Source organism: Salvelinus namaycush, chromosome 28 (assembly GCF_016432855.1).
Source record: "Salvelinus namaycush isolate Seneca chromosome 28, SaNama_1.0, whole genome shotgun sequence".
Classification (NCBI taxonomy): Eukaryota; Metazoa; Chordata; class Actinopteri; order Salmoniformes; family Salmonidae; genus Salvelinus; species Salvelinus namaycush.
The window spans coordinates 43,329,976-43,402,064 of record NC_052334.1 but is presented as its reverse complement, the minus strand read 5'-3'; positions in this window follow the sequence as shown (position 1 = coordinate 43,402,064).

Genomic DNA, 72,089 nt, shown 5'->3' with positions numbered 1-72,089 from the left:
TCTTTGGCCTGAAACCTGTCACCATCCCTATGGTGAAGAACGGTGGTGGTCGCATCGTGCTGTGGGGATGTTTTCAGCGACAGGGACTGGGAGAGTAGTCAGGATTGAGGGAAATATGAGCGGAGCAAAGTACAGAGAGATGTTTGATGAAAACCTGCTCCACAGCACTCAGGACCTCAGACTGAGGCGGAGGTTCACCTTCCAACAGCACAGCAACCCTAAGCACACAGCCAAGACAACGCAGGAGTGGCTTCAAGTCTCTGAATGTCCTTGAGTGGGCCAGCCAGAACCCGATCGAACATCTCTGGAGAGACCTGAAATTAGCTTTGCATGTACGCTCCCCATCGAACCTGACAGAGATTGAGAGGATCTGCAGAGAAGAATGGGAGAAACTACCCAAATATACTAGGTGTGCCAAGTATGTAGCATCATGCCCAAGAAGACCCAAGGCTGTAATCGCTGCCAAAGGTGCTTCAACAAAGTATTGCGTAAAGGGTCTGAATACTTACGGAATTGTGATATTTCCTTTATTTTTATATATTTTCTTACAATATCTAAAAACCTGTTTTTGCTTTGTCATTATGGGGTATTATGTGTAGATTGATGAGGGAAAAAACAATTTAATCAATTTTAGAATGATGCTGTAATGTAACAAATTGTGGATAAAGTCAGTTGGTCTGAATACTTTCCGAATGCTCTGTATATACAGTACCAGTCAAAAGTTTGGACACACCTACTCATTCCAGGTTTTATTTGATTATTTTCTACAATGTAGAATAATAGTTCAGACATCAAAACTATGAAATAACACATGTAACCATGTAGTAACTAAAAAAGTGTTAAACAAATCAAAATATATTTGAGTATCCCCCTTTGCCTCAACTAGCTTCATGAGGCAATCACCTGGAACGTTTTCATTTAGCAGGTGTGCCTTGTTAAGAGTACATTTGTGGAATTTCTTCAGGATTGGTGTCCCTTCCAGGGGCCGGTTGAGCTAACGTAGGCTAATGCAATTGGCATGAGGTTGTAAGTAACAAGAACATTTCCCAGGACATAGACATATCTGATATTGGCAGAAAGTTTAAAATCTTGTTAATCTAACGGCACTGTCCAATTTACAGTAGCTATTATAGTGAAAGAATACCATGCTATAGTTTGAGGAGAGTGCACAGTTTTGAACATAAAAAGTTATTAATAAACAAAATAGGTATATTTGGGCAGTCTTAAAACAAAATTTTAAACAGATATGCAATGGTTAATTTGATCAGTCTAAAACTTTGCACATACACTGCTCCCATCTAGTGGCCAAAATAGCTAATGCACCTGGGCTGGAATAATACATTATGGCCTTTCTCTTGCATTTCAAAGATGATGGTACAAAACAAATACAAAAGAATGGTTGGTTTTTTCTTTGTATTATCTTTTACCAGATCTATTGTGATATATTCACCTACATTTGTTTCACATTTCCACAAATTTCAAAGGGTTTCCTTTCAAATGGTACCAAGAAGATGCATATCCTTGCTTCAGAGCCTGAGCTACACGCAGTTAGATATGAGTATGTCATTTCAGGCGAAAATTGGGAAAAAAAGGGGCAGATCCTTAATGCGTTTGAGCCAATTGTGACAAGGTAGGGGTGGTATACAGAAGATAGCCCTATTTGGTAAAAGACCATATCCATATTATCTTCTTATGGCTGCAGGGGCAGTATTGAGTAGCTTGGATGAAAGGTGTCCAGAGTAAACGGCCTGCTCCTCAGTCCTATTTACTAATATATGCATATTATTATTAGTATTGGATAGAAAACACTCTGACGTTTCTAAAACTGTTTGAATGATGTCTGTGAGTATAGCAGAACTCATATGGCAGGCAAAAACCTGAGGAGAAATCCAAACAGGAAGTGAGAAATCTGAGGTTGGTGGGTTTTCAACACAGTTCCCATTGAAATCCCCTTGAGATATGAATGAAGTTGCACTTCCTAGGGCTTCCACTAGATGTCAACCGTCTACAGAAATTTGAATGAGGCTTCTACTGCGTTGTGGGACTGAATAAGAACAGAATAAACAGGTGTCTGGCAGTCAGCCATTTTCTGGTCTCGCGCATTCCACATGATATCCACTTGCGTTCCGTTGCTCCTCAAGACACAAAGGAATTCTCCGGTTGGAACCTTATTGAAGATGTATGATAAAAACATCCTAATGATTGATTCTGTACTTAGTTTGAAAGTTTTTGTCCGAAGTAACGCTCGTTCCGATATGTATACCAAACGCGCTAACAAAAGGAGGTATTTGGACATAAATAACGGACATTATCGAACAAAACAAACGTTTATTGTGGACCTGGGATTCCTGGGACTGCATTCTGATGAAGATCATCAAAGGTAAGGGAATATTTATCATGTAATTTCAGGTTTCTGTTGACTCCAACATGGCGGCTAATTTGACTATTGTTCTGAGCGCCGTCTCAGATTATTGCATGGTTTGCTTTTTCCGTAAAGTTTTTTTGAAATCTGACACAGCGGTTGCATTAAGGAGAGGTATATCTATAATTCCATGTGTATAACTTGTATTATCATCTACATTTATGATGAGTATTTCTGTTGAATCGATGTGGCTATGCAAAATCACTGGATGTTTTTGAAACTAGTGAATGTAACACGCCAATGTAAACAAAGATTTTTTTATATAAATATGAACCTTATCAAACAAAACATACATGTATTGTGTAACATGAAGTCCTATTAGTGTCATCTGATGAAGATCATCAAAGGTTAGTGATTAATTTTATCTCTATTTGTGCTTTTTGTGACTCCTATCTTTGGCTGGAAAATGGCTGTGCTTATTGTGGTTTGGTGTGACCTAACATAATCGTTTGTGGTGCTTTCGCTGAAAAGCATATTTGAAATTTCTTCCTAGGTGTTGGCCTTTCTAGGGAGTTTTTCCTAGCCACTGTGCTTCTACACCTGCATTGCTTGCTGTTTGGGGTTTTAGGCTGGGTTTCTGAACAGCACTTTGAGATATTAGCTGATGTACGAAGGGCTATAATAATAGATTTGATTTGATAGAGGACTGAGGGTCTTGCAAATATTGAAAGTGTGTAAATAGTTACCCATGTTATTTTGTAAATGTATATTTTTTTTTTCTTCATATTTGCTTTTCAAGATTTTTTGTCCCATTTTTTTCTCCTCCATTTTTTGGGGGGGTGTGTTAGAATACCATTTTGGTATTTTGTATATAGTTATTTGTTTCAAAATGTATACCTTCACCAATTTGGCCACTTGGGTACATTTGGGCTACATGTGTGGGACACCTTGGTGACTTCATGATAAATGTCATGTAGCACACTCATTTTGGAAGTTATCATTCTGAAACTTTGCACAAGTACTGTTGACCTCTTATGTTTTTCACTGAAATTGTCCCCATATTCATATCTGAATGTTTGTTTTATCTTGTTCATTTTTAAAGATGATGATACAACAATTAAAAAGAAAAAACGTATGGTTTTTTCATTGTATTATCTAAACCAGACTTCAGAGTGTTTTCTTTCAAATGGTACCAAGAATATGCATATCCTTGCTTCTGGGCCTGAGCTAGAGGCAGTTAGATTTGGGTATGTCTTCAGGCGGAAATTGAAAGAGGGGGGGGGGGGGGGGGGGGGGGTAGCTGTAAGAGGTTTTTAACAGGATTGCAGCCCTAAAAATTTAAAAGGTAATTTACCACCTTCACAAGTGCAGTCTCAGTGCAATGATGGGGTTTAAAACCAGACTGAAGCGTTTCGTATACATTGTTTGTCTTCAGGAAGGCAGTGAGATGCTACGCAACAGCTTTTTCCCCCAAAATTGAGAGGAGTGTTAGATTCGATATAGGCCGATAGTGTTTTATATTTTCTTGGTCAAGGTTTGGCTTTTTCAAGAGAGGCTTTATTACTGCCACTTTTAGTGAGTTTGGTACACATCCGGTGGATAGAGAGCCATTTATTATATTCAACATAGAAGGGCCAAGCACAGGAAGCAGCTCTTTCAGTAGTTTAGTTGGAATATGATCCAGTATGCAGCTTGAAGGTTTAGAGGCCATGATTATTTTTATAATTGTTTTCAAGAGACATAGTATTAAAAAACGTGACTGTCTCCCTTGATCCTAGGTCCTGGCAGAATTGTGCAGACTCAGGACAACTGAGCTTTGGAGGAATACGCAGATTTAAAGAGGAGTCCGTAATTTGATTTCTAATGATCATGATCTTTTCCTCAAAGAAGTTCTTGAATTTGTCACTGCTGAAGTGAAAGCCATCCTCTCTTGGTGAATGCTGCTTTTTAGTTAGCTTTGCGACAGTATCAAAAATACATTTTGAATAATTCTTATTTTCCTCAATTAAGTTGAAAAAATAGGATGATCGTTTTTTCTGTATACCAGGGAGCGAGTTTCTTATGACAAATGTTATTTGCTTTTAGGGTTGCGACTGCATCTAGGGTATTGCTCAAGGTTAAATTGAGTTCCTCAGCTAAGTGGTTAACTGATTTTTGTACTCTGACGTCCTTGGGTAGGTGGAGGGAGTCTGGAAGAGCATCTAGGAATCTTTGGGTTGTTCGAGAATTTATAGCGACTTTTGATGCTCCTTGGTTGGGGTCTGAGCAGATTATTTGTTGCGATTGCAAACGTAATAAAATCGTGGTCCGCTAGTTCAGGATTATGACGAAAAACATTTATTCCACAACATTTATTCCACGGGACAAAACTAGGTCCAGAGTACGACTGTGGCAGTGAGTAGGTCCGGAGACATGTTGGACAAAACCCACGGAGTCGATGATGGCTCCGAAAGCCTTTTGGAGTGGGTCTGTGGACTGTTCCATGTGAATATTAAAGTCACCAAAAATTTGAATATTATCTGCCATGACTACAAGGTCCGATAGGAATTCAGGGAACTCAGTAAGGAACGCTTTATATGGCCCAGGAGTAGTTATAAACAGTAGTTATAAAAGGTGATTGAGTAGGCAGCATAGATTTCATGTCTAGAAGTTAAAAGATGAAAAAAACATTTTTTTGGTAAATTTAATTTTGCTATCATAAATGAGAAGGTGAGAGCGGTGGTGGATTGGCCTCAGCCTACGTCCAGGTGCAGCTGTAATGCTTCCTGGGGTTCGCCAACTTTTATCGCCGCTTTATCCGTGGTTACAGTACCCTGGCCTCCCCCCTGTCTGTACTCACCTCTACCAAGGTTCCTTTCACATGTTCCTCTGCCGCTGACGGGGCATTCCGGGACCTTAAACATAGCTTCACCACTGCTCCTATCCTGGTTCATCCTAAACTTTGCTGTCAGTAAGTGGTGGAGGCCGATGCTTTGGATGTCAGAGTGGGGGCTGTTCTGTCCGAAAGTTCTGCCCTGGACCTTAAGCTGCATCCCTGCGCCTTCTTCTACCACCGCCTCAACGCCATGGAGAGGAACTACAATTTGGCGAATCGGGAGCTTCTCACAGTGAAGATGGCGTTGGAGGAATGGAGACACAGGCTTGAAAGGGCGGAACATCCGTTGATTGTGTGGACCGACCACAAAAACCTGGAGTATCTCTGCACCGCCAAGCTCCTCAACTGCAGGCAATCAAGAGGGCCCTGCTGTTTACCCGGTTCAACTTTTCCCTCTCCTAGTCTCTGCCAACCCTACCACCTGGAGTCAGCAACTGGTATGGGTTGAGTACGCTCGCAACACCCTTCCTTGCTCTGCCACGTGTCTCTCGCCCTTCGAGTGTTCCTTGGGATATCAGCCTCCGCTCTTCCCCGAGCAAGAGAAGGAAGTCAGCAACCCCTCTGCCCAGATGTTCATCCGCCACTGTCACCATACCTGGAAGAGGTTGAAGATCAGGTATAGGTGACAAGCGGATCGCCACCGGACCTTTGCTCCACGCTATCGGCTCGGGCAGAGGGTATGGCTCTCCACCCGGGACCTGCTCCTCTGGGTGGAATCCCGTAAACTTTCCCCCCACTGCTCTAGAGTCATTAGCCCCACTGCTGTTCGTCTTTTGTTACCTCGTACCCTCCGTTGTCACCCTACTTTCCATGTGTCTAGGATTAAGCCACTCACAGTATCTCACAGCCCTTTGTCTTCTGTTTCCAGGCCCACCCCTCCTCCCCGTGTCATCGATGGCCATCCGGCGTACACAGTAAGAAGCCTCCTGAGTGTTCGACCACGGGGCAAGGGTTTCCAGTACCTGGTTGACTGGGAGGGTTATGTCCAAGACGAGGTGTTGGGTCCCCGCTAGAGACATCCTGGACCCAGCCCTCATCGCCGACTTCCACCACCGGCACCCCGGTCAACCAGGTATGCGCCCAGGTAGGACGTCAGGTGGCGCCCTGATCTGTTTCACCTGTCTTTGTGATTGTCTCCACCCCCCTGCAGGTGTCACCCATCTTCCCCATTATCCCCTGTGTATTTATACATGTGTTCTCTGTTTGTCTTTTGCCAGTTCGTCTTGTTTGTCAAGTCAACCAGTGTTTTTGTGTCTCAGCTACTGCTTTTCCCAGTCTCTCTTTTTCTCACCCTCCAGGTTTTGACCCTTGCCTGTCCTGACTCTGAGCCCGCCTGCCTGACCACTCTGCCTACCCTGACCCTGAGCTTACTGCCGTCCGGTACAGTTGCCCCAGCTCTGGTTTACTGACCCCTGCCTGCCTTGACCCGTCTATTGCCTGCCCCTGTTGGATTATTAAACCATTGTTAATTCGACGTTGTCTGCATCTGGGTCTTACCTTCATACCTGATAGGAACTCCTTCAAGACTGCTGGAAAAGCATTCTAGGTGAAGTTGCTTGAGAGAATGCCAAGCATGTGCAAAGCTGTCATCAAGGCAAAGGGTGGCTACTTTGAAGAATCTCAAATATAAAATATAATTTGATTGTTTTAACACTTTTTTGGTTACTACATGTATGTGTTATTTCATAGTTTTGATGTGTTCACTATTATTCTACAATGTAGAAAATAGTAATAATAAAGAAAAACCCTTGAATGTGTAGGTGTCAACTTTGTGGTCAAGTCATTAAATAGTCTTTCCACTCCTGTGTTGTTTCCGATAGATTTAAATATCCTTATCAAAACAAATCAGGATAACATTCCTCATCTTGACAGCACATGGCACACTGGAGACTTTCAAATGACTTTGATCCAGATGACCTCTTCTCCCTCTGCCTGTTGGTTGCGAGGGGCCTCACAAATCTCATTGTATTAACCGTCACTGGGCTCAGAAAGAAGGGGATGGAGTGTCCAATGCCTTTTTATGTACTCACTCCCTGGGTGAGTACATAAAAAAGCCACATGCTGGAAGAAACAATCAGGTTTTGTGTACCTGGCATGTAATTGTTTAGAAGGTGTCTCATGGTATTGATTTGGTGTAGTTTTTTCTTTGGCTTGACATAGTATTACAATATAAATGAGAATATTAGGACATTACATCTGTTATCAGGGAGATCCAACTGAGTTGCATGTATCCATTGGATGACAGTTTTGTAATATCAAAATAATGTGCTAGATTACACTTTAAAAAAATAGCTGGTTTCTGGCAAGACTGTTTTATATATTTTAAAGTAGGACTACTGTGGATTACTTCATTACTCAGTTGATGAAGTGATCCATGTCTGGCTTTCTAATTTTCCTCCATTTGCCCCAATTGTCTGGGCATATCTGTAAACAAGCATACTGCTAAGATAGTTGATCTTCATTTCCTTTAATGGGAATTTATTCAGAAGATACTCCCGATATGGTAAACAGAAACACATCAATAATGAATTGGATTAGTCCATTAACCTCTCTAGGGTATGTGGGACGGTAGCGTCTCACCTCGTCAACAGCCAGTGAAACTGCAGGGCGCCAAATTCAAAACAACAGAAATCCCATAATTTAAATTCCTTAAAGATACACTTGTTGTAAATCCAGCCACAGTGTCCGATTTCAAAAAGGTTTTACGACGAAAGCACACCAAACGATTATATTAGGTCAGAGCCAAGTCACAGAAAAACACAGCCATTTTTCCAGCCAAAGAGAAGAGTAACAAAATGCATAAATAAAGATAAAATTAATCACTAACCTTTGATGATCTTCATCAGATGACACTCATAGGACTTCATGTTACACAATACATGTATGTTTTGTTCGGTAAAGTTCATATTTATGTCCAAAAAACTGAGTTTAGGCGGGACGCTACTGTCTCACTTGGTCAAAAGCCAGAGAATATGCAGAGCGCCAAATTCAAATAAATTACTATAAAAATCAAACTTTCATTAAATCACACATGAAAGATACCAAATTAAAGCTACACTGGTTGTGAATCCAGCCAACATGTCAGAATTCAAATAGGCTTTTCGGCGAAAGCAAACAATGCTATTATCTGAGGATAGCACCATAGTAAACAAAGAGAGAGAAGCATATTTCAACCCTGCAGGCGCGACACGACGCAGAAGTAAAAATATAATTCATGCCTTACATTTGACGAGCTTCTGTTGTTGGCACTCCAATATGCCCCATAAACATCACAAATGGTCCTTTTGTTCGATTAATTCCGTCGATATATATCCAAAATGTCAATTTATTTGGCGGGTTTGATCCAGAAAAACACCGGTTCCAACTTGCTCAACGTGACTACAAAATATCTCAAAGGTTACCTGTAAACTTTGCCAAAACATTTCAAACGACTTTTGTAATACAACTTTAGGTCTTTTTTAACGTAAATAATCGATAAAATTGAAGACGGGATGATCTGTGTTCAATACAGGATTAAAACAAACTGTAGCTAGCTTTCTGGTCACGCGCCTCTAACAAACAGTACACTTAACTCGACCCGCGTTCTGAACAGGGCTACTTCTTCATTACACAAAGGAAAAAACCTCAACCAATTTCTAAAGACTGTTGACATCCAGTGGAAGCGGTAGGAACTGCAAGAAGGTCCCTTAGAAATCTGGATTCCCAATGAAACCCCGTTGAAAAGAGAGTGACCTCAAAAAATAAAATCTGAATGGTTTGTCCTTGGGATTTCACCTGCTAAATAAGTTCTGTTATACTCACAGACATGATTCAAACAGTTTTAGAAACTTCAGAGTGTTTTCTATCCAAATCTACTAATAATAAGCATATCTTATCTTCTGGGGATGAGTAGCTGGCAGTTTAATTTGGGCATGCTTTTCATCCAAAATTCCGAATGCTGCCCCCTACCCTAGATAAGTTAATAAGGTTATGTTTTATTCATCTACTTTTGGGTGGGGGAGGAGGCCTGGAAGGAAATGTGCTGACTTAACCGATGGGAAGATTGGCAGGTCATTGAGAGGACAGTTGTAGATTTGAAATGTCTGTATGTCAGAGAATAGTGATAGAGACAACACAAAGCCCAGTTGTGAAATCACATCGTTTGTGTGTGTGTGTGTGTGTGTGTGTGTGTGTGTGTGTGTGTGTGTGTGTGTGTGTGTGTGTGTGTGTGTGTGTGTGTGTGTGTGTGTATCAACAAGTTGAAATAGACATTTCATCATGTTGATTCATGGGGTTAAAGTGCATTAACATTGTGAAAAACACATTGTTATAAATGTAATTAACTATAAATATTGGCCCTGTGGTGTAAATCAAAATGCCAGAATAATTAGTGTCTAAGAGATCTCTGGAAATGTCCTCAATAGATCAACTGACTGCTTCGATTAACGTAACAATTTCTCCAGATTTCCCCGGGGAAATAATCTAGTAGCACTCTAGCTACATCTTCATCTATTGACAATGTGTCGGCATTAAATTGATTTTTATAAACAAGAGAACTGCCGGTAACACTTAATTTTAAGGGGTCCTTATTACAGTGTAATTACATATGTAATTCATGGTAATTCATTGTGATAATACATAGTTACACTGTACTAACATGTAACTGGTGGTAATCAGTGTGTGCAATTACAGAGGTGGAACAACAAATGTGTGTTACCATGCTTGTTACAAATGGTTAAAGTTTCCGATAGCGTCCCAACCATATATGCAAACGCACCATATTTCAGCCTCCGCATCCCAGCCTAAACAAACCATTTGATAAGTGTTAGCCAGTTTAAAAGCGACCACCACATTGGCACAGATCTGCAATAAATGGCTCTGGAATCTGATGTCCAGGCCCAATGCTAAAAACCAGTTCACAAAAAAAAAACTTTAAATTGGTCAATCAATTAATGGTGCATTTGACAATGTGTCAATTACTTTAACCATCAATTATCCATTTTTAGTGATGGTTAAAATTGTGAGACAGTAATTCGTGGTTGCCAAATTGTAAGCCTATTAAGCTTGGTTGGAAAATGGTTTATAAATGCACTTAAAATGTTCATAAGGCAAACTCTTAATCCATAGTGTAACCCTGTAAGGGTTTGGTTCTCAATCTCAATTGGTTCTGCAATTATTTATTTATCCCTGGAATTAAGAAATCATGCCAATATCTACCCATCTGTGCAACACGCTCTAAATAACAACGGCCTTGAAGAGGCCCAAATTTGTTGACGCTGACGTTGTGACAGACACTGTGCAAAGAACGGGTCAAAAAGGAGGTCAGTGTGCAAAATCTAGACGAGAGCGTGATGGAAAAGTTGTGCGTATTCACCCCCTTCGCTATGAAGCCCCTAAATAAGATCTGGTGCAACCAATTACCTTCAGAAGTCACATAATGAGTTAAATGAAGTTCACCTGTGTGCAATCTAAGTGTCACATGAGCTCAGTATATATACCCCTGTTCTGAAAGGCCCCAGAGTCTGCAACACCACTAAGCAAGGGGCACCACCAAGCAAGCGGCACCATGAAGACCAAGGAGCTCTCCAAACAGGTCAGGGACAAAGTTGTGGAGAAGTACAGATCAGTGTTGGGTTATAAAAAAATATCTGAAACTTTGAACATCCCACGAAGCACCATTAAATCCTTATTTTAAAAAATGGAAATAATATGGCACCACAACAACAAACCGGCCACGAGAGGGCCGCCCACCAAAACTCAGGGACTGGCAAGGAGGGAATTAATCAGAGAGGCAACAGAGAGACCAAAGATAACCCTGAAGGAGCTGCAAAGCTCCACAGCGGAGATTGGAGTATCTGTCCATAGGACCACTTTAAGCCCTACACTCCACAGAGCTGGGCTTTACGGAAGAGTGTCAATAAAAAAAAAGCAAACACTTTTGGTGTACATCAAAAGGCATGTGGGAGACTGCTCAAAAAAATAAAGGGAACACTAAAATAACACATCCTAGATCTGAATGAATGAAATATTCTTATTAAATACTTTTTTCTTTACATAGTTGAATGTGCTGACAACAAAATCACACAAAAATTATCAATGGAAATCAAATGCATCAACCCATGGAGGCCTGGATTTGGAGTCACACTCAAAATTAAAGTGGAAAACCACACTACAGGCTGATCCAACTTTGATGTAATGTCCTTAAAACAAGTCAAAATGAGGCTCAGTAGTGTGTGTGGCCTCCACGTGCCTGTATGACCTCCCTACAACGCCTGGGCATGCTCCTGATGAGGTGGCGGATGGTCTCCTGAGGGATCTCCTCCCAGACCTGGACTAAAGCATCCGCCAACTCCTGGACAGTCTGTGGTGCAACGTGGCGTTGGTGGATGGAGCGAGACATGATGTCCCAGATGTGCTCAATTGGATTCAGGTCTGGGGAACGGGCGGGCCAGTCCATAGCATCAATGCCTTCCTCTTGCAGGAACTGCTGACACACTCCAGCCACATGAGGTCTAGCATTGTCTTGCATTAGGAGGAACCCAGGGCCAACCGCACCAGCATATGGTCTCACAAGGGGTCTGAGGATCTCATCTCGGTACCTAATGGCAGTCAGGCTACATCTGGAGAGCACATGGAGGGCTGTGCGGCCCCTCAAAGAAATGCCACCCCACACCATGACTGACCCACCGCCAAACCGGTCATGCTGGAGGATGTTGCAGGCAGCAGAACGTTCTCCACGGCGTCTCCAGACTCTGTCACATGTGCTCAGTGTGAACCTGATTTAATCTGTGAAGAGCACAGGGCGCCAGTGGCGAATTTGCCAATCTTGGTGTTCTCTGGCAAATGCCAAACGTCCTGCACGGTGTTGGGCTATAAGCCTGTGGACGTCGGGCCCTCATACCACCCTCATGGAGTCTGTTTCTGACCGTTTGAGCAGACACATGCACATTTGTGGCCTGCTGGAGGTCATTTTGCAGGGCTCTGGCAGTGCGCCTCCTTGCACAAAGGCGGAGGTAGCGGTCCTGCTGCTGGGTTGTTGCCAACCTACGGCCTCCTCCACGTCTCCTGATGTACTGGCCTGTCTCCTGGTAGCGCCTCCATGCTCTGGACACTACGCTGACAGACACAGCAAACCTTCTTGCCACAGCTCGCATTGATGTGCCATCCTGGATGAGCTGCACTACCTGAGCCACTTGTGTGGGTTGTAGACTCCGTCTCATGCTACCACTAGAGTAAAAGCACCGCCAGCATTCAAAAGTGACCAAAACATCAGCCAGGAAGCATAGGAACTGAGAAGTGGTCTGTGGTCACCACCTGCAGAACCACTCCTTTATTGGGGGTCTCTTGCTAATTGCCTATAATTTCCACCTGTTGTCTATTCCATTTGCACAACAGCATGTGAAATTTATTGTCAATCAGTGTTGCTTCCTAAGTGGACAGTTTGATTTCACAGAAGTGTGATTGACTTGGAGTTACATTGTGTTGTTTAAGTGTTCCCTTTATTTTTTTGAGCAGTGTATATATTGCTTCAATAAACTCAGTAGTTCTAAACCTGTGACTGCCTCCTGCCTACTCTCTACACTTGTGACACACTTAACATTAAATAGCTAAATCATGTGTTACAACTAGCGACAACCTTGTACTTATGCAGATATTACAGATATGTACTCTGTGGTGTGTTTATTTTCTCACTTGGATGGCCCTTTCAGAAGTTGACGATTAGATTGTCAGGAATGCGTAACATACTTTGTAGGTACACAATAATTACATGTAAGTACCCCTCAAGAGAAACTTAATGTTAACTACTGTAGCTAAATCCTGTGTAACACCTACTAATTACATTGCACTTATGCAGATATGACATGTACTCTGTGCTGTACTAGTGTGTTCACTCTCTCACTTGGATGGTGCTTCCAGAACCTTAGCAAATTGGGCCAGGTTGTCAGGATGGATAATGTACTATAAAAGTACACATTCAGTACAAGTAAAACCACCTCAATATACACTTCATTTTAACTAGCCTAATCCTGTGTTACATCTAGTAATTACATTGTACATGTGGTGGACTTGTGTGTTTATCCTCCCACTTGAGGATGACACCCGTATGGTAAACACCAGTCAGTGAGGTTGACCTACATCTTATCTGTTTTTGTAAACTCAACCAAATTAAACCTAGATGATACACCATTTGGGGTCAAGTGGAAATGTTGAAGTGTGCATTCAAGGGATATGTATATGCATATGCATTCCATATAGCATATGTATTCTTGTGACACCCAGCACATCTGTCCACAAGAGATTACAACCTTGTAATAGCTATTACTGAATCGGATACAGCTGAGAAGAAATGAAACACTAAATTGGTGAATTTAGTGGAAACTTGTCCATTTGTAACAAGCATGGTAACAATAATTTGTTGTTACACCTCTGTAATTTGTTGCTACACCTCTGTAATTACAGACTTGTATTACAGTGTAACTGTGAGTCTCTACAATTAACTACAATGCCTGTTAGTTGTAATTACACTGTAATAAGGACTCCTTAAAATGAAGTGTTAGCGAGCTGCCAGTCAAAAGATACCGAGTACAAGCATTCCAGGTGAAGCTAAATGAGAGAACGCCAAGAGTGTGCAAAGCTGTCATCACGGCAAAGGATGGCTACTTTGAATAATCTTAAATATATTTGGATTTGTAAAAAAAAAAGAAATTGGGTTACTACATGAATCATGTGTTATTTAATAGTTTTGATGTCTTCACTAGAAAATAGTAAAAAATATATTTAAAAAAACTTTGAATGAGTAGGTGTGTCCAAACCTCTGACTGGTACTTTGGGCTCCCGAGTGGCACAGTGGTCTAAGGCACTGCATCTCAGTGCTAGAGGCGTCACTACAGACCCTGGCTTGATTCCAGGATGTATGACAACTTGCCATGATTGGTAGTCCCATAGAGTGGCTCACAATTGGCCCAGCGTCATCTGGGTTTGGGTTTGGCTGGGGTCGGCCGTCATTGTAAATAAGAATTTGTTCTTAACTGTCTTGCCTAGTTAAATAAAAAAAATACAAGTACTGTATATTCAAACGCAAAAGTATCATAGGCTGTGTTCATACAGGCAGCCCAAATCTGATCTTTTCCCAATTATTGGCAAAAGCTGATCTGATTTGTCAAAATACCAATTAGTGTGAACAATTATCAGAATTGGGATGCCTGTGTAAACGCAGCATTAGCGTCTCTAATTCAGTGTGCTAAATCACAACATAAATGAAATAAGCACCAGGTTAATGGATTCTGGGCTTTCGTGTTCAATTTCACAACTCAATTAAAGGGAACTCTCAAAACATCTCACAGCTGAGCACTCTGAAGATTTTGTTTCAATTAATTAATGATGACTGGATGCCACAAATGTCAAATAGGCGGCATCAAAGATAACACGCCGGTATCAGTGATCTCACGTAGAGATCTGAAAACAGTTACATAAAGAGATGACATTCAGATTACGTGCCACATGAATTTTCTCCATCAGCGAGCCCACCATTTGAATGCATCAAAGTAAAACAGACCTTTAAAGCTAATTAGTTTGTCCTTTATGAAGGGATTATGTGCTTGGGTTATTATGTATTGGGACTCCCGTCTTTGTCGGATTACGAAAAGCATCTACTCTGCGGCAAGATTTGTTCCAGATAGAAGCAGATGGTTGCGATGAACAAACACATAGCGTTTAACAGCCAGGCATTTACGTCTTTAAAAAAAGGTTATGGAGTTATTTGATCAATTGAGTTTTAGGCATCTTATGCGCCCTCTGTAATGCACGCCATCTGGGAGGAAAATGAGGGTAAAAAGTGAGCAGCATTGATTTGTTTGTATGGTTTCTTGGGTAATGACCATGCTGAGAGACTGTAGCACACTCATAATGTACCGTATGTGTTAGCTGAACAGCTGATAGGGAGGGGTTCTGTAAGGATTTGTCAGCTCTCAACTGCATGCCAGCCTGATTCAATCTTGACCTTGAATGGATTTGACCATATTAGGACAGCCTCAGAGTCGCTGGCTGTCCTAACCTGAACACCATGACATTTCAGTGAAAGTTATAAGCATTGGATGGATGTAGACTATTATTTGTAATAGTGTGGTCTCAAATCTGTTCACTTCTTTATCCTGTAGGGGCTTCATTTGGCAGAGCACCTTCGCTCTGCCAAAACATTGACATGTGGGTGTCTTTTAAATTGGAAAAATGCTGTTTTCTACAATGGGTTGATCAAAATAAGCATTGTGATTGGTTGAGACGCATTCTACGCCACACTAAAAAACCTGTTTAGCACGGGTAAGCCAATGATGCAAAAATGGTCATCTTGTTTTCTGTTCCACCTGAGAAATCCCTACACATCCAGTGTCCCATCAGCCTAGCCAGCCAATTTGTATTTGTCACATGCGCCAATTACAACAGGTGTAGAACTTACCATGAAATGCTTACTTACAAACCCTTCACCAACAATGCAGTTCAAGAAATAGAGTTAATAAAATATTTACTAAATAAATGTTTAAAAAATGTAAATAGTCTGCCTGTCCATTTGATTAGTTGTTCAGCAGTCTTATGGCTTGGAGGTAGAAACTGTAAAGGAGCCTTTTGGTCCTAGACTTGGCGCTCCGGTACAGCTTGCCGTGCGGTAGCAGAGATAAAAGTCTATGACTTCGGTGACTGGAGTCTTTGACAATCTTTTGGGACTTCCTCTGACACCGCCTAGTATATACAGTACCGTTCAAAAGTTTGGGGTCACTTAGAAATGTCCTTATTTTTTAAAGAAAATACATTTTTTTGGTCCATTAAAATAACATCAAATTGATCAGAAATACAGTGTAGACATTGTTAATGTTGTAAATGGCTATTGTAGCTGGCTGATTTGGCTGATTGGCTGATTTTTAATGGAATATTTGCATAGGCGTACAGAGGCTCATTATCAGCAACCATCACTCCTGTGTTCCAATGGCACGTTGTGTTCGCAAAACCAAGTTCATCGTTTAAAAGTCTAATCGCTCAATAGAAAACCCGTTTGCAATTATGTTAGCACAGCTGAAAACTGTTGTGCTGATTAAAGAAGCAATAAAACTGTCTGTCGTTAGACTAGTTGAGTATCTGGAGCGTCAGCATGTGTGGGTTCGATTACAGGCTCAAAATGGCCAGAAACATAGACCTTTCTTCTGAAACTCGTCAGTCTATTCTTGTTCTGAGAAATGAAGGCTACTCCATAAGAGATATTGACAAGAAACTGAAGATCTTGTACAATGCTGTGTACTACTCCCTCACATTATGTTGTAGGATCTCTGAGGAACACATGCGAACGTGATATGACTTGTTGAAACAACGTTTAGGGTGAGATTTTCACAGATTCATTTCTTTGCAAATTGAACGAGTGGAAATACAAAAACTATCGTGCATGCTCTATGGACCTTTTTAGGATATGAAAAATGATTTTATCTAACAAAACAACACTTCATCTTATCTCTGGGTGTCACGCCCTGACCTTAGAGATCCTTTTTATGTCTATTTTGGTTTGGTCAGGGTGCGAGTTGGGGTGGTATGTTTTGTTCTATGTTGTCTAGTTCTATGTGTTTGGCCGGGTGTGGTTCTAAATCAGAGGCAGCTGTCTATCATTGTCTCTGATTGAGAACCATACTTAGGTAGCTTTTTTCCACCTGTGTGTTGCGGGTAGTTGTTTTCTGTTTTGTGTATTGCACCTTGCAGAACTGTTCATTTGTTGTTTTCTTTGTTCAAGTATTCGTATTTATTAAAAGTATTATGAATACTTACCACGCTGCACCTTGGTCTTCTCCTTCTCCAGACAACAGCCGTTACACTGTGACCCTTTGGATGATAAATCAGAGCAAGATTTCAGAATGTAAGTACACCTTCAGAGGTAAATTTATCAAACCTATCGCGGTGAAAAAAGTGTTTTGTTGTTAGGAGCTCTCCTCAAACAATAGCATGGCAATTGGACAGTGCAGTTATATTAACAAGAATTTAAGGTTTCAGCCGATATAAGACACTTATATGTACCGACATTTGTTATTTCTCTAAAATCTGCGATCTTGACATAAGGCGCTGCATGATTTACAACTGCCCCGATGACGGGATGCTGCTCCTTAAGAAGTTTTAAAGGTCTTGCTCACATTGGCTACGGAGAGCGAAATCACACAGTTGTCTGGAACAGTTTGGTGCTCTCATGCATGCTTCAGTGTTGCTTGCCTCAAAGCGAGCATAAAAGGCATTTAGCTCATCTGGTAGGCTCGCATCACTGGGCAGCTCACGGCTGTGTGTTTGTAGTCCGTAATAGTTTTCAAGCCCTGCCACATCCGACGAGCGTCATAGCTTGTGTAGTGGGATTCAATCTTAGTCATGTGTTGACGCTTTGTCTGTGATGGTTTGTCTGAGGGCATAGTGGGAATTCTTATAAGCGTCCGGATTAGTGTCCCGCTCCTTGAAAGCGGCAGCTCTAGCCTTTAGCTTGGTGCGAATGTTGCCTGTAATCCAAGGCTTCTGGTTGGGAAATGTACGTACAATCACTGTGGGGACGACGTCGTCGATGCACTTATTGATGAAGCCGGTGATCATGAACAGGGCTGGATTACCAAATGGGCAAGAAGAGCATGTGCCCTGGGGCCCTTGACCTCTTTTTGGGAGGAAATAGTATTGAGTATTGCATGCACATCCCACCCACTTTGCTATGAAGCCCCTAAAAAAGATCTGGTGCAACCAATTACCTTCAGAAGTCACATAATTAGGTAAATAAAGTCCACCTGTGTGCATGATGTGTCACATGATCTGTCACATGATCTCAGCATATATACACCTGTTCTGAAAGGCCCCAGTCTGCAACAGCACTAAGCAAGGGGCACCACCAAGCAAACAGCACCATGAAGACCAAGGAGCTCTCCAAACAGGTCAGGGACAAAGCTGTGGAGAAGTTCACATCAGGGTTGGGTTATAAAAAAATATCTGAAACTTTGAACATCCCATGGAGCACCGTTAAATCCATTATTAAAACACGGAAAGAATATGGCACGACAACAAACCTGCCAAGAGAGGGCCACCCACCAAAACTCACAGACCAGGCAAGGAGGGCATTAATGAGAGGCAACAAAGAGACCAAAGATAACCCTGAAGGAGCAGCAAAGCGCCATAGCTGAGAATGGAGTATCTGTCCATAGGACCACTTTAAGCTGTACACTCCACAGAGCTGGGCTTTACGGAAGAGTGGTCAGAAAAAGCCATTGCTTAAAGAAAAAAATAAGCAAACATGTTTGGTGTTCGCCAAAAGGCATGTGGGAGATTCCCCAAATATATGGAAGAAGGTACTCTGGTCAGATAAGACAAAATGTTTACTTTTTGGCCATCAAGGAAAATGCTATGCCCGGCGCAAACCCAACACTTCTCTCATCACCCCAAGAATACCATCCCCACAGTGAAGAATGGTGGTGGCAGCATCATACTGTGGGGATGTTTTTCATCAGCAGGAACTGGGAAACAGGTCAGATTTGAAGGAATGATGGATGGCTCTAAATACAGGGAAATTCTTGAGGGAAACCTGTTTCAGTCTTTCAGAGATTTGAGACTGGGACGGAGGTTCACCTTCCAGCAGGACAATGACCCTAAGCATACTGCTAAAGCAACACTTGAGTGGATTAAGGGGTAACATTTATATGTCTTGGAATGGCCTAGTCAAAGCTCAGACATCAATCCAATTTAGAATTTTTGGTATGACAAAGATTGCTGTACACCAGTGGAACCCATCCAACTTGAAGGAGCTGGAGCAGTTTTGCATTGAGGAATGGGCAAAAATCCCAGTGGCTAGATGTGCCAAGCTTATAGAGACATACCCCAAGAGACTTGCTGCTGTATTTGCTGCAAAAGGTGCCTCTACAAAGTATTGACTTTGGTGGGTGAATAGTTATACACGCTCAAGTAATGTTTTTTTGTCTTATTTCTTGTTTGTTTTACAAAAAATATATTTTGCATCATCAAAGTGGAAGGCATGTAAATCAAATGATACAAACCCCCCAAAAATCTATTATGATTCCAAGTTAAGGCAACAAAATAGGAAAAATGCCAAAGGGGGTGAATACTTTTGCCAGCCACTGTAACCTGACTAGACACAGCCTCATCTACACCACCATCCAGAGCATGACTAGGCCCAGCCTCATCTACACCACCATCCATAACATGACTAGGCACAGCCTCATCTACAGCGCCATCTTTAGCCTGACTAGGCTCAGCCTCGTCTTCACCAACAACTGTAGCCTGACTAGGCCCAGCATCATTTAATCACCCTTCATAGCATGCCTAGACCCAGCCTCAGCTACACCACCATCTATAGCCTGACTAGGCCCAGCCTCATCTACAGCGCCATCTTTAGCCTGACTAGGCCCAGCCTCATCTACAGCGCCATCTTTATCCTGACTAGGCCCAGCCTCATCTACACCAACATCCCTGACATGACTAGGCCCAGCATCGGCTGCCCCCTTTACGTTGACCTCAATTTCCCCCACTGGCGCTTGTACCCTCACCTTGTCTATGGCCTTTATGTGGGCACGCAAAGCTCTTATGTCCCAAATCTCCATACTCAAAACACTGTAGACTATCTGTGCTGGCAAACCTTGCATAGAGCCCCTCCCCATGACTCACTTTAAAATGCACATTTAGCTGTTACTCATTGTTATTCAGAAACATGAACACTTGCCTCCGGAACGACACAACGTGCTTAACGGCATCTGCCTGAAAACCTGCCGACAGTACACGAAAACCGCTAGCAAACTTACCAAAATAACTCCGCTCATTCCTGATTTGGTCATCCGTTATTGTAATGAACACGAGGGAGACAGAGAGCAGATTACAAGCGTAGAGCGCAGCAGGTGTTTAACCTTTTGTCAATAGGGGGGCGCCATTTCGACTTTGTAAAAATTCGTTCCCAAATTAAACTGCCTCTTACTCAATTCTTGCTCGTACAATATGCATATTATTATTACTATTGGATAGAAAACACTCTCTAGTTTCTAAAACCGTTTGAATTATTTCTCTGAGTGAAACAGAACTCATTCTGCAGCACACTTCCTGTCAGGAAGTGAGATTTCTGAAATCGAGGTCCCTGTTCTAGGGTCAGTTTATAAATTCCCATGTAAGCTATGGGGCTACATGCACTGCATACGCCTTCCTCTAGATGTCAGTAAGCGGTGAGAATTTGAATGGAGTGGATTGCACCATCTGGGGCACTATAAAAGCTCATGGAACGGAAGTACCGTTCTTTTCAACGGGGCGCCTGGAGCAAGAGGGACATCACAATGGCGTCCTGAAAAGCTTTCGTTTTAGCAGTTCTATATCTCCGGCTCTGATTTAATTTGATTTTTGTCTTAACCTGTTTGGGCTGCAGGGGGAGTATTGAGTAGCCAGATAAAAGGTGCCCATTTCAAACGGCCTCGTACTCAATTCTTGCTCGTACAATATGCATATTAGTATTACTATTGGATAGAAAACACTCTCTAGTTTCTAAAACCGTTTGAATTATATCTGTGAGTCAAACAGAACTCATTTGGCACAAACTTCCTGACCAGGAAGTGGAAAGTCTGAAATCGATGCTCTCTTCTAGGTCCTGCCTATACATGGGAATGATACGTAAGAGTCTACGTGCACTTCATACACCTTCCCCTGGATGTCAAGAGGCGGTGAGAGAAGAAATTTCGTGTTTAGCTTGGTCTGAGGTGGAATAAAAGCTCTTTGTATGACGTGACCGTCCATTTTCTGTTTTCTGGAGCGCGCGAAAGGGGACATGGATTTGCCTTCTGTTTAGCTGTCGTTATGGACGACTAATATCTCCGGCTATGATTTTATTTGATACATGTGACCATATCATCGTAAAGTATGTTTTTTCAATATAGTTTCATCAGATTATTGAAAATTTTTCGGGAGTTTTGCCGTGTTCCGTTCTCTGACTTTGTTGACGTTGGAGAGATCCGTGCCACTTGGCAAGTGCCCATGCTAAATCAAGAGGGAAATTTGCCGTTCCAGATCCAAACAACGACTGTTCTGGACAAAGGACACCTTGTCCAACATTCTGACGGAAGATCACCAAAAGTAAGAAACATTTTATGATGCTATTTCTAATATCTGTCGTGCATGTGAACTGGTCGTCGGCGCCCAAGTGTTTCTGGCTATTGTGGCTACGCTAATATAACGCTCTATTGTGTTTTCGCTGTAAAACACTTGATAAATCGGAAATATTGTCTGGAATCACAAGATGCCTGTCTTTCAATTGCTGTACACTATGTATTTTTCAGAAATGTTTTATGATGAGTAATTAGGTATTTGGCGTTGGTGTCTGTAATTATTCTGTCTGCTTTCGGTGTGCAATTTCTGATTGTAGCTGCAATGTAAACTATGATTTATACCTGAAATATGCAAATTTTTCTAACAAAACATATGCTATACAATAAATATGTTATCAGACTGTCATCTGATGAAGTTGTTTCTTGGTTAGTGGCTATTTATATCTTTATTTGGACGAATTTGTGATAGCTACTGATGGAGTAAAAAACTGGTGGAGTAAAAAAAGTGGTGTCTTTTGCTAACGTGGTTAGCTAATAGATTTACATATTGTGTCTTCCCTGTAAAACATTTAAAAAATCGGACATGTTGGCTGGATTCACAAGATGTGTACCTTTCATATGCTGTATTGGACTTGTTAACCTGTTTGGCGTGCAAGCCCGACGTCGGTACACTTATGACAACAGCCAGCTCAAAGTGCAGGGCGCGAAATTCAAAAGATATTTTTTTTAAATATTTAACTTTCACACATTAACAAGTCCAATACAGCATATGAAAGGTACACATCTTGTGAATCAAGCCAACATGTCCGATTTTTAAAATGTTTTACAGGGAAGACACAATATGTAAATCTATTAGCTAACCACGTTAGCAAAAGACACCACTTTTCTTACTGTAAGGGCTGGATGATGGCTGGATTCACAAGATGTGTATCTTTCATCTGGTGTCTTGGACTTGTGATTTAATGATATTTAGATGCTAGTATTTACTTGTGACGCTATGCTAGGCTATGCTAGTCAGCTTTTTTACTGATGGGGGTGCTCCCGGATCCGGGTTTGGGAGGAACTAGAAGTTAATGAAAGGGACCATAGGAGGAGGCAGGTAGCTAGGTCCAGGGGCAGGCAGAAGGTCATACATGGTAGGTCCAAAAATGGCAACAGTACAGGCAGGGAATAGGCAAAAGGTGTAGTGAGTGAGGCAGGCAAAAACTATCATACACGGGAGGAGAGAAGGACGGGAAAAAACAGAGCTCCGAAAAAGTGTCTCTCAAAACAAACAATACCTCATAGTGATGTGGGATGATGACATGCAGGTGTGTGAACAGGTGATTAGAATTCCGGTGATTGGGATCTGGAGAGTGAGCTGGAAAGTGGGCTGCGTTCCGGGGATCTAAGTGTTTGGGAGTGTGAGTTGGACGCAGACGTTACAGTAATAAACAGAGTTAAATTTGCAACTACCACCTTGGTCGAAAGAGGAGAAATTGGCACCAACACACCCCTTACAAATATTCCACTAGCAATGAGCCTACCCACCAAATTTGCTCTTTTCAAGAACACAAAAGCTTTGTATAATGTATAAATTCAGCTCCAAACTGTTCACTGACTGCGAGCAGAACCTCCTCCACCTTAACTCCCTCAGGAACACACCTGAATCCATGCCGTATCGACAGCATCTCCTCCGCGCTAAGCTGAGAAGCCATCGCGCAAACCATACCTTCCAAACCCAAGGAAACTAAAACTCTGTCCTCATCCATGCTAACTTAATGAGTTCCGAGAGCTGATCTGTTATCCAACGATTAGTTTAATAGCCCGGCTACTGTAGGTGTGAAAAGTTTTACACAGTATCCTATTCTTTACTAAGCTTTCGTTCATAAAATAATGATAAAAAAGACTTTCAAGATGCAGATGTTAATTTCAACTACTGTACAGTACATCTCAGCTATATTTTAGTTACACTTCCACTCAGCTCCACAACCACAGGTAAAACTACGTTGTACAGTGCCATATTTTCCTAACGGAAACACTAAGGGTTTAATTTTTCTTGAAATAGAAACACCATAATATTAATCAAATTAATTAAGCAACATTTCTTAAAATCAATACCATATACTATGTTCTTTCAAAAAAAGTTTTAAATTCTTTAGTAAAGCCTATATTAAAAACTGTAAAATGCTTCTCAAAGATGCCAAACTGGTGGTCAAACTAGCACTAACTAGCATTAATGGCAAGAATGGCTGACACTTAAATAACATGCCATAGAATTCTGTGGCAGCCCGCAAGGTGTGCTGCAGTATGACACACCTTTTAAAGGAAGTACCACTGTATGTGTAACTGTAGGAAGCGAAGATCTTAAGTTAAAATATTCTACTGCAATGGTTTTACAGGTAAGAACAATGGAAACAATCTGAGTCTACATATCCCTTGTGTGTATTTTAGATTGTAAAACCCAGAGTGAAGGGTTTGAAAGGATGAAGTGTCGGGTTTTATGTGTTGATTTTGCTTACTTTAAAATAAGTATATAACCTCCTTTTGATAGAAGCTATAGTTTAATGCTTACCTTAAAATTCTACGATAATTATCACAGTGATAAGAACATTTATGTTTGTGCTTTTCCTGTAACCAATTTGACTGGGTTCATGCAAGTGACTGATTGAGCGTGCCTGGGAGGAATCCTCACTATCAGTATAAGCAATTTGGCAGTACGCCCAGAACATTGCTTTGAGAACCGAAAGGGGCATCTCAGTTTCAAGGTCTCAGCTTGGGGAGAAAAAGCATTGAGAGGTATTGGTCAGTCACATGCAGGAACCAAAGTTAATGATGAATAATGTAAATCATGCTTATGACTTTTTTGTATAGCCGTATATAAGAAAACAAACGGGACTGCCCAGGCGGAGCTCCCGACCGATGTGTACCATGGTGCATTAAGTTTGTTTGAACCTTTCCAGCTTACAGATAATAAAGAGTGATTCCTTGTATATTGACTTCAGCTGTCCCTGGTGGTAACTTCCATGACATATTATAAAACTGCAAATTTTTCTCTGCACCATGGCAACATTTGTTGAAATGAAGGAAGTTAGCTGACCCCCCCAACCCACATTTTTTTGTTTTGTTTTGGGGGGCAAATTATGTAGTCCGGTCCTGCCCATGCACCCACTTAGAGGAACTGAAAATCACTACCCTCTTTCCAGCTAAAGGATATTACTGAATACAGAACAAAAAAAGAGTGATGCAAGCAGAGAAAAAATCTCACCGAGAGTAATGTACTAGGGCCATTCTTCAGTCATGTCTCGTACTTCTCTGGCACAATGTCAGAACAAAAATTGACAAATGGATCGGGGGAAAAAACGTTGATTTGCACACACCGCTCCGGTTTTCAAAGATTGTTTTGAACTGTTGGGTGGGATGTGTTTGTGTATATGTGTCGCTTCCACTCTGTGTGGTGGATAATGATATTTTTGATGTAAGGGGACCACCAAAAATTTCCCTCCGGACTCTGCAGGGAGAGAGGGGGCTGACTTCCAGAGCTGGGAGGAGGCCGATGGCCACTGACTGACTAGAGCGGACCAAATGAGAACCGGGGAGAATGTAAGGAGATCCAAGAGAGGGAGGAAAAGAGAGAGAAAGAAAGATAGAAGGACCAACAGTAGGGGGTAGAAAGGGAGGGGGTAGACGAGAGAGAAAGGGAGAAAGCGAGAGAGAGATCTGCTAAGGATAAAAGAGAAGATGCATTTGATTCCATGCCCTCCTTTGTATTTTGCCCCCCATTTAACCACCATACATTCTCTCCTCTCTTCCTTTCTGTGCTCCTAAATCAATCTGAACTGTAATGGCAGAATATAGCTCTCTCTAACCTCCCCCTGCTGTATGGATTTTCACTGATAAGGGATACGTTAGAGCCCAGTTTCCGTGGTGATGATGCCCAGTTGCTGTGGTGCTGCCCAGCTGCTGATCCCAGATGCCCTTGCCAAGGCACAAAGTTGCCTGGCACATAACGGACATGGCTGTAGCGTTCCAAAGGATATGTCTCTCTCACTTGCATCCCCAATAGAGCTGAATATTGGTAGCAACTGAGGGTTTGTAAGCAGGGTTATCCATTGAGCCCAGCTAATAATGTTTGGCTTGAACCATTGAATGATACTTGGGGGCTCCAATGGCTACAAAGATCAAGATATTTAGTCAGGCTTAAGATCCTCCCATTAGAGCCTATGCTTGAGATACAGTACCCACTAATTTTGTCAATAAATGCCAAGAGTAAGTACCATGAAAAAACAACAAAATAAGACGGAATCAACCAAGTAAGAACATCAACCAAGTAAGAATTATTAGTTAGTTTGTAGCTGCTAATTATTGATATAAAGATTGATTAATTATCCTGGTTGTTAAGTAGGAACAACTATTCATTACTGAAGAACTATCAATAAATATAACCTTTTAAGAATGTACTTGGAACTTTCACATCTGCTGTATTTGGGCCATTCTAAAAACGTAACTTTTGGGTCGTTGCTTGTTGCTGGGTAGTTTTAATGATGCTTTCCGTTTTGTTTCCAATTACCTTCCTGTCATTACCCAGTTATTTCAGCACTGTACTTTAGTGAATATTATGTACTTTACCCCTAACTTATTGTGTAGTTTCACCACATGTTCTGTGTACCTAAGGGACCTAAACACTGTATTCTAAATCAACGTTTTATTAGAGAAGAATGGATTAACCTTTTCAATGCAAGTTAACCTCTACGGAATTGGTGTCCCCCCGCGGGACGGTTGAGTCAATGTAGGCTGATGACTGTATGACTGGTGGATTAGAGTCAGGCGTGTTCTACTGATTGATGCTGGAAGACAAATTCCAGATACAAATATTTTAGCATTATTATACAATAGATGCGAAATGGCATTCTGAGATGTTCATACACATGTTAGCTACTGTAGCTAGCCAGCCACCTAACGTCAGCTGGCTAGCTAACAGCAAGCTTTAACTAGCAATACAAACCGATTGTCATAGCTAGCTAAGGTTAACCAATAGGTTCAATGTTAGCTAGTTAGCTAACGTATAATATCTGAATCTGTAGCCATGGATGAAAGCTTCACGGCAGACTGCAACCCATTTTATAAGACATCCTGTGTTGTTTCCGTTTAGTTTGCATAGCTTTTTTGGCCCGTTTTGTTCCACTGATTTCAAAACGTGTTATTTTCAGCATTCGTCGTCCAGAAAGTAGTCCAACTTTTTCCCACTGACCGTTGTAGATAGCGCCTGATAAATTCAGGGCAGCAATGTTACTGAGAGCAGTAGCAACATATTTGCAGTTCTCCATGTCTAACGTAAAACATTTTTTTTTAACTGCAGTAGAAAGGATTATCTAGGCATTATGAGCAGCTCATTTTATAGACACAATATGCACGGACCAATCCAAACTCATCTCTCGGCATGTCCAGCCCACTCATTATCTCAGCCAATCATGGCTAGCGAGAAGGTTGCTGTGTGGCTAAACCAACTAGGCTCATTATTTAACAATTTTATTCGCATTTACAGCTGGCATACAAGTTTGATATTAAGGCACATGAAAGTTCACATGTTCGAGAATGCATTCTGCCAAAAAGAGCTGAAGAAAATAGGAAGAAACACGGGATGTCTACTATCATTGATTGTAAACTGGGATGACCAGTATGCAACACCTATGCCACCACCTCCACACCACAATGGCTCTTTGATGCCCTGCATTGAAGAGGTGGACTAAAGCCTATGATGTACGGCCAGCCTAGGCATCAATACTCCTACTCACCAGGATCTAGGTCTCCAACACATAACTGGGATGACCAGCAGGCAACACCACAGCCACCACCACGGCCTGCAAGTAATCCGCACGGAAGAGGTGGACTGCAGCCACTCATGTAGGATGAGCCGAGGGATCAATACTCAGCCGGGATGACAGCTTCAGTACATTCTCTCAAACGAGCTGGGAAAGAGACTCCCAGTCACATCGGTAATCCCCTACTAAAAGGCAGATCCCAGCACCGCGCATATTTAGGCCTATGTCCTGTTATAAAAAGGGAAACGTTTATGTATGCACTTCTTTGTTGTTGCAGTTATATTTGCATTGCACCATGTATTTAACCTTTGTTTAATTGCTATTCAGTGGACATTGTAATTGGGAGAGATATGCCATTTTTTGTTTACATGCCTTGCTGTGGCTGTTCATCTCACCTACAACAGGTGCACCATGCCTTGCTGTGACTGTTAATGTCACCTTGAATGATTATAAATAAAAGTCTAAACAAAGACCAGTGTGTCTTACTTACCTTGAGTATAATGAAAAGACACTATAGCACCTGGTGATCTTGTTGCTCCCTAAATGTAATGGAACATAAGCCTACATCTGTGGAGCATCATGATCACCAGTGTGCTGGAGTTTCTTTACACTATAGTATACTGCTTTTCTTCATGCACCTGCTTGCACAATACAACCTTTTCCAAAAACGTACCTTAGTGTGACAACTAGTCTTTGCTTTGGCTCTATTGGGGTCCTACCACTAACAACACCCCCAAAGGATTATTATTGGTTCAGAGTTCCTGCGTGTCCTGATCGCGTCTGGTGTGGGGGGAGAAAATCAACATGCACGTGATGGCGCACGCAGACACATGCGCACGTTTGGTCTGGTCACCGTGTAATGGGTCTGAATACTAATGTAAATGTGAAATTTCAGTTATTTATTTTTTATAAATTTGCCAAATAAAAAAACAACTGTTTTTGCTTTGTCATTATGGGGTATTGTGTGTAGATTGATAAGGGGAGAAAAACGATGTAATACATTTTTGAATGAGGCTGTAACGTAACAAAATGTGGAAAAAGTCAAGAGGTCTGAATACCTTCCTGAATGCATTGTATACAAAATGATGTGGGCGCCCCTTCAAATGAGTGGATTCAGCTATTTCAGCCCTGCACGTTGCTGACAGGGCAACATGCAATTTCCATAGACAAACATTGGCAGTGGAATGGCCTTACTGAGGAGCTCAGTGACCTTCAACATCATAGGATGCCACCTTTCCAACAAATCAGTTCGTCAAATTTCTGCCCTACTAGAGCTGCCCTGGGGCAACTGTAAGTGCTGTTAATGTGAAGTGGAAGTGTCTAGGAGCAACAATCGCTCAGCCGCGAAGTGCTAGGCCACACAAGCTCACAGAATGGGACCGGCGAGTGCTGAAGCGTGTAGCGCGTAAAAATCGTCTGTCCTCGGTTGCACAACACTCACTACCGAGTTCCAAACTGCCTCTGTAAGCAACGTCAGCAGAACCGCACACAAACCTAAGATCACCATGCGCAATGTCAAGCGTTGGCTGGAGTGGTATAAAGCTCGCCGCCATTGGACTCTGGAGCAGTGGAAACGCGTTCTCTGGAGTGATGAATCACGCTTCACCATCTGGCAGTCGACAGACGAATCTGGGTTTGCCGGATGCCAGGAGAACGCTATGTGCCCCAAAGCATAGTACCAACTGTAAAGTTTGGCGGAGGAGGAAAAATGGTCTGGGGCTGTTTTTCATGGTTTGGCTAGGCTCCTTAGTTCCAGTGAAGGGAAATATTTTGGGTGTCAGACCGTGATCTGTTTCACCTGTCTTGTGCTTGTCTCCACCCCCCACCAGGTGTCTCCTATCTTTCCCCATTGTCCCATGTGTATTTACAGTTGCGTTTTCTGTTTGTCTTTTGCCAGTTTGTCTTGTTATGCCAGGTCTTACCAGCGCTTGTCCCTCTTCTGGCAGGTAGCCTAGTGGTTAGAGCATTGGGCCAGTAACTGAAAAGTTGCTGGATCAAATCCCAGAGCTGACAAGGTAAAAAGCTGTCGTTCTGCCCCTGAGCAAGGCAGTTAACCCACTGTTTCCCAGGCGCCTTGGATGTCATTTATGGCAACCCCCCGCACCTCTCTGATTCAGAGGGGATGGGTAAAATGTGGAAGACAAGTTTCAGTTGAAGGCTTTCAGTTGTACAACTGACTAGGCATCCCTTTCCTGTTCTCAAGTTTTGTTTTCTCGTCTTCCCGGTTTTGACCTTTCTATCCTTTCTAACCTACCTGTCCTATCTATCCTGACCCTGAGCCCGCCTGCCGTTCTGTCCCTGATTGACTCTGCATTAGATTACGAACCTCTGCATGCCCTCAACCTGCCCTTTGCCTGCCTCTGTGTTATAATAAATATTCTCAGAATCGTACTATCCGCCTCCTGTGTCTGCATCTGGGTCATATCCTGTGTCGGGATAGTACGAACTGGCCATGACTGACCCAGCAGACTCGGACCAGCTCTGCAATACTGTCTCCTCACAAGGAGCCACCATTGGAAGACACAAGGAGTTACTACATAACCTTATGGAAGGATTCCACACTTTGGCGGAAGACCATGAGTATGCTGTCAATGCATTGTTGGAACAATTCCGCTGACTACCAGCGGTGCTTCTCCCCAGCCTACTCCAGCTTCCCGAGAACCCCGCTTATCTCCTCTGGAGTGCTACGCTGGGGATCCCGGAACCTGCCGGGCTTTCCTCTTGCAGTGCTCCCTCATTTTCGAGCTGCAGCCCTCTTCGTTTCCCGTCGGACCCTTCGAAGATAGTGTATCTTATAAATGATGTCCGCTATCGCATATTGGGAGCAACAATCCACCGTTTGCCTTAGGCTGGAGGATTTCGTGGCAGAAGTTACGAAGGTATTCGACTCTCCGTTGTCTGGGGAGAGGCGGTTCGGAAGCTACTTCGACTGTGTCAAGACTTCCGTAGTGTGGCAGATTACGTGGTATACTTTCGCACTTTAGCTGCCGAGAGTGCCTGGAACACGGAATCCCTGTTCGACACGTTCCTTCATGGATTATCAGAGGGAATTAAGGACGAGCTCACAGCCTGTGAGCTGCCTTTGGACCTTGACTCTCTCATAGCCTTGACCATAAGGATCGATGGGCGACTAAGGGAATGCATTAGGGAGAGGAGGTCTGATCCCGGGCACACGCGCCAGTCCACGGTTTTCCCTCCGATGTCACCGGAGTTCCCTCAGAAATCATCAAGGACTGTCGACTCGCCTCCTCTGGCGCCCATGCAACTGGGCAGGGCTAGATTGTCCCCCGAGGAACGTTTACACAGACTGAGCTCTAAAAGCTGTCTTTATTGTGGAACTTCAGGACATTACATATCCACCTGTCCAATAAAAAGCTCCAGCTCATCAGTAGGTACTGGGAGTCTCCCAGCTCCCATTAGTCATACACCTCTCCATGCTATCCTGTTGTGAGGTGACCAGTCTAAATCGCTCCGGGTGCTCATGGACTCTGGGGGCCAGACCATGGAAGGGTACATTGAGGACTCTCTGGGGGCAGGGTTCACTCGTCCTTCTTCCTCTCTTGCTGATGCAGGATAATTTTTTGTGGAGAAGGACAAAACCCTGTGCCGTATATTGACAACCAGGACCTTAATGACATCACGGTAAAGAACCGTTACCTCGCTACTACTCCTCTTCTCAGCTTTCAAACCTCTCCAGAGGGCGACTGTATTCTCGAAGTTGGACCTTCCCGTATCCTACCATCCGGTTCGGATACGGGAAGGAGACGAATGGAAGACAGCTTTTAACACAGCTAGCGGGCACTATGAATATCTGGTTATGCCCTTCGGACTGACCAATGCTCCCGCAGTGTTCCAGGCTCTGGTCAATGATATGCTCCATGACATGTTGAAGCAGTTAGTTTTTGTCTACATTGACGACATCCCAGTTGTTTGTCAAGGTGGAGAAGTGTGAATTTCATCGCTCCACTATATACTTTCTGGGATACGCTAATGTTGATGTCCTTTCCCGCGCCTAGGTAGAGAAAGGAAATTGTGGTCACGTCATTCCAAGAGCTCTTGTTCGACCTCAGATCAAGCTAGACACCCCATTCCACCTTCCACTGCCTGTTGACATCTAGTGGAAGGCGTATGCAGTGCATGCAAATCCATAAATATAAGGCAATTCAATAGGCAGGCCCTGGAACAGAGCATCGTTTTCAGATTTTTCACTTCCTGTCTGGAAGTTTGCTGCAAAATGAGTTCTGTTTTACTCACAGATATAATTCAAACAGTTTTAGAAACTTGAGAGTGTTTTCTATCCAATAGTAATAATAATATGCATATTGTACGAACTAGAATAGAGTACGAGGCAGTTTAATTTGGGCACGATTTTTTCCAAAGTGGAAACAGCGCCCCCATATTGACAAGAAGTTAAAGGAAAAACCTCAACCAATTTCTAAAGACTGTTGACATCCCGTGGAAGCGATAGGAACTGCAAGAAAGTTGATTAGAAATCTGGATTCCCAATGAAACCCATTGAAAAGAGTGACCTCAAAAAAACAAAAATTATGGTTTGTCCTCGGGGTTTCGCCTGCCAAATGGTTCTGTTATACTCAGACAAGATTCAAACAGTTTTAGAAACTTCAGAGTGTTTTCTATCCAAATCTACTAATAATATGCATATCTTAGCTTCTGGGCCTGAGTAGCAGGCAGTTTAATTTGGGCACGCTTTTCATTCCGTATGCTGCCCCTTATCCTAGAGAAGTTTTAAGTCACCAACATCACCAATGCACTTGCTAATAAACTCGCTCACCGAGGCAGTGTATACATCAATGTTGTCTGAGGCTATCCGGAACATATCCTTGTCCACGTGATCGGAGCAATCTTAAAGCGTGGAAACCGATTCGTCGGACCAGCGTTGAACAGACCTGAGGATGGGCGTTTCCTGTTTAAGTTTGTCTATAGGCAGGGAGCAACAAAAGTCGTGGTCAGATTTGCTGAAAGGAGGGTGGGGGAGGGCTTTGTATGTGTCGCGGAAGTTAGAGTAGCAATGATCCAGAATGCTGCCAGCTTGAGTCGCGCATTCGCTATGCTGATAAAATTTAGGGAGCCATGTTTTCAGATTAGCTTTGTTAAAATCCCCAGCTACAATAAATGCAGCCTCAGGATATATGGTTCCCAGTTTACATAGAGTCCAGTGAAGTTCTTTCAGGGCCGTCTGTCTGCTTGGGGGGAGGATATACACGGCTGTGATTATAATTGAAGAGAATTCTCTTGGTAGATAATGTGGTCGGCATTTGATTGTAAGGAATTCTAGGTCAGGTGAACAAAAGGACTAGAGTTCCTGTATGGATTAACGATTTGTGGTGTAATCATAACATAAGGCATATACCCCCGCCCTTCGTACCAGAGATGTTTGTTTCTGTCGCCGCGATGTGTGAAATCGGGTGGCTGTACCGGCTGATAACATGTCCCGATTTGAGCCATGTTTCCGTGAACCGGCGAATGTTTCAATCTCTGTCTCTCTGGAAGGCAACTCTTGCTCGTATTTTGTCTACCTTGTTGTCAAGAGACTGGACATTGGCGAGTAGTGTACTCTGGCACAACGTGCACGTCTACAGAGTCTGACCAGGCGGCCGCTCCTTCTGAGGCGCCATTGTTTTGGGTCGGCTACTGGGATTAAATCCATTGTCCTGGGTGGTGGTCCAAACAGAGAATCAGCTTCGGGAAAGTCGTAATGTTGGTAAGTTGCCGTTGCTCTTATATCCAATAGTTATTCCCGGCTGTATGTAATAAGACTTAAGATTTCCTGGGGTAACGATGTAAGAAATAATGCATAAAAAAAAAAAATACTGCATAGTTTCCTAAGAACGCGAAGCGAGGCTGTCTCTGTCGGCGCCATTGGATGATTGTGTATGCTGTTGCTACTTCTGTGAAAGTCTGAACATTGCATCCAAAAATAAACTTGTCACATTTCAAGACAACTTTGTAAGGACTGTTTGTGCAAAATGCTTCTGCGAAAAAAGTGTGGCTAGCTCAAATGCTGACTGTTGCGTCAATCGAAACTGGATGTTCTAAATAAGTGTTCTAATCAAACCGGTTTTATCATACTGTACGCTCCAGGGACCATTGTAGAATGATCACACCCATTTGTTGTTATGTGTGAAAAGGTTAAGACATGTACCATGGGCCATTTGGTCTTATGTTTCAAGATAATATTTTTTTAAAATATTTTTTTGCATATTAGCGTATGTGCTAATATGCATCTACTGGTATCGTGTGTCCATCTTTGAATGCATATTTTCTCAACTCTTTAGGGACTATTGTGATGAGTCCATTGTCAAAGTGAATTGTTATTAGTTTCCTTATTTTCTAAATTATCAATGCCAAACTTAACCTGGTATACTGCGGTAATAAACTCAGCAAAAAAAGGAATGTCCCTTTTTCAGGACCCTGTCTTTCAAAGAAAATTTGTAAAAATCCAAATAACGTCACAGATCTTCATTGTAAAGGGTTTAAACACTGTTTCCCACGCGTGTTCAATGAACCATAAACAATTAATGAACCTGAACATGAACAGACGGTAGGCAATTAAGGTCACAGTTGTGAAAACTTAAGACACTAAAGAGGCCTTTCTACTGACTTTGGAAAAACACCAAAAGAAAGATGCCCAGGGTCCCTGCTCAACTGCATGAACGTGCCTTAGGCATGCTGTAAGGAGGCATGAGGACTGCAGATGTGGCCAGGGCAATAAATTGCAATGTCCATATTGTGAGACGCCTAAGACAGCGCTACAGGGAGACAGCACGGACAACTGATCATCCTTGTAGTGGCAGACCGTGTGTAACACTTGCACAGGATCGGTATATCTGAACATCACACCTGCGGAACAGGTACAGGATGGCAACAACTGCCCGAGTTATACCAGGAACGCACAATCCCTCCATCGGTGCTTAGACTGTCCTTAATAGGCTGGACTGAGGGCTTATAGGCCTGTTGTAAGACAGGTACTCACCAGACATCACCGGCAACAGCGTCGCCTATGGGCACAAACCCACCGTCTCTTGAGCAGAAAAGGACTGGCAAAGTGCTCTTAACTGACGAGTCGCAGTTTTGTCTCACCAGGGGTGATGGTCGGATTCGTGTTTATCGTCGAAGGAATGAGTGTTACACTGAGGCCTTTACTCTGCAGCGGGATCAATTTGGAGGTGGAGGATCCGTCATGGTCTAGGGTGGTGTCACAGCATCAGACTGAGCTTGTCATTGCAGGCAATCTCAATGCTATGCATTACAGGGAAGACATCCTCCTCCCTCATGTGGTACCATTCCTGCAGGCTCATCCTGACATGACCCTCCAGCATGACAATGCCATACTGCTCGCTCTGTGTGTGATTTCCTGCAAGACAGGAATGTCAGTGTTCTGCCATGGACAGCGGCGAGCCCGGATCTCAATCCCATTGAGCATGTCTGGGACCTGTTGGATCAGAGGGTGAGGGCTAGGGCTAGGGCTAGGGCTAGGGCTAGGGCCACCCCCCCCCCCAGAAATGTCCGTGAACTAGCAGGTGCCTTGGTGGAAGAGTGGGGTAACATCTCACTGGGAAATCTGGTGCAGTCCATGAGGAGGAGATGCACTGCAGTACTTAATGCAGCTGGTGGCCACACCAGATACTGACTGTTACTTTTGATTTTGACTCCCCCTTTGTTCAGGGACATTATTCAATTTCTGTTAGTCACATGTCTGTGAAACTTGTTCAGTTTGTCTGTTGTTGAATCTTGTTATGTTCATTAAAATATTTACACGTTATATTTGCTGAAAATAAACGCATTTGACAGTGAGGACATTTTTGTTGTTGCTTAGTTTATATTTGATGATCCTAGAACATTTCAAGTTGAGACCATTGTGGCGTACGGTAGATTTACAAAGGATTGTGTCATTCTGAACTTTCATATTCCATTTTGTGGAATATGAAAGTGCGACTCGTTTCTTTTATCCAGCAGTTCCCTTCCCTGGGTAGCCTGCTGCTAGAATAGACAGAGGTATCGCTCGAGTCGCAAGAAAATGGAATATAATGTTTCGGATAAAGTTCGGAACGTCTGAAGACCTGCATCACTATACTGAGAGCTTTTCAGTTTCTAAAGGTTGTATTACATTATTTTGGAGCATTTGTTAATGTTTTTTCAGAAAATCTAAAAAAATAAGTGTCTGGACCCTTCTTTAACAGAGACTTGGTTGTAAAAAAGCTAAATTCTCTTAAGATGTACCATGGGCCTACATACCAAATTGTGTTTTTGGACTTGGTTCATGAGAATACATTTTTGAAAGGTTTTCCAAAATGTTCAAGATGGAGGAAAATCGATCCTGACCGACCTTATGGGTCCTTGAGGGAAATGTGTTCAGCATGAGGAAAGACAAAGGAGCAGCGGATATGAGGGTTGAAATATAACAGTGCCAGCTATAGGCCAGTCAGTGCCATTTTTGACAAAGTTACTCAGGCCTCTAATTTGTGTTTTTTTTAAAAGTTGCCAATCTATGCTTGAGTTATTTGGCCATGTTAAGTGAACAGATATAAGAACAATTCAGACAATAACAAGTGTTCAAGGCCCCTAACTAATGCTTTTAAGGGCAATCCTTTGGAGATTCAGTGTATATCTTGTTGAATAATTGTTTACCCAAACATTCAATATGATTGAAGTTGCTTTGCAACCAGAACTATATTCTCCCTAGCTTTTTAAATATACCATTAAGGAGTCACTATCTCTATGCTCCCCACAGACCGCCTGTTGTCCTGTTTCACTCTTCTTACTCATGGACGTCTACCAAAGGAGAAGTTTGAGAAGTGACTAGAACAAATTACTTTTTGTTTACCGTTGAACACACCAATAAAAGCCTGTCACAGCAAGTCAACATCAGCATCACACACACCCAGCAAAGCGCCAACATACAGGGCCTGTTCACTTTCCAATTAACTGCTTGTCTTTTTTTTTGTCGGCTGAGGCGACAAGCATCCATTCCGAGCATGGATTTAATTAGCCTATTTAATATTGCTACGATCTGCTGAAGCATAGTAATGAAAGGGAATGACCGAGCATGTCTGTGGGGCTCCAATCAGCATTCATTCTAATAACTGTTCTATGAATGGGGATAACTTGAAATGCTCAGTGGGCTGCGAGTGTACATTTTGCTGACAATGTACAGTTGAGGTGTATTGACTTTTTCAAGGAAAGCTTTTGACATTCTGTTAGCATAGCCTGTGACATTTGCCTTACGTCAAACACAGACAGGAAAGATGGGTCTCATTCCTCACCTCTGAGTGTGTGTGGACTGAAATGACGCAACATTTGTGAAACCTTTTTGAAAGTTTTTTTATTTTTTTTATTTTTATTTTTTCTGTCGCCTGAATCAATCTGACACCAAATGAAAGTTATTTGATTTGTGCATCTTCCTCAGGGCAAGTTGTCCTACATGGTTTATAAAGACTAAAGATATTCTGTGTTTGTAATTTATTCAGCTTAATCTGTGTTCCTATATTTGGAGTCCAGCATCATTTCTGACAGCCGGTCTTAATTTAATCCCCACCCATTTGATGTTTGCAGATCTGTCAGATGTAAGAATTATTTTGGGAGCTCCACCACTATAATGCTTTGACCTATCTAGACCTTTTGGGCCATGGAGAAGGGGCAGGGAGTGTATTGGGATGTGCAGTGTGTAACGGTTGTCCTCCTTCGTCCGAAGAGGAGGAGTAGGGATTGGACCAAAGCGCAGCATATGTTGAATCCATAATTACGTTTATTAAAGAAAAGACGAAACACGAAGAACACTTGAAATGATACAAAATAACAAAACGAACGTAGACAGACCTGAACTATGTGAACTTACAAATACACGAAGAACTCACAAACAGGTACAGACTACAAACAAACGCTACAGTCCCGTGTGGTACGAACATACATACAGACACGGAAGACAACCACCCACAAACAAACAGTGTGAACAACCTACCTTAATATGGTTCTCAATCAGAGGAAACGTAAAACACCTGTCCCTGATTGAGAACCATATCAGGCTAAATGACAATGAACCTAAACATAGAAACACATAACATAGAATGCCCACCCCAACTCACGCCCTGACCAACTAAACACATACAAAAACAAGAGAAAACAGGTCAGGAACGTGACACAGTGAGTGTCAGAACTGAACACTGACAACTTTGTGTGGGTTGTGCATTGAGCCCCTTCCTGTACACTTTTTACACTAAATGTCAGGCCCCATATCTACTTAAAATATCTAAAAGCAGGGGTGCAACTTTCCCTGGGTACATCGGTGTGATACAAAAAGTGGCATCCGTGTGCTTTAGGACCATGCGGACGTGATAACAGATTTTTAGAACAAAGGTATTAATAATAAAAATCAAATCATCTTTACATAAGTATTCAGACATTTTGTTATGAGACTCTAAATTGAGCTCATGTCATCCTCTTTTCATTGATCATCCTTGATGTTTCTACAACTTAATTGGAATCCACCTGTGGTAAATCAATTGATTGGACATAATTAGGGAAGGCACACGCGTGTCTATATAAGGTCCCACAGTTGACATTGCATGTCAGAGCAAAAACCGAGCCAGGAGGTCAAAGGAATTGTCCGTAGAGCTCCACGGCAGGATTGTGTCGTGGCACAGATCTGAGGAAAGGTACCAAGTCATTTCTGCAGCTTTGAAGGTCCCCAAGAACACAGTGGTCTCCATCATTCTTAAATGGAAGAAGTTTGAAACCACCACGACTCTTCATGGCTGGCCCTCCGGCCAAACTTAGCAAGCGGGGGAGAAGGGCCTTGGTCAGGGAGGTGACCAAGAACTCGATGGTCCCTCTGACAGAGCTCCTCTGTGGCGATGAGTGAACTTTCCAGAAGAAAAACTATCTCTGCAGCACTCCACCAATCAGGCCTTTATGGTAGAGTGGTCAGACGGAAGCCACTCCTCAGTAAAAGACACATGACAGCCCGCTTGGAGTTTGCCAAAAGGCACCTTTAGGACTACCAGACCATGAGAAACAAGATACTCAGGTCTGAAACCAAGATTGAACTTTTTGGCCTGAATGCCAAGCGTCACGTCTGGCGTAAACCTGGCACCATCCCTACGGTGAAACATGGTGATGGCAGAATCATGCTGTGGGGATGTTTTTCAGGGACTGGGAGACTAGTCATGTACGAGGGAAGGATTAACAGAGCAACTTACAGAGATCATTGACAAAAACCTGCTCCAGAGCGCTCATGACCTCAGACTGGGGCGACGGTTCACCTTCCAACAGGACAACGACCCTAAGCACACAGCCAAGACAATGCAGGAGTGGCTTTCAATGTCCTTGAGTGGCCCAGCCAGAGCCCGGACTTGAACCCGAACGAACAAATTTGCACAAAAATATAAAAACCTGCCTTTGCTTTGTCATTATGTGGTATTGTGTGTAGATTGAGGGGGGAAAACGATGTATTCCATTTTGGAATAAGGCTGTAACGTAACAAAATGAGGAAAAAGTCAAGGGGTCTGAATACTTTCCGAATGCACAGTATGTCAGCTAGCAGTATCTAACAGAAGTTGTCTAATGAAATGTTTGTAGCCTTTTTGTCCCGTTTCAACAGAAGTAAATTAACTTGGCAAGTTTTTGCCAGTTGATGTCTCAATCGAGCTAGCCAAAAACGTTAGCTAGCTACCTTACTTACTTTTGGTATAATTTTTGCTCAATCACACTAGACCAGACTCAAACGATGTTTTTTGACCGCGCAATGTGAGTTTTTGTTAGTCAGTATAGCAATGTAACGTTATTGATCTGTCAGTTTCCCTAGCTAATTCCCTACTTTTCACACTGACACGGTATAAACCACTCTACAGGCTACACTGTCATAGTGAACACAGTCAGTACCCAACACTATGCTCATCATGTCTTAGCAGGATCAGATGGTGACAGGTGTCCAAGCAGTATATTATAACAATCAGTGACTGGATACAAAGTTCCATCTTGAGTTGATGGGTAGGCTACAGTCTGGCATCTGGGAATAATGGCAATTTCAATTAGTGAACCATTCATTCTATTCTTGGATAATATCATGTATAAATGTACACCAAGGTCAAATATTTGTCATGCCTCATCTGAGCAGGATCAGATGGTGACAGGGGTGTCAGGCAATCAGGGAAGACCAGTCTGTGATGTCGTTGAGGTGAACTTATGCAAAGAAGACACGTTATTCTCTGTGCAGCAAACACTGGACAAGCCAGAAGTTTCAAAGATTGAAACTATACTGAACAAAAATATAAACGCAACATGCAACAACTTCAACGGTTTTACTGAGTTACAGTTCATAGAAGGAAATCAATAAATTCATTAGGCCCTAATCTATGGATTTCACATGACTGGGAATACAGATACTTAAGTTAGTCACAGATACCTTAAAAAAAATGCAGGGGCATGGATCAGAAAACCAGTCAGTATCTGGTTCGATCACCATTTGCCTCATGCAATGCGACACATTTTTATTTATTTTATTTTATTTCACCTTCATTTAACCAGGTAGGCTAGTTGAGAACAAGTTCTCATTTGCAACTGCGACCTGGCCAAGATAAAGCATAGCAATTCGACACATACAACAGAGTTACACATGGAATAAACAAAACATACTATCAATAATACAGCAGAAAAATAAGTCTTTCCAATGTGAGCAAATGAGGTGAGATAAGGCAGGTACAGGCCATGGTGGCGAGGTAAATACAATATAGCAAGTAAAACACTGGAATGGTAGATTTGCAGTGGAAGAATGTTCAAAGTAGAAATAGAAATAATGGGGTGCAAAGGAGAAAAATAAATAAATACAGTAGGGGAAGGGGTAGTTGTTTGGGCTAAATTATAGATGGGCTATGTACAGGTGCAGTAATCTGTGAGCTGGTGCTTAAAGCTAGTGAGGGAGATAAGTGTTTCCAGCTTCAGAGATTTTTGCAGTTCGTTCCAGTCATTGGCAGCAGAGAACTCGAAGGAAAGACGACCAAAGGAGGAATTGACTTTGGGGGTGACCAGTGAGATATACCTGCGTGCTACGAGTAGTTGTTGCTATGGTGACCAGTGGGCTGAGATAAGGCAGGGCTTTACCTAGCAGAGACTTGTAGATAACCTGTAGCCAGTGGGTTTGGCGACGAGTATGAAGCGAGGGCCAACCAACGAGAGCGTACAGGTCGCAATGGTGGGTAGAGTATGGGGCTTTGGTGACAAAACGGATAGCAATGTATCCAGTTTGTTGAGTAGAGTGTTGGAGGCTACTTTATAGATGACATCACCAAAGTCGAGGATCGGTAGGATGGTCAGTTTTACGAGGGTATGTTTGGCAGCATGAGTGAAGGATGCTTTGTTGCGAAAAAGGAAGCAGATTCTAAATTTAATTTTGGATTGGAGATGCTTAATGTGAGTCTGGAAGGAGAGTTTACAGTCTAACCAGACACCTAGGTATTTGTAGTTGTTCATGTATTCTAAGTCAGAGCCATCCAGAGTAGTGATGCTGGACGGGCGAGCAGGTGCGGGCGGTGATCGGTTGAATAGCATGCATTTAGTTTTACTTGCGTTTAAGAGCAGTTGGAGGTCACGGAAGGAGAGTTGTACGGCATTGAAGCTCGTCTGGAGGTTAGTTAACTTCTTATGGCTGAAGGGGCAGTATTGAGTAGCTTGGATGAAAGGTGCCCATTGTAAACGGCCAGCTCCTCAGTCTCAGTTGCTAATACACTGCTCAAAAAAATAAAGGGAACACTTAAACAACACAATGTAACTCCAAGTCAATCACACTTCTGTGAAATCAAACTGTCCAATTAGGAAGCAACACTGATTGACAATAAATTTCACATGCTGTTGTGCAAATGGAATAGACAAAAGGGTGAAATTATAGGCAATTAGCAAGACACCCCCAATAAAGGAGTGGTTCTGCAGGTGGTGACCACAGACCACTTCTCAGTTCCTATGCTTCCTGGCTGATGTTTTGGTCACTTTTGAATGCTGGCGGTGCTTTCACTCTAGTGGTAGCATGAGACGGAGTCTACAACCCACACAAGTGGCTCAGGTAGTGCAGCTCATCCAGGATGGCACATCAATGCGAGCTGTGGCAAGAAGGTTTGCTGTGTCTGTCAGCGTAGTGTCCAGAGCATGGAGGCGCTACCAGGAGACAGGCCAGTACATCAGGAGACGTGGAGGAGGCCGTAGGAGGGCAACAACCCAGCAGCAGGACCGCTACCTCCGCCTTTGTGCAAGGAGGAGCACTGCCAGAGCCCTGCAAAATGACCTCCAGCAGGCCACAAATGTGCATGTGTCTGCTCAAACGGTCAGAAATAGACTCCATGAGGGTGGTATGAGGGCCCGACGTCCACAGGTGGGGGTTGTGCTTACAGCCCAACACCGTGCAGGACGTTTGGCATTTGCCAGAGAACACCAAGATTGGCAAATTTGCGACTGGCGCCCTGTGCTCTTCACAGATGAAAGCAGGTTCACACTGAGCACATGAGCACATGTGACAGACGTGACAGAGTCTGGAGACGCCGTGGAGAACGTTCTGCTGCCTGCAACATCCTCCAGCATGACCGGTTTGGCGGTGGGCAAGTCATGGTGTGGGGTGGCATTTCTTTGTGGGGCCGCACAGCCCTCCATGTGCTTGCCAGAGGTAGCCTGACTGCCATTAGGTACCGAGATGAGATCCTCAGACCCCTTGTGAGACCATATGCTGACACATGCATGACACATGCTGACACATTATGGTAGAAATTGACATTAAATTCTCTGGCAACAGCTCTGGTGGACATTACTGCAGTCAGCATGCCAATTGCATGCTCCAAAACTGCACATATTAGAGGCCTTTTATTATTGTCCCCAGCAGAAGGTGCACCTGTGTAATAATCATGCTGTTTAATCAGGCTTCTTAATGTCAGATGGCTGGATTACCTTGGCAAAGGATAAATGCTCACTAACAGGAATGTAAACAAATGTATGCACAACATTTGAGAGAAATAAGCTTTTTGTGCGTATGGAACATTTCTGGGATCTTTTATTTCAGCTCTTGAAACATGGGATCAACACTTTACATGTTGCGTAAAACTTTTAGTTCCGTATATTTTAAGGCAGTCTGACAAACCTCGTTCATTTCCAAACTGCATCAAGGGCTTTTCCTGATGACACAAAAAATGTGAGGAAGACCTGGTAGACTATTGATGATGAATGGACACAGACACATTTGTGTGTGGACACCCCTTCAAATTAGTGGATTCGGACATTTTAGCCACACCCATTGCTGACAGGTGTACAAAATCGAGCACCCAGCCATACAATCTCCATAGACAAACATTGGCAGTAGAATGGCCTTACTGAAGAGCTCTGACTTTCAACGTGACAATTTCATATGATGCCACCTTTTCCAACAAGTCAGTTGGTCAAATTTATGTCCAGCTAGAGCTGCCCTGGTGTGCTGTTATTGTGAAGTGGAAACATATCCGAGCAACAACGTTTCAGCTGCAAAGTTGAAGACCACACAAGCTCACAGAACAGGACCGCGGAGTGCAGAAGCACTTAGCTCGTAAAATCGTCTGTTGTTGGTTGCAACACTCACTACCGAGTTCCAAACGGCCTCTGGAAGCAACATCAGCACAAAACTGTTCGTCGGGAGCTTCATGAAATGCGTGTCCATAGCCGAGCAGCCACACACAAGCCTAAGATAACCATGTGCAATGCCAAGCGTCGGAATGGTGTAAAGCTCGTCGCCATTGGACTCTGGAACAGTGGAAACGTTCTGGAGTAATGGATCACGCTTCACCATCTGGCAGTCACTGATGCAGACCTTTTGGAACATCTACATTTTAAAAAGTTGAATAAATCCATGTAATATAGCCTACACCATCACAAATCCATTTATTTTAGAAGGGTCTAAAGAAACATATGAAGAAAATGTAGTCTATTTCAGAAGAACAGAATAGCCTACTCTGAGTCGTCCTTATGTTAGGCACTGATCTGGCTATGCCATGTGGCTGTGGGATTTGATTTGCTTTGGCTACACTTGTTCATTTGGCAGACAAGATTTGCTTAGAATTCCATGGTATTTTATAGTATGAAGAATACAATTGAACATAGCTGAATAAAATAATATATTTTCTCAACTATTTGAGGGAGTGTGCACATGCAACTATTCTGTGAGCGGTTAACAAACAGGTACTGCTATATTAATTTAGTTATTTATGTAACTTTAGTTGTGATACAAATGTGTGGGCTATATGTTTAGATTTTTAAATTGTATTCTAAGGCTGCATGATGCGACTCTAATGATCGGGTCTTTCTCACAGGCAACAAGTGAAGACTGACACATCGGGATGCAACTGCGTGCGTCCTTATCCAATTCTGAGGCGCATATTGAAGATATTGGAAGAAGTGTCCACATTTATTTTTCGTCAGTCTACAAGATGAGTAGGCCCAACAAATAGGCTAGTGCTTTTGCTATGTAAATCTACTATCCCCCATTGTACAAAAGTTGACCTATTCTGTGTGAGATATAAATATTCTAAACACAGTCTCGGACAGTTGTGGAATGTAACTAGCATCAAAATATGTTATTACCCAATGTGGCTGACGCAACAGATCAGAACATTTCCCTTAAAATGTTGATATGCGCACATGGCAGTAGGCTATAAGCACGAATGTTCAATTAGCGAGAAAACAACAAAATTATCAAAAGTGACCGCAAATGCAATTATGCATGTAATGCTTTTATTACAAAGGTGCATTTTTATGGTGAACATTATCTTCCCCAAACGTGAAACTCACTCGCTATTTATGTATGCCAGTTAGGCTCTAAACCCCTTGTAAAGCGGATTAACGTGCTTAATTTTAAGAAGTTATTTTGTCACTTTAGTTGATACAAAACGTATCAAATATCTAGGCCTATGGGCAAGGCTACATGAAATGTGCGATTAGGAAAGTCACAAAAAAGGCAGTTTCTTATGCTGGGTGTCATTCAACTCAAATTAAATTGTATTTGTCACACGTGTAGACCTTACAGTGAAATGCTTACTTACAAGCCCTTAACCAACAACGCAGTTTTAAGAAAAATAAGTTAAACAACGTAATTAAATAGCAACAGTAGGGAGGCTATATACAGGGGATACCGGTAGAGTCAATGTGTGGGGGCAACTTGCAGACTTGTTTACGTGCTGCTGTGCATTTTGTTGTCAACCTTACTTTGCTACCTGACAACTTTACGGTTTTTACTTTATAATTACCGTTTTTATTTTTCGATTTTCCCTCACTCAACTTTTATTCATTTAACTTTTTCACTCCGGATGTTTTATCTGGACATGGTTTGTCAGGACTTCCAACAGCCGAAGCTAAGTAGTAACATTAACATGATGCCTTCTAATTGCAGTCGCTGTACTCATAATATACAGGAGAACGATCGCCTTACGGCGAGGATAGCTGTGCTGCAAGCCCAGCTTCAGCCGCAATCGTTAGGCAAGGGTAATTTCAGTGTAAGAAAGGATGAAACAGTGTCTGTGCCACCAGTAAGTACAGATAGTAACGTTAGTATAAATCCCCTCGCACGGTCCCCGCAGCCGGACAACTTTCTCATGGCTTCTGGAGGGAAATGCTGTAGGAATGCTCAACCGGTGTCGCTCATTCAGCCGACAAACTTTCAACCGGTTCTCCCCATTAAACAGCGAGTCAGAGTCAGAGGCCGAGCCTTCTCTGGTCTCTACTCCTCCCGTTACGGGGTCTGAGACGCCAAAGGCTCCCACCATTAGCTCTGACGAATTGAAAACCCTAGTCATTGGCGACTCCATTACCCGCAGCATTAGACTTAAAACGAATCATCCAGCGATCATACACTGTTTACCAGGTGGCAGGGCTACCGACGTTAAGGCTAATCTTGTAACGTCCTGACCAGAGTTCTTATGTGTTTTGCTTGTTTAGTGTTGGTCAGGACGTGAGCTGGGTGGGAATTCTATGTTGTGTGTCTAGTTCGTCTGTTTCTGTGTTCAGCCTAATATGGTTCTCAATCAGAGACAGCTGTCAATCGTTGTCCCTGATTGAGAATCATATATAGGTGGCTTGTTTTGTGTTGGGGATTGTGGGTGGTTGTTTCCTGTCTCTGTGTTTTGTCTGCACCAGATAGGTCTGTCTCGGTTTTTTCACATTTGTTATTTTGTATGTTGTTTGTAGTGTTTCACTTGTTCTTTAATTAAACATGTTGAACACTAGCCACGCTGCACTTTGGTCCTCTCCTTCACCCCTGGAAGAAAGCCGTTACAAATCTGAAGATGGTGCTGGCTAAAGCTAAAACTGGCGCGTATAGAGATTGTTATCCATGTCGGCACCCACAATGTTAGGATGAAACAGTCAGAGGTCACCAAGCGCAACATAGCTTCAGCATGTAAATCAGCTAGAAAGATGTCGGCATCGAGTAATTGTCTCTGGCCCCCTCCCAGTTAGGGGAAGTGATGAGCTCTACAGCAGTCTCACAACTCAATCGCTGGTTGAAAACTGTTTTCTGCCCCTCCCAAAAGATAGAATTTGTAGATAATTGGCCATCTTTCTAGGACTCACCCACAAACAGGACCAAGCCTGGCCTGTTGAGGAGTGACAGACTCCATCCTAGCTGGAGGGGTGCTCTCATCTTAACTACGAACATAGACAGGGCTCTAGCTCCACAATGAAATAGGGTGCAGGCCAGGCAGCAGGCTGTTAGCCAGCTTAGTGGAGTCTGCCACTAGCACAGTCAGTGTAGTCAGCTCAGCTATATCCATTGAGACTGTGTCTGTGCCTCGATCTAGGTTGGGCAAAACTAAACTTGCCGGTGTTCGCCTGAGCAATCTCACTAGAATAAAGACCACCTCCATTCCTGTCATCACAATCCTTTGAATAATATCTCAAAATAGGGCTACTTAATGGTAGATCCCTCACTTCAAAGGCAGTTATAGTCAATGAACTAATCACTGATCATAATCTTGATGTGATTGGCCTGACTGAAACATGGCTTAAGCTTGATGAATTTACTGTGTTAAATGAGGCCTCACCACCTGGTTACACTAGTGACCATATCCCCTGTGTATCCTGCAAAGGCGGAGGTGTTGCTAACATTTACGATAGCAAATTTCAATTTACAAAATAACCCGACGTATTCGTCTTTTGAGCTGCCTCAAAAGACTGCCTACTGCTGCCTACTCAATCACTTTTTATAGCTACTGTTTACAGGCCTCCTGGGCCATATACAGCGTTCCTCACTGAGTTCCCTGAATTCTTATCGGACCTTGTAGTCATAGCAGATAATATTCACATTTTTGGTGACTTTAATATTCACTTGGAAAAGTCCACAGACCCACTCCAAAAGGCTTTCGGAGCCATCATCGACTCAGTGGGTTTTGTCCAACATGTCTCCGGACCTACTCACTGCCACATTCATACTCTGGACCTAGTTTTGTCCCATGGAATAAATGTTGGATCTCAATGTTTTTCCTCATAACCCTGGACTATCGGTCCACCATTTTATTACGTTTGCAATCGCAACAAATAATCTGCTCAGACCCCAACCAAAGAGCATCAAAAGTTGGGCTATAAATTCTCAGACAACCCAAAGATTCCTTGATGCCCTTCCAGATTCCCTCTGCCTACCCAAGGACGTCACAAGACAAATCAGTTAAGCACCTAACTGAGGAACTCAATTTAACCTTGCGCAATACCCTAGATGCAGTTGCACCCCTAAAAACGAAAAACATTTGTCATAAGAAACTAGCTCCCTGGTATACAGAAAATACCCGAGCTCTGAAGAAAGCTTCCAGAAAATTGGAACGGAGGCCTCCCGGGTGGCGCAGTGGTCTAGGGCACTGCATCGCAGTGCTAGCTGCGCCACCAGAGTCTCTGGGTTCGCGCCCAGGCTCTGTCGCAGCCGGCCGCGACCGGGGGGTCCGTGGGGCGACGCACAATTGGCCTAGCGTCGCCCGGGTTAGGGAGGGTTTGGCCGGTAGGGATATCCTTGTCTCATCGCGCTCCAGCGACTCCTGTGGCGGGCCGGGCGCAGTGCGCGCTAACCAAGGGGGCCAGGTGCACGGTGTTTCCTCCGACACATTGGTGCGGCTGGCTTCCGGGTTGGAGGCGCGCTGCGTTAAGAAGCAGTGCGGCTTGGTTGGGTTGTGATTCGGAGGACGCACGGCTTTCGACCTTCGTCTCTCCCGAGCCCGTACGGGAGTTGTAGCGATGAGACAAGATTGTAATTACTAGCGATTGGATACCACGAAAATTGGGGAGAAAAGGGGTAAAAAAAAAAAAAAAAAGATTAAAAGAAATTGGAACGGAAATGGCGCTACACAAAACTGGAAGTCTTCCGACTAGCTTAGAAAGACAGTACCGTGCAGTATCGAAGAGCCCTCACTGCTGCTCGATCATCCTATTTTTCCAACTTAATTGAGGAAAATAAGAACAATCCAAAAGTTATTTTGATACTGTCGCAAAGCTAACTAAAAAGCAGCATTCCCCAAGAGAGGATGGCTTTCACCTCAGCAGTAATAAATTCATGAACTTCGTTGAGGAAAAGTTCATGATCATTAGAAAGCAAATGACGGACTCCTCTTTAAATCTACGTATTCCTCAAAAGCTCAGTTGTCCTGAGTCTGCACAATTCTGCCAGGACCTAGGATCAAGAGAGACACTCAAGTGTTTTAGTACTATATCTCTTGACACAATGATGAAAATAATCATGGCCTCTAAACCTTCAAGCTGCATACTGGATGGACCCTATTCCAACTAAACTACTGAAAGAGCTGCTTCCTGTGCTTGGCCCTCCCATGTTGAACATAATAAACGGCTCTCTATCCACCGGATGTGTACCAAACTCACTAAAAGTGGCAGTAATAAAGCCTCTCTTGAAAAAGTCAAACCTTGACCCAGAAAATATAGAAAACTATCGGCCTATATCGATTCTCCCATTCCTCTCATTTTATTTAGAAAAAGCTGTTGAGCAGCAACTCACTGCCTTCCTGAAGACAAACAATGTATATGAAATGCTTCAGTCTGGTTTTAGACCCCATCATAGCACTGAGACTGCACTTGTGAAGGTGGTAAATGACCTTTTAATGGCGTCAGACCGAGGCTCTGCATCTGCTAGACCTTAGTGCTCCTAGACCTTAGTGCTGCTTTTGATACCATCGATCACCACATTCTTTTTGGAGAGATTGGAAACCCAAATTGGTCTACACGGACAAGTTCTGGCCTGGTTTAGATCTTATCTGTCGGAAAGATATCGGTTTGTCCTCTGACAAATCAACTGTAAATTCCAGTGTTCCTCAAGGTTCCGTTTTAGGACCACTATTGTTTTCACTATATATGTTACCTCTTGGGGCTGTCATTCGAAAACAAAACATAATGTTAACTTTCACTGCTATGCGGATGACACACAGCTGTACATTTCAATGAAACATGGTGAAGCCCCAAAATTGCCCTTGCTAGAAGCCTCTGTTTCAGACATAAGGAAGTGGATGGCTGCAAACGTTCTACTTTTAAACTCGGACAAAACAGAGATGCTTGTTCTAGGTCCCAAGAAACAAAAATCTTCTGTTGAATCAGACAATCTTGATGGTTGAACAGTCATCTCAAATAAAACTGAAGGACCTCGGCGTTACTCTGTACCCTGATCTCTCTTTTGACGAACATATCAAGACTGTTTCAAGGACAGCTTTTTTCCATCTACGTAACATTGCAAAAATCTGAAACTTTCTGTCCAAAAATGATGCAGAAAAATGTATCCATGCTTTTGTTACTTCTAGGTTAGACAACTGCAATGCTCTACTTTCCGGCTACCCAGATAAAGCACTAAATACATTTTAGTTAGTGCTAAATATGACTGCTAGAATCCTGACTAGAACCAAAAAATCTGATCATATTACTCCAGTGCTAGCCTCCCTACACTGGCTTCCTGTTAAGGCAAGGGCTGATTTCAAGGTTTTACTGCTAACCTACAAAGCATTACATGAGCTTGCTCCTACCCATCTTTCCGATTTGGTCCTGCCGTACATACCTACACGTACGCTATGGTCACAAGACGCAGGCCTCCTAATTGTCCCTAGAATTTCTAAGCAAACAGCTGGTGGCAGGGCCATTTATGGAATGGTCTGCCTACCCATGTGAGAGACGCAGACTCGGTCTCAACCTTTAAGTCTTTACTGAAGACTCATCTCTTCAGTAGGTCATATGATTGAGTGTAGTCTGGCCCAGGAGTGTGAAGGTGAACGGAAAGGCACTGGAACAACGAACCGCCATTGCTGTCTCTGCCTGGCCGGTTCCCCTCTCTCCACTGGGATTCTCTGCCTCTAACCCTATTACAGGGGCTGAGTCACTGGCTTACTGGTGCTCTTCCATGCCGTCCCTAGGAGGGGTGCGTCACTTGAGTGGGTTGAGTCGCTGACGTGGTCTTCCTGTCTGGGTTGGCACCCCCCCTTGGGTTGTGCCGTGGCGGAGATCTTTATGGGCTACACTCGGCCTTGTCTCAGGATGGTAAGTTGGTGGTTGAAGATATCCCTCTAGTTGTGTGGGGCTGTGCTTTGACAAAGTGGGTGGGGTTATATCCTGCCTGTTTGGCCCTGTCCGGGGGTATCATCGGATGGGGCCACAGTGTCTCCTGACCCCTCCTGTCTCATCCTCCAGTAGTTTGTGTCGGGGGGCTAGGGTCAGTCTGTTATATCTGGAGTATTTCTCTTGTCTTATCCGGTGTCCTGTGTGAATTTAAGTATGCTCTCTCTAATTCTCTCTTTCTTTCTCTCTCTCGGAGGACCTGAGCCCTAGGACCATGTCTCAGGACTATCTGGCCTTATTGATGCTCCTGTTTCAACTGTTCTGCCTGCGGCTATGGAACCCTGACCTGTTCACTGGACGTGTTACCTGTCCCAGACCTGCTGTTTTCAACTCTCTAGAGACAGCAGGAGCGGTAGAGATACTCTCAATGATCGGCTATGAAAAGCCAACTGACATTTACTCCTGAGGTGCTGACTTGTTGCACCCTCGACAACTACTGTGATTATTATTATTGGACCATGCTGGTCATTTATGAACATCTTGGCCATGTTCTGTTATAATCTCCACCTGGCACAGCCAGAAGAGGACTTGCCACCCCTCATAGCCTGGTTCCTCTCTAGGTTTCTTCCTAGGTTTTGGCCTTTCTAGGGAGGTTTTTCTAGCCACTGTGCTTCTACACCTGCATTGCTTGCTGTTTGGGGTTTTAGGCTGGGTTTCTGTACAGCACTTTGATATATCAGCTGATGTAAGAAGGGCTATATAAATACATTTGATGTGGGGGCACAGGTTAGTCGAGGTAATTGAGGTACAGTATGTGCATGTAGGTAGAGCTAAAGTGACTGTATATATGATGATGATAAACAAAGAGTGGGGGTAGAAGCTGTTAATAAGCCTTTTGGACCTAGACTTGATGTAGCAGAAAACAGTCTATGACTAGGGTGGCTGCAGTCTTTGACAATTTTCAGGGCCTTCCTCTGACTGCCTGTGAATATATAATTTAGTCACCCATCAGACTATTCTTCATTTAATCTTGTCTTTACATATTTATTTATTTGACCTTTATTTCACTAGGCAAGTCAGTTAAGAACAAATTCTTATTTTCAATGATGGCCTAGGAACAGTGGGTTAACTGCCTGCTCAGGGGCAGAACAACAGATTTGTACCTTGTCAGCTCGGGGATTTGAACTTGCAACCTTTCGGTTACTAGTCCAACGCTCTAACCACTAGGCTACCCTTCCGCCCCACATGTACTAAATAACATGTGTGAAATTTATTTTGATTTAGAATGGACCATTTATCATGCACCTGTCTCGAAACATGTGTCGTCGTCGTCGTCGTCACCCCCCCCCCCCCCCCCCCCCCCCCCCCCCGCTGCCCCTGTTACCTATACGCTTAAATAGTGACTGGAGGACGCTTTTCCTGCGGTTCATTTTCATGCCAGCCAGGTAGGCTATACTCCTGTTGTAAAGAGAAGCAATGTACTTAATATTAGGAAAGTTGATGAATAAATATAGTAGACCTAGCCTACAGAAAGCTGATGAGATCCTCTTTATGAAAGAGGCCAGCACTGTTTTCTCACGCAACTGCATAGCCTATAGAAATGTTTTGCAACATGAGCTTATGGGCTCTCATTAAGTGTTTGATTACATTTGCATTGATGTTAGAGTGATTAGTGGGACTAGAGTGCTGAGTACCAGGCAGTTAGCAAGTTTGGTAGGCTACTAATGAGCATCAGAGCTTGGAGAAGCCTAATTACAGTGACTAAACGGTCACCGTAACAGACCTAAATGCTACAGCATACAATGATATTCTAGACGATTTGCTGTTTCCAACTTTGGGGCAACAGTTTGGGAAAGGCCTTTTTCCTGTTTCAGCATGACAATTTTTGTTCACAAAGTGAAGTCAATACAGAAATAGTTTGTGGATATCGGTATGGAAGAACTTGACTGGCCTGCACGGAGCCCTGACCTCAACCCCATTGAACACCTTTAGGATGAATTGGAATGCCGACTGCGAGACAGGCCTAATCGGCCAACATCAGTGCCCAACCTCACTAATGCTGTTGCGGCTGAATGGAAGCAAGTCCCTGACTATTCCAACGTCTAGTGGAAAGCCTTCCCAGAAGAGTGGAGGCTGTTAAAGCAGCAAAGGGGGACAGGCAACTCCATATTAATCCCATGATTTTGGAATGAGATGTTCGACAAGCAGGTGTCCACATACTTTTGGTAATTTAGTGTATTATTGCATGCCCAGTCATGTTCATATGTATATTCTCAGACATAAATTACTGCAGTTTTAGACCATCCATAGAACATACAAGCCAGTGAAATTAAATATCATGGATTGAAATGTAATTCCTCTGCTGGAGGTGTAAAACAATAAAAGGGGACATATTTTCATGTGTTATGATATTGTGAAGGTTGGCTGAATTTTGGCAAAGAGTGTTATTTTATGTCTACAGATTCTCCCTGTTTTTATTTGCTTGGAAATGTAAACTGGAGACTGTTATCAGCTAACGTTAGCTAGCTGGCTATCAGTATTCTTTAACTTAAAATGAAAACGACTTTCTGACAACTAGAAACGTGTAATTGTCATGCCTGCTCCCACTCCCCCTCATCATGCACACCTGTCGCCATTATTACGTGCATCAGCGTTCATTGGACTCACCTGGACACCTTCCCTTTATTGATTGCCCCTTCTATATCTGTTTGTTCCGTGTCAGCATTGTTTGTTTTCCCCTGTCCAGACGCTGTCCTTGTTTTGTTTTGTTTCTTGTCCGTTGTTTATTGCATGTTCACTCCCTGTACTTGCTTCTCGTCTCCCAGCGTCTGTCCTTGCAAAATGCTGACACCACAATTTGAAGCACTAGGGAGTTTTTGTTGTTGTTGGGGTTGGTGACGTCGGGCCCGGTTGCCGCTGCCAAAGGAACCGTGGGTGCCTCAGCCGACTCATCAGGCTCTCATCCCACATCTTGCCTCAGCCGACTCCCATGTATCGGCCGGCCCGTCAGGCTCGCCCAGGTGGATTTTCTGTATTGTACTTTCAGAAGTGTGTTTGATTTGCACAGCAGTGTAGCCTTGAAGGAGAGAGTCCACACAGCACCCAGCAAAACGGGAACATTCCCAGAACATTAGCTAAGTTTCCCATTAAGTTTTAGTTAGTGTTTTATGTAACATTAGAATGACAACATCTGTTTTTGATAACAACATGTAACTTTTTTTCATTTGTTATATATTTCTCTTTGGTATGTAATCCTAACATTCACTAAGGTTGTGCACAACATCTGTATAACCACCGCAGAACATTCCCCAAACGTTTTCATTAGGTTCCCAGGTGCAATGTAATAACACAATGTATCAGTTTTTAGAACATGCTGCCACAATGTGAGAGCAATAGAAATGGTTCTGAGAGAACATTACAGGAACGTTCTGCTAATGTTGATGGAGATGTTATTAAAAACCTATAACAACAAGCAGGGGATATTCCTGTGTGGCTCAGTTGGTAGAGCATGGCGCTTACAATGCCAGGGATGTGGGTTCAATTACACACAGGGTACCCGTACGAAAATGTATGCACTCGCTTTGGATAAGAATGTCTGCTAAATGACTAAAATGTCAATTCAAATTCCCACAGTGCTGTTATAAAGTTATCGTGTGATGATATGACAATGGTTGTACAATGTCTGGATTCAAGTTTGTTTTTGAGAGAACCTGACTGGACGTTATCCAAAACACCCAAAACAACATGCAGGGAACATTCCCGCAAGACTCTTATAACGTTATAGTGTGATGTTAGGACAATAGTTCTAACGTTCCTTGAACCTACTTCAGCAATAAAATGTTGGAGCAATATAAGTTGTTATAAGATAACATTCCTGGCGATGTTACTACTAACACCAATAACAGCAAACATTCCTGAAAGTTATGACATGATAAACCATATGTTCTAAAAACATCAACAATAATGGAAGTAGTTCTGAAAATATTGCAAGATTCTGCAAATATATTTAAGCTATCAACTCCCATTAATACATTGGTTTGTTCACACTAACCCTACTTAATATTTTGTTATACTATATATACTTTTTGAACTATAACCATTTAACAGAAATAAAGCAATATAAAATACATTTTATTTCATTCACATCAACTGACATAACTAACTCTTGCAACTGCCGTATCAGAGTTGATTGGAATTAATACAAGACATGAAATACATTTTATTTTATGAACACCAAATGACATAACTGTAACTCTTGCAATTGCCATATCAACAGAGTTGATTGGAATTTGTTTCAGTGCAGCCCATACAAACAAAAACTGTATCACAAAAGAAAAGGCAGCATTGATATTTCATGATCTCGAGGGTCTCTGAATAGTATTGTTTTCACTAAAGTGCCTGTGAGACGAAGCTACTAGACTATTGAGACGCAGCCACAGTGTGTCGTCAAGGTGAGATGTTGAAGGTGCCCCCCCCACCGGTCGGCAGGAGGCGAAGGGGGAGAAGTCCTTGCAGGAGAACATGAAGACGTTCGGTTTTTGTAGTAAAAGAAACTACCAGTAGCCGGCCATCATGGCACAGAGCACCGGGTGCTGCCACAGGTACGAGGCATGCTCCGCTCTCAACTCCTGTAAAACACACACATCAGGTCATGTTGGAAACTTAGCTACTTACTCTTAAAACACTAAGGTGAGAGTATGAGGTAGTGGTACGGTGTAGGGAAAGACTGTCACTTTTCTGTCCAGGTGTAAGGTTCTGTATTTATTTTCTTAGTCAACCTTGTGTTCTGTTTCGTTGTGTTCTTGAACGTAGCTCTGTTTTTCATTTTTGTTCATGATTTCACCTGTTAGTTACTCACCTGGTCTCATCAGCTCCTTATTTAGTTCAGTTCATTATGTTTGTGCCTTTTTGAGGTATTGTTCATTTTGAACATCTGGAAATATCTACATTTTCGACCCATTGGTCAGCTCCCTCTCTGAAAGTAAAGAAAACGGCTTGTTTTTTTATAGATATGAAAACAATAACTGAGATATGACCGTTCAATCTAATGCAGCAGATGTCCTTTTTAGGATACGTCAATACAGCCCAGTGCTGCTTACCTGAGATTCCATCTTCGTAGGTGTCCTCTTTGACTTCCTTTGTGTCGGGAAAAAGTTGCTTTCAGAACAATTATTTTTGATTGAAAATAAAGGTTTTGCTCTCGACAAAAACACACAAATGCACCGCCATAGCATATAACAATTTGCCTGTGAATAACCACACCTTCATACAAACGTGCTACTGTATCCAGAATTCTTGACGCACAACCGAAGATGCTGCCATATCCTGCCAGCACGCCCACAAGCGAGCCACTCAGGAGCAGAATGATGACGCGTAGAAGAGGGAAAGGAATGAGATGGGAACAGCAATTTGTTCCAAGTTGGGGAGGGGGGCTAATAACTGAACAATAGACTATTCAACCTTTACTAAAGAATAGTCTAATAGCCGAGGTTGGTGTGAACCCCCCCCCCCCCCCCCCCCCCCCCTCCTTTCACAGACCAGATTTGCCCTAACGACCAAGGGGTAGCTTGCTACTCAATGTAATAAAGTAATGACTTTTCAAATAAGTTACCTTACACGTTATGTTGGCTGGCAATTTACGAACCACATAGCATATCATTACAGCAGTATGTACCGGTATGTTAGCTAGCTACCTACGTTAGCCTATACTGGCAAGTTTTATGCATAACTACTATCTAACTACCCAACGTTTATTGACTTGACTATTCTCGACATTCTTAGCTTAGCTAAACGACTTAAGAACGTTGGCTAAACTGGAACACTAGCCCATAGCAAATTAATGGAATCGAATGTTAGCAGAGCCCGTTTTGACTGGAGTGATACTTAGAATTCCATAAATGTATCCCTTTTTATTTTACCACTACAATCTGTTTGTCAGACGAAACTGGAAAAAACAACTTGTGTAGAAAGTAAACTTCCGCACCTCAATGGTGTCAACGGTGCTTATGTCTGTGTAATGAAAAGGTAGGGGGAAAATTACAACTTCTGACTATTTCTCGTCTAGCGATCGATGACAAATGAGCTCACTGCCCAGACATAATAACAAAGAGGAGATTCGCCTTATTTAAAATGGTGCACGTGTAGCAGTTTTGCTTCTGTCCCTCTCCTCGCCCCTACCTGGGCTCGAACCAGGGACCCTCTGCACACAGAAAACAGCCACCCTTGAAGCATCATTACCCATCAAATCAAATCAAATCAAATGTATTTATATAGCCCTTCTTACATCAGCTGATATATCAAAGTGCTGTACAGAAACCCAGCCTAAAACCCCAAACAGCAAGCAATGCAGGTGTAGAAGCACGGTGGCTGGGAAAACCTCCCTAGAAAGGCCAAAACTTAGGAAGAAACCTAGAGAGGAACCAGGCTATGAGGGGTGGCCAGTCCTTTTCTGGCTGTGCCGGGTGGAGATTATAACAGAACATGGCCAAGATGTTCAAATGTTCATAAATGACCAGCATGGTCAAATAATAATAATCACAGTAGTTGTTGAGAGTGCAACAAGTCAGCACCTCAGGAGTAAATGTCAGTTGGCTTTTCATAGCCGATCATTAAGAGTATCTCTACCGCTCCTGCTGTCTCTAGAGAGTTGAAAACAGCAGGTCTGGGGCAGGTAGCACATCCGGTGAACAGGTCAGGGTTCCATAGCCGCAGGCAGAACAGTTGAAACTGGAGCAGCAGCACGGCCAGATGAACTGGGGAGAGCAAAGAGTCATCATGCCAGGTAGTCCTGAGGCATGGTCCTAGGGCTCAGGTCCTCCCGGGAGAGAGAAAGAAAGAAAGAGAGAATTAGATAGAGCATACTTAAATTCACACAGGACACCGGATAAGACAGGAGAAGTACTCCAGATATAACAGACTGACCCTAGCCCCCCGACACATAAACTACTGCAGCATAAATACTGGAGGCTGAGACAGGAGGGGTCAGGAGACACTGTGGCCCCATCCGATGATACCCCCGGGCAGGGCCAAACAGGCAGGATATAACCCCACCCACTTTGCCAAAGCACAGCCCCCACACCACTAGAGGGATATCTTCAACCACCAACTTACCATCCTGAGACAAGGCCGAGTGTAGCCCACAAAGATCTCCGCCACGGCACAAGCTAGGGACGGCATGGAAGAGCGCCAGTGACTCAGCCCCTGTAATAGATTTAGAGGCAGAGAATCCCAGTGGAGAGAAGGGAACCGGCCAGGCAGAGACAGCAAGGGCGGTTCGTTGCTCCAGAGCCTCTCCGTTCACCTTCACACTCCTGGGCCAAACTACACTCAATCATCGCTCCACAAAAGCCACGGCCCTTGCAGACCAAGGGGAACAACTACTTCAAGGTCTCCGAGTGAGTGACATCACCGATTTGAAACGCTATTAGCTACCCCATTTCACACCGTTTACACCCGACTTGAAAAATGCTAAATATACACATTGCGAGATATTGCCTATATTCCCCCCTAGGAAACAATGGGAAGACCGCAGAGTTCCAATATAATTTTTGTTTACATTTTAACTATAAAACAATGTGAGCAGGTCTCATTGCCAACAATAGTGAAGCAGGCATTGTGACATTGAACTATAAACTTTAAGCTGGAATAGAACGTTCGGAAGGCAACTTAATGCCACGGTGCTCAATAGAACTGGAAGGTTCTAACATTCACTAAAGAACGTTGTTAAAAATTTCATTGCATCCACCGTGGAGCCCAGTTTCATAATATTACCATATTTCCCAGCCGCTTGCCGTCGTTTTTAAGTAATAGCGAACATGTATTTGTGCAGTCAAAATTATTATCTGTTGTTGTTTAAGTGCTGATATTGATTGGACGAACCGTACACGGATCCAATATGAGCAGAACATTGCAACAATTTCAGAACTACTTCCATTATCGTTGAAGTATTTTTTTAGAGCGATTTGGAATATTCATGTCATAACCTTACAGAACAACTTCATAATAGTCTTGCACCAGTGGAGGCTGATGGGAGGAGCTAGAGGAGGACAGGCTCATTGTAATGGTTGGAGGGAACGGAGTCAAACGTGGTTTCTATATGTTTGATAGCATTCCATTAATTTCATTCCAGCCATTACAATGAACCCGTCCTCCTCTAGCTCCTCCCACCAGCCTCCATTGTCGCAGAGAAGTTTCTTGTTTTTTGTTATAGGTGTTAGTAGTAATATCTTCAATAATATTAGCTGAATATTCCAGGGATGTTTTTTTTTATAACTTCTATTGCTCCAACATTTTATTGCTGAAGTATGTTCAAGGAACGTTATTAGAACCATGTCATAATGTCACACTAACTTTCTGAGAGCATTGTAGGAATATTCCCTGTTTGTTGTTATGGGTGTTTTTAATAACATCTCCATGAACATTAGCAGAACGTTCCCGTAATGTTTTCTCAGAATCATTTCTAATACTCTCACATTTTGTATGTTCTAAAAATATTACTGGTACATTTTGTTATTAGGTTACCTAGAAACTTAATGAAAACGAATTGGGGAATGTTCTGTGGTGGTTGTTACAGATGTTGTGCACAACATTTTAGTGAATGTTAGAACCTTCCATGGATATTTCATTTAAAGAGTAACTTCACTGAAAAAACAGATGTTTTAGGCTTAGTTATAGTGAAACACATCAATTCTGGGATTCTGTTTCACAGTTTGTTGCAAAAGTGATATATTTTGGTCTGAGTAGTAAATCTAGCTCTCTTTGGTTCAATTCTTCCATTGAAACCGTGATGTAGAAGTGCCTCTACGTCATCTCAAGGGAGGGGTTCGGTACAAATTACACTCCCTTCTAGATGTGCTGGGTGGTAGCATCTCAAGGCTTATTATAAAAGCAGGTAACAGCACACCTTATTTGGCAATGGTCTTGGTAAATTAAGTGTGCCAATATACTGTATTTTGCATGATGTTTCCTTGACTAGATTACTGACGTTATACAAAATTAAGAAGACAGTACGGCACATTTCCACATATGACCAAACTCAATGTTTTTGCTTACCATTTCATTCACATCTATATGCTTTTACGTAGGAAAAAAATACATGTAGGCGATGAAGATTATATGTTTATATTCGTAGCTACAGTACCTGTCAAGTCTGTTTCCTCAAACATTATTAGTGATTGGTGGCACAGTGCACTAAGGCAATTAGCTCATAGTTCAATGGTTATGTGTTCTAACACCACATGGGGCAGATATATACACCATAATACTTAAATCCTTTATTTACAATAATCATCCTCTGCCCACACACTTTTAATTCTGAAAAGTGAAAGCATACCTGTGAGAGAGGTCATTTTGGTAGTAGTTGAAGGTTTTCATACAGTACCCAAAACCAATCTGTCAGTTTAATTTGACCATTGGAAAAAAATCTACTATGTAAAAACTGCAATGCGGGTTGGTTTGAATTGAGCCCCTAATCTTAATTTTCAAGGTTATGATTGCACTTTTCTTCCTAACGCAATACCTCAATAAATGTGAGTCCACATTTAAGATGTATTTTTTTGCACCCTATGGGGGATTCAAACTTACACCACAAGTGGCCATAGATGTTAAAGTACTCGGCGCCTTACAACTTACACACATAATTGTGTTATCAGAGCACGCCAGTGGACTTTCAGTAAGTATGCTTTAGTAAGAACGTGTTGGGATCAAGAACAACTACATTTGTCTACCCCAAAATGTATATTCATGAGCAATTCCCCCCGCCCACAACTTCTCACCTGAATGCATTTTTTTAAGGGGTTGGACAAAGCCTGACTGAGTTACCCTTTATAACGTTTTCTGAATTATTTTATTTTGTTATCAAAAACATTTCATGTTTTGGGGATGTTATCATCCTAATACTAGATAAAATAGTAACTAGAACTTAATGGGAATCTTAGCTAATGTTCTGGTAATTTTCCAGGTTTACTGGGTAGTCACTTTACCCCTGTCGATATGTACATACACTACATTACCAAAAGTATGTGGACACCTGCTTGTCAAATATCTCATGGCCTCCACCCTTCTGGGAAGGCTTTCCACTAGATGGTGGAACATTGCTGCTGGGACTTGCTTCCATTCAGCCACAAGAGGTTGGACACTGATGTTGGGCGATTAGGCCTGGCTCACAGTCAGCGTTCCAAATCATCTCAAATGTGTTCGATGGGGTTGAGGTCAGGGCTCTGTGTAGGCCAGCCAAGTTCTTCCACACCGATCTCGACAAAGCATTTCTGTATGGACCTCGCTTTTTGCACTTGGGCATTGTCATGAAAGGGCCTTCCCTTTGGAAGCACAGAATTGTCTAGAGTGTTATTGTATGCTGTAGCATTAAGACTTCCCTTTACTTGAACCAAGGGGCCTAGCCCAAAAAACAGCCGCAGACCATTATTCCTCCGCCACCAAACTTTACAGTGGGCACTATGCAGTTATGGCAGGTAGCGTTCTTCTAGCAACCACCAAACCCCAGATTCGTCTGTCGGACTGCCAGATGGTGAAGCGTGATTCATCACTCCAGAGAACGTGTTTCCACTGCTCTGAAGTCCAATGGCGGCGAGGTTTACACCACTCCAGCTAACGCTTGGTGATCTTAGGCTTGTGTGCGGCTGCTTGGCCATGGAAACCCATTGCATGAAGCTTCCAACGAACAGTTCTTGTGCTGACATTGCTTCCAGAAGTAGTTTTGAACTCGGTAGTGAGTGTTGCAACAGAGGACAGACCATTTTTATGCGATACGCGCTTCAGCACTCGGTGGTCCCGTTCTTTGACCTTCTGTGGCTTAACACTTCGTGGCTGAGTCGTTGTTGCTCCTAGATGTTTCCACTTCCCAATAACAGCACTTTTGACCGGGGCAGCTCTATCAGGGCAGAAATTTGACCAACTGACTTGTTGGAAAGGTGGCATCAACGTGCCACATTGAAAGTCAATGAACTATTCTGTAAGGACAATCTACTGCCAATGTTTGTCTATGGAGATTGCATGGCTGTGTGCTTGATTTTATACACCTGTCAGCAACGGGTGTGGCTGAAATAGCCAAATCCGCTCATTTGAAAGGGTGTCCAAATACTTTTGTGTATATATATATATACAGTATCTACCTACCTCGCATTGATAAGGTACAGTATACAGTATAGCTTAATTATTGTGTATTTTATTGCTCTTGTGTTATTTAAATTTGTCTTACTTTTAACTCTGCATAATTGGGAAAGGGCTCGCAAGTAAGCATTTCACCTGTTGTATTGAAGTACTGAAGATGTGTATGTCCAAACAAGTAGGTATTTTTGGGAGGCAGTTATGATGAGAGGCTTATTATTGGAGACTACAGCTCATGCATATCATGATGGACATGATTGCCATATGCTGTCAATCACGGATTTACACAAGCATTCTCTAAACTTTATAACCATCAACTGATTTGACAGGGTCCATGAAGCTATAAGATTGCATATTGCTGAATTGAAAGCAGAGTCTTTTCCACTCAGTGGCACCGTAGATATTTACCCATTATGTGAAAATGTCATTAGCAAAAATGTGGCCCTACTATTTTAACTCCACTCCACCAACCAAAGTGTAATTAATAACTTCACCATGCTCAAAGGGATATTCAATGTTTGTTTTTGATATTTTTACCCATCTACCAATAGGTGCCCTTCTTTTTGAGCATTTGGAAAAGCTCCCTGGTCTTTGTGGTTGAATCTGTGTCTTACGACTGAGGGACCTTACAGATAATTTTATGTGTGTGGTACAGAGATGCAACTTATTATGTGACTTAGTCAGCACATTTTTACTTCTGAACTTATTTAGCCAAAATAAAGGAGTTGGATACTTACTGACTCAAGAAATTTCAACATTTCATTTTTAATTAATTTGTAAAAATTGTGGAAACATAATTCCATTATTAGGTATTGTGTGTAGGCCAGTGACAAAAAAAATCTTCATTTAATTTTAAATTCAGGCTGTAACACAACAAAATGTAGAAAAGTCAAGGGGTGTGAATATTTTCTGAAGGCATTGTATACACTGGAATTGCTTACCAAGACAACATTGAATGTTCCTGAGTGGCCTAGTTATAGTTTTGACTAGGGGGTGTCGACATGGACATATGCGTAATAGTATCCGTAAAATGACAGTTGATAGTCGGATCGGATGATACTGTGATCGGAAAAAATGAAACGTTTTAATATGCCCATCTCCGTGCACGTTTAAACACCAAACAAGCCAATATTAGGAGCTGAGGACAGGTGTCTGTGTGTCCTCAACTTGCAGCGGGCAGACAAGTTTGCTATCAGTCAGAGTGTGCGTTGGCGTTTCATATTTTTCCCTACCCTCGCCCCGCTTGTTAGATATTATGCACATTGATAGCTTGATAGAAAACGTCCTTGCCATTTGATTTATCATAGAAAAAGGCTAACCGGAGGCTGCAGCAGTCTGAATGATCAGACCGAGACAGAAGTGAAAGTGATCGGGTGAAATTATGAAGCGAGTTGACAAAGAAATACAGCTTCACTCTATACAATCAGAGCAGCAGGATCAACAAATCTCAATGAATCTCAACTATCTAGTGACGTGTTAATCTGAGCTACACACAAGGATTACCTAGATTTCAAGTAAGAAGAAGCCCATACCAATTGCCCATTGTTGTTAAAGTTGTAGCAAACACACTTAAGACTTGCACATGTAGTATTAAGCCATGGAACGCATTGATTGTCACTCCTACAATGTGTTTATTCATCAAAACCCAGCCCTTTCATGCCACTGCCAGCAATAGCACTCATAATTCCGTCTGTGAAAATAGCAAATATTAATATTTCTGACACACCCTTAGACCTACCGCCAGCGATGACAGGTGAATCCCCAAGCATCCCATATCCCCATGTGGCCTTAAAGGTTGATGGCTGGAGAATCCACTTGCCAAGTTAGTGAAGAGTTGCCACTCAAGGACAGATGGGTAAGAGTGCAACCTGTGGATAACTCTGCTTAAGTTTTGCTCATAATAAGAATGTGTTCTTTAATTGACTTGCCAAGTTAAATAAAGGGAAAATAAAATAATGCATTACAATCACATGACATCATGGTCTGTCGCTGTGAATTCAATGACTACCAAAAAATAGTAGGAATGTGACCCTTTGGGTCTTCAACTGTCTTAATAAATAACACTTGGGAGTAAAGACCCAGCATTTTCCTTTTTGACACCTGCTCAAAGCCATGTCTATTTATAATATAGAAGTTTCACTGACTAACTATCAAATGTCAAACAACCATTTTTTGCTCTTGACACATACAGTGCCTTGCAAAAGTATTCACCCCTTTGACGTTTTTCAAATTTTGTTGCATTACGATTTGGATTTTATGTAATGGACATACACAAAATAGTCCAAATTGGTGAATTCAACAAAATTCAACAAATTTCAAACAAAATAAAAAACGGAAAAGTGGTGTGTGCATATGTATTCACCCCCTTTGCTATGAAGCCCCTACATAAGATCTGGTGCAACCAATTACCTTCAGAAATCACATAATTAGTTAGATTGCACACAGGTGGACTTTATTTAAGTGTCACATGATCTCGATATATATATATAGATATATATATACACCTGTTCTGAAAGGCCCCAGAGTCTGCAACACCACTAAGCAAGGGGCACCACCAAGCAAGCGGCAACATGAAGACCAAGGAGCTCTCCAAACAGGTCAGGGACAAAGTTGTGGAGAAGTACATATCAGGGTTGGGTTATAAAAAATATCCAAAATTTGAACATCCCATGGAGCACTGTTAAATCCATTATAAAAAATGGAAAGAATATGGCACCACAACAAACCTGCCAAGAGAGGGCCGTCCACCAAAACTCATGGACCAGGTAAGGAGGGCATTAATCAGAGAGGCAACAACGAGACCAAAGATAACCCTGAAGGAGCTGCAAAGCTCCAAAGTGGAGATTGGAGTATCTGTCCATAGGACCACTTTAAGCCGTACACTCCACAGAGCTGGGCTTTACGGAAGAGTGGCCAGAAAATAATAAGCAAACATGTTTGGTGTTTGCCAAAAGGCATGTGGGAGACTCCCCAAACATATGGAAGAAGGTACTCTGGTCAGATGAGAGTAAAATTGAGCTGTTTGGCCATCAAGGAAAACGCTATGTCTGGCACAAACCCAACACCTCTCATCACCCCGAGAACACCATCCCCACAGTGAACCATGGTGGTGGCAGCATCATGCTGTGGGGATGTTTTTCATCCGCAGGGACTGGGAAACTGGTCAGAATTGAAGAAATGATGGATGGCGCTAAATACAGGGAACTTCTTGAGGGAGACCTGTTTCAGTCTTCCAGAGATTTGAGACTGGGACGCAGGTTCACCTTCCAGCAGGACAATGACCCTAAGCATACTGCTAAAGTAACACTTGAGTGGTTAAAGAGGACACATTTAAATGTCTTGGAATGGCCTAGTCAAAGCCCAGACCTCAATCCAATTAAGAATCTGTGGTATGACTTAAAGATTGCTGAACACCAGATGAACCCATCCAAGTTGGAGCAGTTTTTCCTTGAAGAATGGGCAAAAATCCCATTTACTAGATGTGCTAAGCTTATAGACATATCCCAAGAGACTTGCATCTGTAGTTGCTGCAAAAGGTGGCTCTACAAAGTATTGACTTTGAGTGGTTGAATAGTAATGCACGCTCAAGTTTTCATTTTTTTGTGTTATTTCTTGTTAGTTTCACAATAAGAAATATTTTGCATCTTCAAAGTGGTAGGCATGTTGTGTAAATCAAATGATACAAACCCCCCAAAAATCTATTTTAATTCCAGGTTGTACGGCAACTAAATAGGAGAAATGCCAAGGGGGTGAATACTTTCGCAAGCCACTGTATTTAAACCTGTTGGGACTTACATTATATTGCATTATTTGTGGCTGGTTATGACACCAACCTAAGTGTCAAAACGCACAAAACCTACTACACAATTGCGCACACATTTATGTAAAACATGTACCTAACCCAGTGCTTGGTTGCTGGTGATTGGGATGAATGCAGGAGCAGATTTCAGGAGCAGGACAAGACTACCTCTTTGTGACTGAGGACCAGACCCAAATGTAATGGGCAGGGATTTTTTATATTTTCTGCAGTGATCTCTGCAAAAACATTGTGGAATACTATTGCTGTACTAACAATATTTAATAACATTGGGAATATAGTTTAATGTAAATAAAGACTCAATTCTGTCTGTTAGATGACAATAACCTCCGGTAATCCTTCTACTAAAGCTCAGTCAAAAATAACCTCTACACAGTCTCAACCTTTATATTGTAAAGTTTTCGTTACGATTTTTTTTTTAAACAAAATAAATTGAGCGTCACCAACAAAGTGCAAAGGCATATACTGTAAAAACAAATTGATACATTAATACATTGATGAATCCATCTTTAAATACCAACTATATTAGATAAATTCTCTCTTCATTCCATTCACCATAGGCCTATAACTATACTGAACAAAAATATAAACGCAGCATGCAAAAATTTCAAATACTTTACTGAGTTGCAGTTTATAGAAGGAAATAAGTCAATTGAAATAAATTCATTAGGCCCTAATCTATGGATTTCACATGACTGGGCAGGGGCACAGCCATGGGTGGGCTTGGGAAGGCCCACCCACTGGGGAGCCAGGCCTAGCTAATCAGAATGAGTTTTTCGACACAAAAGGGCTTTATTACAGACATAAACTCCTCAGCACCCCCCCTCCGTTTAGAGTGGCCTTTTATTGTCCCCAGCACAAAGTGCACCTATATAATGTTCATGCTGTTCAATCAGCTTCTTGATATGCCACACCTGTCAGGTGGATGGATTATCTTGGCAAATGAGAAATTCTCACTAACAGGTATGTAAACAAATGTGTGTACACCATCTGAGAGAAATACGCTTTTTGTGCATATGGAACATTTCTGGGATCTTTTATTTCAGTCCATGAAACATTTATATTTTTGTTCAGTATATATATAAAGATGTAATTCCATGACCTATTAAATGCCAGTCATCAGCAACAGACCATTGGCACATGTTTGACATCAATGTGTGTGCAATTACCATGGTAATACATTTCAGGAAATGTTATAAACATACTATTTACAATCAGGTAACGCTGGAATTGAATAGTTTGCCCTGTGTGGTAGGTTTTGTGGGCTTTAACACTTATGTAGGTGTCATACCTAGCCATAAAATGTTGCAATATATGTCACAACCCATGTAAATGTGTCATGACAGTGTTATTACAATGTTATGACTGTGTTATAAGGTGTTATGACACTATGCTTCAAAGAAAGTGTTACTCTGTTGGTAAACTGTATCATTATGGACTCACCGCTTTATACCAAACCAATGGGTGGATTTTTTTTCTCTCAGACTGCAGTGGTATACCGGCCAAGCTGCATATCAGAATGTGTGTCATACCTTCAAAATGGTCTGCCAGGCTAAATGTACTTCGAACTGGGAAAATGTGTAATGTTCTAACCTGGGAAATATGGTGAGTGTGTGAGGGGCCATTTTTTGGAGACAGCTGTGGATATGGCTCACATAGAACTTTTGAGCTAATTAGTGTTAGATAATTTTAGCGTTGTCTACCTCCTGAAGGTCTTCATAAATTGAAAATGGTGTTACAGACTGATCCTTTGCAATTATTTCTCAATTAATAGAATTCATCATCTACAGTGCCTCCCTGAGAATTTCAAAATGTCGAAGAAAAAAGCAAATGGAATGTTCGTAGCAAGGGTGTTGCACACAGTTAGAAATTTAAATTGGGTAGCTTCTCTGAGGAAGATGGTTTTCAATTACAATTACAAAATGATTTCATGCATACTCTGCTGATTGAGAGCTGACTGATTACTATGCATTATAGAGTATAGTAGTTTATTTTAACTTACAGTGCATTCGGAAAGTATTCAGATTCAAATTTTGTTACATTCAGCATTATTCTAAAATGGATTAAATTAATTCAAATCCTCATCAATCTACACACAATACCTCATAATGACAACGTCATCCTTGAGATGTTTCTACAACTTGATTGGAGTCCACCTTTGGTAAATTCAATTGATTGGCTAGGCACACACCTGTCTATGTAAGGTCCCACAGTTGACAGTGCATTTCAGAGGAAAACCCAAGCCATGAAAACCCAAGGTCGAACAAATTGTCCGTAGAGCTCCGAGACAGGATTGTGTCGAGGCACAGATCTGGGGAAGGGTACCAAAACATTTCTGCAGCATTGAAGGTCCTCAAGAACACAGTGGCCTCCATCATTCTTAAATGGAAGAAGTTTGAAACCACCAAGACTCTTCCTAGAGTTGGCTGCCCGGCCAAACTGAGCAACCGGGGGAGAAGGGCCTTGGTCAGGGAGGTGACCAAGAACCCATTGGTCACTCTGACAGAGCTCGTTCCTCTGTGGAGATGGGAGCACCTTCCAGAAGGACAACCATCTCTGCTGCACTCCACCATTATGGTAGAGTGGGCAGGCGTCACGTCTGGAGGATACCTGGCACCATCCCTACGGTGAAGCATGGTGGTGGCAGCATCATGCTGTGGGGTTGTTTTTCAGCGGCAGGGACTGGGAGACTAGACTAGTCAGGGTCGAGGGAAAGATGAACGGAGCAAAGTACAGAGATCCTTGATGAAAACCTGCTCTAGAGCACTGAGGACCTCAGACTGGGGTGAAGGTTCACCTTCCAACAGGATTATGACCCTAAGCACACAGCCAAGACAACGCAGGAGTGGCTTTGGGACAAGTCTATGAATGTCCTTGAGTGGCCCAACCAGAGCCTGGACATGAACCCGATTGACCATCACTGAAGGGACCTGAAAATAGCTGAGCAGCGACACTTCCCATCCAACCTGACAGAGCTTGAGGGGATCTGCAGAGAAGAATGGGAGAAACTCCCCAAATACAGGTGTGCCAAGCTTGTAGCTGTCAAGACACAAGGCGAGACCCAAATGCAGACACAGATGGTTGGAGTCTTACAATGTTTATTAATCCAAAGGGGTCGGCAAGAGAATGGTCGTGGACAGGCAAAAGGTCAAAACCAGATCAGAATCCAGGAGGTACAGAGTGCCAGACAGGCTCGTGGTCAAGGCAGGCAGAATGGTCAGGCAGGTGGGTACAAAGTCCAGAAACAGGCAAGGGTCAAAACCAGGAGGACTAGAAAAAGGAAAATGTAAAAAGCAGGAGAACGGGAAAAACGCTGGTTGACTTGGAAACATGCAAGACGAACTGGCACAGAGAGACAGGGATAAATACACTGGGGAAAATAAGCGACACCTAGCAGGGATGGAGACAATCACAAGGACAGGTGAAACAGATCAGGGCGTCATACCCAAGAAGACTCGAGGCTGTAATCGCTGCCAAAGGTGCTTCAACAAAGTACCTAGTAAAGGGTCTGAATACTTATGTAAATGTGATATTTCAGTAGCCATTAAAGGGGTACTGTGATATTCTGAATTGTAAGACCTCGTATCCACGAGTTCATCGGACTCTGGGTAAGTAGAAAAAGGGGTTAAACTTCAGAATGCACCTGTCCGGTGTATGTGAAAAACATGTTTTTTTGTGGTTTTTTTAAGTCAATGAAACCACTTAAATTGTTTGCAAACTTGGTATAGGGGCAATTATAGTAATTGGAACAAAATTCCATCAAAGACAATTTAAGAGTGATGGAAGGGAAATGTGAGGGATTGACTGTCAATCATGATTAGCAGTGTTTTATAAGTAGTAACAATTAAACGTTTTTATAGACAACTTTAATGCCTCTTCAGGATTGCACAATGGAACCTCTTTCTAAATATAATGACAAAGTATGAGACAAAGCTGTCTAATCAATATAAAGATGTTTCTGTGCAACTGTAGCCCCCTTTATCCTTGAATTCAGAACTATTGATTACAAAAAGCAGTACACAGCATGCCAATTGCGCCGTATGCATTGCTCAGTGCTGTTACACAACAGGGCCGGGGGATTCAAGGAAAGGTGTTTAGACATGTATCTATTTCTAAATTAAATAATGCCCTCTTTGTAACGGCTTTCGTCGGTGGAAGGAGAGGACCAAAGCGCAGCGTGGTTAGTGTTCATCTTAATTTAATAATAAATCAAAAAGCAGAACACTTCAAATACAAAACAACAAAAGTGAAAACCGAAACAGTTCTATCTGGTGCAGACACACAAAGACTGAAAACAACCACCCACAAAACACAATAGAACACAGGCTACCTAAATATGGTTCCCAATCAGAGACAATGACTAACACCTGCCTCTGATTGAGAACCATATCAGGCCAAACGAGAAACCCAACATAGAAACACAAAACATAGAATAATACCCACCCAACTCACGCCCTGACCACACTAAAACAAAGAAAATACAAAAGAACTATGGTCAGAACATGACACTCTTACTGTGCCTGCGATGCCAGTAAAGGCTCACCAAAATGTTTCCCTCTCATTATTTCAAAGAGAAATTTAGCTCAGATAAAAGGTTAACGAGATAGTAAGACAAATTCCCACTAATGGTTGTATCTTATGACATTTGCAAGGGTTAAAGCTAAAAACAAAAATCCCATGACAAACTTCATATGAGAAAACAAGCAGTTGAGAGTGTGGAGAATTATTGTACCATCTAAATCGCCGTGAAACATACTTTCGACAACAAACATATCGTATTTTCAGCTGTTTGAAGTTGGTTACCAATCTGACCTCAAAGCCTGAGCTAGCTGGCCACCTAGTTGAAGATAAAAACAACCTAAAGAAATTGTGAAACATTATTCCAAGCTAGCCAATTTAGCTAATAGCCAGTTTGTACACTGACATGGTGCTTCAATTAGCATGCTAACCTTTTAGGATTCGAACAACCGTGAATCTTTTTGGCATTGAACATGACGAACTGACAATGACAAATATCATCATCTTAGCTAGCTAACATGTGCAGCTGGCTTGCTAGCTAACAATAAAGCTAGCAAAGCAAACAACTTGTTATTTTTTGGTATTATTAGGATCCCCATTTAGCTGATGCAAAAGCAGCAGCTACTCTTCCTGGGGTCCACACAAAACATGAAACAAAGTACAGAATGACATATACAGAACATCAATAGACAAGAACATCTCAAAGACAGAAATAAAAAAAAGTTTTAAAAATGCACACCTAGCCTACATATCAATACATACACACAAACTATCTCGGTCAAATAGGGGAGAGGCGTTGTGCCGTGAGGTGTTGCTTCATCTGTTTTTTGAAACCAGGTTTGCTGTTTATTTGAGCAATATCAGATGGAAGGAAGTTCCATGCAATTAGGGCTCTATATAATACTGTACGCTTTCTTGAATTTGTTCTGGATTTGGGGACTGTGAAAAGACCCCCGGTGGGATAAGTGTGTGTGTCAGAGCGGTGTAAGTTGACTATGCAAACAATTTGGGATTTTCAACTTATTAATGTTTCTTATTAAAAGAAGTGATGCAGTAAGTCTCTCCTCAACTCTTAGCCAAGATAGACTGGCATGCATAGCATTTATATCAGCCCTCTGATTACAATTAAGAGCAAAACGTGCCGCTCTGTTCTGGGCCAGCTGCAGCTTATCCAGGTCTTCCCTTGCAGCATTGGACCACATGACCGGACAATAATCAAGATGAGACAAAACTAAGGCAAAAAATAAATAAAAAGCAGAGCATCTCTTTATTACTGCCAGACCTCTCCCCATCTTTACAACCATTGAATCTATATGTTTTGACAATGGCAGTTTACAATCTAAAGTAACACCAGGTAATTTTGTCTCCTCAACTTGTTCAACAGCCACATCATTCATTACCAGATTCAGCTGAGGTCTAGAATTTAAGAAATTATTTGTACCAAATACAATGCTTTTAGTGGCGTTAATTGTTCACATGCAAATAGTATTTGATACTGTTGAACCAAAAATGTATGCACATGCAGGGTTGGGGAGTTACGGATTACACGTAATCCATTACATGTAACTGATTACAAAAAGGGAACTGCAATCCGTTACGTTACCAGCAAAAATATTGTAATCAGATTACACTACTTTTGAAAAACTAGATGATTAATTCTATGATGATTTTTATATTCAGAAAGGATGTTTGCCATTTTTTTTGTTGTTGACATGTTTGTGTTTTCTCAATGACATTCAAATCAGAATTGATAAAAGGTGAAAGTTTAAGGTTGATCCGCCTGAGCGAGTCTGACTACAAGTCAAACCAAGTGTGTATGATGATCGCAGGAATAGGCTTTTGTAGTCTACAGTCCAAGCTATGTCTTCACGGTGAGACTGCCGTCGGCATCCAAAGATTATCCAAGGATGAAAGCAAGAGGTGTAGCCTACGGGCGATACGGAAATAATTTATAATTGATAATTCCATATCGCGTTGATGTGAATCACACTGATGCTCTCTAATTTAGCTGTTTTTGCCTAACGGATTGTGGTTTTTGTGGATGGCTGTTTACAAACAGACATCTGTATTAAATGAATAATGGTTGAATTTAAGAAGTTTGAGCTGCTTGTCAATTAGTGTTTTTGCGACCAGTGGACAGCCAGTACGAAATGCACTCTAGCAACAGCTGCATAGTGCGGATCCCAGTCTATGGGATAAAAGTTTGAGGGAGTTCCACCCTTCTAAACTCCTCGGTGGTATTGTGCTCCATATTGTCCAAAAATACTTTAATTCAAGAGGACTACGAGAGGGGCTTTTAGTGATCAATGAAATTTGTGTGGATTACAAAAGAGACCCAGGCCTAACGGACACATGCTCAAACTCGTACACTTTGATAGACTTAAACGACTGCAAATTATCGAGATATCAAAGTGTCACCAACAAAAACTTAAACAATAGGCCTATAGCAAATGCAGCAAATGGCATTCATTTTTTCATGCAAATAGTACTTTAAAGTAGTGCTCAAAGCACGCCAGTCCATAAGAGCTGCATTTCTTTTTCAACTCAGAACAATGAGCCCAATCAGTCCTGAATGACAAAATCCTAAACAGAGTAGGCTAATAAGTCCTTGGGGTTATGCTCAGGTAAAACTATTTGGATAATCGATATTTACAAATCCTATTCTTGAAGATCAAGGGGTATTAAATTAATTGGGATGGCTGGAAATTTGACAGACTTCGGTTTTTAATGTAAAGATATAGACTCATGTGATTATCTTTAGTAGAAAGCAATGGGTTAGAAGAAGCCACAACCAACCCACGAAGTAAAATACAACATCCATTAATGGCCAGCTATGTAAACTCTAACATTGATTAATCCTGCAATAGATGTCGTTCAATTGGTATATTTTCTTTTTTGTCTTCTTCTAATGCATCTTAAGGGGAAATTTAACAGTAACTGAAAGTAATCTGATTACGTTACTGATTACAATTTTTGAACAGGT